Here is a 61,263-nt window from a genome sequence, read left to right as displayed (position 1 = left end):
AACACCTTTTTAGTTGATTTTGGAGCTGGAAAATATTAGACTAAAAACCAATAAGTTTGTACAACTAGCATAATGTGCCAAAATTAGGGTCTCGTTGGAGACACATCAACCCTTCAATGTGGACTAATGACTACTCGATTTGCTACAAAAAGAAAAAAAAATCTTCGTAAAACGGTTAAAATTAGGTTAAAGTACTTCAAGGACACATGTTTCCTCATTTTAGTTTGTTTAAAGGTCAAAATATCATATGAAGATTTCTTTTTACTAAAGAAATGTAACAAATAATGAATATTTCACTTTTTGACATTTGCCAACATCCTTTCAACGCTTTTATTCTTTGAAATTTGATCTTTCTTTTTAAGTTTCCTATTAATTTTAAAATATAGTGATAGAAAAATAGTAAAAAATGTATGTTAACTTCATTGATTAATCTTTATACGAAAATTCCATAACCTGTTATAATTAGACTAAATTAAAATTTTGTTGAATATATTATTAATTCATATTGAGTTAGGTTGAACCAAATCTGAAAAAAAAAAAACTCGAACACAACCCAAATTTAAAACTAACGAAATTCAATCTTATTAAGAAGTAGATAGAGTGAAAGTTCAAATAATGTTTAATTTCAACGTGTGAATATATTTCTAAACTCTGTAGTAAAAATGTAAATAAATAAAAAGGAAAAAATAAACTAAAACTAAATAAAATTGGAAGAGGAATTAGATAACTAAAGAAGACGGTAGACCACAAGGGTATTTTTTTTTTTTTGAGCATATTGAAAATTGAAAAAGAAATATTAAAGACAAAAATTGAATTTACGTACGAAACTTGAAAAAGGAAGTTAAGGAACGCAAGTTTGAAGGAAGGAAGGAAGAAAGAAAGAAAGAAAGAAGACTAAGTTTAATTAATAATAATTTTAGAATTTCCTTTTTATTTTTAGAAAATAATAATCATCATCATCAAACGGGTCTCTTACTTCACTCCCACTTTCTCACCTTCGCTTTCGCTTCTAAGAGACTCCCACAGAAATCCAACCACGCACATTCATTCTTTTTTCCATTTCCATTTCCATTCAAGCCATGAGCAACGAATAGTATGTTAATCCTTCATTTCCATTCAATTTCTTCAATCCAACTCCTCACACTTCTTATTTCTTCTTTATGTTTTTCCCCCCCTTTTGCAGTGATTATTTGTTCAAGCTCTTGCTAATCGGCGACTCTTCCGTTGGAAAATCTTGCCTTCTTCTCAGATTTGCGGTACAACCTTTTTATTTCTGCCTTCGTTTTTCCTTTTTTTTTGTTTATTTCATCTCTTTATGTCTCGGATTGTGGAAATGGGTGATGATTTAGGGCTTTCTCTAGTGTTTTGTAGGGGGTTATCTTCATCATTACAACATAAAGCTAATTTTTTCTTTATTTTTTCTTTCAGGATGATTCTTATGTGGATAGCTATATAAGTACAATTGGAGTTGATTTCGTGAGTCTTGAAACCGTTACCTATAAAGCTTTGGTGTGCCATTGCCATTGCCATTGCTTCTGGATTTTACTACTTATGGGTAATCTTCTGTGGTTTTTTTTTTTTTTTTCCTTTTTCCAGAAAATCAGAACTGTGGAACTGGATGGGAAGACCATTAAGCTCCAGATTGTGAGTGGGCTTGCGTAGTTTCTTGTTTTTATAAAATTTTCTTTCTTATTCATACTGGACATTTTTTTTTGCTGCGTGATTGAACATTTAAGCGGCCTTGGAAGAGCTTATTCATGTGGGAAATAAACGTATGTATGCATGTATGATATTGTAGCCTGCCGTTACTTTCTTGTATTCTGGCTAAAAGTAAGCCTTTTTGTATCAGAAAGGCTAAAATATGGTGTGGTTGCTATTAAATTTTATTTTCTCGGTTTCTCTGTTAAAATGGAAATTAAATTTCAGAAAACATCAAAATGTTGGTACGAATCAGATGCTTTACTGAAATAGGTTGTGATGATGCTATATTTTCAGCTTCAATCATATTTTACATGCCTGATTCCATCTTCTATGCAAGTCCATCTGACATAAAAGCTGTTGTCATCATTAAAAGACTAACAGGAAACGGTGGATAATGTTGCTGTGCAAATTGTTGGAGACATGAAAGTGAATGTGTAGTAACCTTTACAATTATTGTTGACTATCTAATCCATTCTTCTGACTTCCTTTTTTTACTAAAGCTGTAGTCCTCATCTTTTCAAGGACTTGTCAAAACTTAATTTGACACACAGAAGTTTGGACTGATTCTATTGTTTTGTTTCTTTTAGTGGGACACTGCTGGTCAGGAGAGATTCAGGACTATAACAAGTAGCTATTACAGAGGTGCACATGGAATAATTGTAAGAATCTTCCCTATCAAGTTAAGGGATCAAAATATTTGTATGTTGAATTTATGAGATCTCTCTCATACTTGTTCTTAGCATGTAGTTTTATGGCTCTTGTCTGGAAGATTTTGTTTGAATGTCTTATTGTTATTAGTGCTATTAGCCCTTAAGCCAATATCAGTTTGTATTAGTCGTGTTGGAGAAAAAGCCCTTGGGCCAATATCTATGGTAAATTGGGAGGATGCATTCTGGTTTCTTAAAATAGCTTGCCTAGAAAGTGAGTTGGGCATTATTTTTTTGTTTTTCTTTTTGGGTCAGATTCATTATTTAACTTCAATCAAAGAATTGCGCCATTGTTACAAATATTTGTTTGAATTGCAACAGATTGTTTATGATGTCACTGAAATGGAGAGCTTTAACAACGTCAAGCAATGGCTGAATGAGATTGATAGATATGCTAATGATAGTGTATGCAAGCTTTTAGTAGGAAATAAGTGTGATTTAGTTGAGAACAAGGTTGTTGACACGCAGACAGCGAAGGTATAGTTTTTATTTTAATTGTGCGATAAATTCTTAAACTTCAACTTTTGTTTAGTTTGCTTCCACTTTTAGGTTTTCAGCAGGACCAGCCTGTTAATATGCTAGTGTTTTGGTACCCCAATTTATTCTTCCATGTATACTCGCAAGTGATTGACTACAAATTTCTTGCAAACTCATTCAGCCACATTTGATAGAATATTCCTGTTATTTTGGATGACCTTCAATGTAAATTGACTATACTTTTATTTCTGCACTTCAAGTTCTAATATAACTTCTGTCAAGTATCATTAGTTTAAGGTCTTGTTCCCTTCTCTCTCATGACTACTTTTCCTTGGCCTGTCCTCTAGAATGTAGAAGATAAGTTAACTTAATACATTGATTTATCGTGCTTCCTTTTCATGGATGGATTGCAGGCATTTGCAGACGAGCTCGGAATCCCTTTTCTAGAGACGAGTGCAAAAGACTCGACCAACGTGGAGCAAGCTTTCTTAACTATGGCTGCTGAAATAAAGAAAAAGTAATGGCCATTCTCTTCCCTACCCTTTACAACTATAATGTTGTGGCATGGTTTTTTTTATCCTTTTTTTCTTCACTTTTCCTCCAGCATCGTTGAGAAATTCAATAGGGTGTTTCAATCAACTTGCTTATCTGGAAAGTGGACTTTTACCATTATTGGCTTAATGTTGAATCTCTCTCTCATTATATCGTTTTTGACATTTCAAAATGTGTATTAGAATGGGGAGCCAGCCAACTTCGTCCAAGTCGTCAGGAAATGTGCAAATGAAGGGGCAGCCAATTCAACAAAAGAGCAGCTGTTGCAGTTGAGCACTTACTCCCACGCCTAATTATATAATGGTAAAATCTAAGTTAACAAGTTTCTTAAGAAGATGAAATTGTGTTTACTTTTTGTTGGCTCAAGGATCTCTATGTAATTGTGAATTATTCCCTGTTTGAATCCTTGTGTGTATAAATGCTTTGTGACAGTTACCTTTGGATACTCTCTCTTCCTCTCCTAATCACCACTATATGCTTAAGTCTGGAGAGAATTATATCAGTGTAGTTTGGAGTAAAGAAAACTATTCTGACATTCATTGAGCATAGTTGTTTCGGTATGTCAAACGTTAATTATGGGACACGTCCAAGCCACATCACTGTTGCTTGGATTAGGCCCAACTTTCCTTAGTTCGTGAATCATGTCTAGCTCGAGGATCGTCGAGCTTATATGTTATTGACTTGTGATATGGGGCAGTCCTTTGCCTCTAACGCCACCGTTGACGTTTGATTTTAATTTATAGACCTGTCATCTTTAACTATTTAACCAAACAAGCTCGTGGATCAAATTTTTTTGATTAAATTGAGAAAGTTGTATAATGTTTAATAGGGAACCGTTACAAATATAGCAAGTTTCGTAAATAAGAATCTATTGTAAAAAATCTTAAAATCCCATATCTTTGTAATGTTGAAAAGCCCTTATTGGATTGACATTTTCTCAAAGTCATAAATTCAATTCTCTATCACATCATCACTATATTATTTATGTAAATATTGTAGAGTTTTGGCGTTGAATGCTCCTTTATGTGATTTAAATCATGATTTTATAGTGGGGCAATTTGTCATATACCATTTTAAAATACTTTAGATTTAATTCATTACATTTTATAAGTGGCCAGTTTGTCATTTTTCATTTTTAAATGCTTTCCAATTAGGACTAAATCATCAACATATCGTTAGTGTCTAATCAAATCTTCCAAAGATTTTAGAGCTTCAATTTTAATCTTCATATGTATGACAATATTTCAATCAACAAGTCTGTTTCTTCCTTTCATTTTAAATTTCGTCTTTTATGGTTTGAAGGAAATATATTATACTTTATAATTAGATTTTAGTTTCATGGTTTGACAAAATTTTCTTAAATAATGAAAATAAAGAGATTATTTATGAGATTTTTGTTAAATCATACTAATTATATTTTATGTCTTGTCGAACTTTTAGGGAATACATTATAATTTTTTTTCTCTTAATTACAATAACTAAATTTGTAATTTTTTAAAAAGTATTTTTAGAAATAGCAAAGTAAATTAATATATATAAGTTATAGTAACATTTTGGATTCTTTGAATGATAATAATTGATAGACTTCTATTAGTGTCTATCAATGTCTATTAATGATAGAGTCCAAAATTTTGTTATAGTTTATAAATATTTTGTCAAATTTGTTATTTTGTACAATTTTTTTTTTATTGTATACGTTTTCTCAAGCTATTTTTGACTTAACATCGCATCGATTCAATTGAATTGTATTTTCATACGTTTTCGTACAATATTATTTTAATTTGTGGTTTCTAAATAAGTACAATTGTAAACATTTAAAATAGGTATATATTTTTAGAAGTCTATCAAATATATTTACAAATTTTTAAAATGTTGTTGTATGATTGATTATTATTCATGAAATTGCATTATAATTATTCTTCTAAACATTATTGATAGATTGAGAGAGACAAATTAAAAGCAATGGCGGACCATATCTTTACTGCATGTGAAGTGCTCTTACAGCTAAAATATAAAGTTTAAGTGATTGTCAATGATAGGAAAAAAAAGAAAAAAGGAAGAAGAAGAAGAGGCGTTAGTCATATCAAATCATTGAACCTAACACAGTAACCTAAAAAATGGTGTAAGAATAAACATCTCAATCATAATCAAATTGTATTAGCATAATGTCTAACTTGTTACAATTGATGTATCGATAGAATAAAACTATTATAATTATAACAATTTTAATTACATATTAGTAAACATGATGTAAAATGACAATGAATTTAGAAGGTATGAGTTCAATTAGTGTGTTTGATGACCAACTAAGTATATCTTCAAGCAATTTGTACCATGAAAATAGCTAATGTGCATGCGAACTATCTCACACATTTACTAATAAAAAAAATGAAACATTTAAAATCATCATAAAAAATTTCACATTTCATTACATTTGTTCATGACTTAAAAAGGCACTTTCACCTTCCATTTCATTTGTTCAAAGCGCGTTTGAAACTAAATCCATGTTTGAGTACTTACTATATGTAGGTATGAAATATTTTAAAAATAAAAGGTAATTATAATTGATGACCATGAAGAATATAACAATATTTAAAAAATAGAAATATAACAAAACTATCACTTGATAAATTTATATATTATATTTATTTGATTATTTTTAATGAAATTGGTAAATGTAATAGTTAAATTTGTAAGTATTGAAAATATGTTAAAATTGAGTTGGGTCAATGGAGCCCAAAACGAATATGCGACCCGATCTAAAAGCATCTTTCCGCATTTACAAAACCCTAATTCCTTCACTCATTATAGTCTCTCTTCCAACACATCTCCCTCAGCCTTCACTCTTACTCTCGGAACAACGCTCGCCCTCTCACAGGTCCTCTTTCCTTCTATATTTCTCTCATTCATTTTCTTCTTAATTCCATTTGTTTCATCAATATCCAGTTTCAACGTTCAATCTCTTCGTTATGGTGTTTAATTCTCTCTGTTTTTTCATCACTTCAGTAACCAACTGTTGAATTTGCTTTGCTATTGTTCAGATCTGATTTTTGAGCGTAACGGTTTTTTCCGGAAGCGATATGGCTCTGGTGAGCATCTCTCATTACTTCTGCTGTCGCTGTTGATCTTTTATGCTGTTTTTTTTTTTTTTTTTTTAAGTTGCGAAATGATTTCAGAACTAGTGGATTTGTTTTCGTCTGGCTGTTCCAGATCTTACGGCTTAACATCTCGTTTGATGAAGAAAATGAATTTATGATTTGATCTCTATGGGGAGGTTTTAGTTCGTTTCTAAATGCGTTTTGAGTATTTGTTTTGGAGCATGCTAATTTAACAATCAATCTCTCATAGATAGGTGGGAAGTGTTTTTATTATTAGTATTTTTGAGTTGTATCGAACTTAGTTATCCATCCCATTCATCGCTTCTTGCATGCCACAGGCATTTAATGTCTAATTATTCGTTGGTTAAGTTGTTTTTGAAAGTAGATATTGGATCCGATGTATTTGTGTTTTGATTTTTCAGGTTCTGCATTCTTGGACTCCTAGCAAAAATGTTTACAAGGTTTTAATAGCTGCGGAATACAATGGTGTCAAAGTTGACCTTGCCCCAGACTTCACTATGGGTGTAAGCAATAAGAGTCCTGAATTTCTCAAAATGAATCCTATTGGGAAGGTAAACAACTAGTCTGACGATGTTCGGTGATCTTACCTTGTGAGAGATAATAGCTATGACTGATCTGGGCTTAAGTATTCTACAATTATGTTTTTTAATCTTTCAGGTTCCTCTTCTGCAAACACCCGATGGTCCTATCTTTGAGAGCAATGCTATAACCCGCTATGGTAATTACTATTCCATGTACTACTTGGGAATTGGGATAGACTTCAGTTTGCAGATGAGTTAAAATGGAAATTATTTTATACTAATGTTTTTTTTCTTTAATTCCTGCAGTTGCTCGCTTGAAGGACAGCATTTTATTTGGCTCTTCTCCAATTGATTATGTAAGATTCACTATTTTCTTTAGTTAGATTTGATTATGCTTCTCTACTTTAATCAGAAAGGAATGCGTTTGCTTTTTGTTAGTAATACTTTTTATTCTATTGTTTCCAGGGACATGTTGAACAATGGATCGATTTCTCTTCATTGGAAATTGATATTCACATTTCGACTATTCTGGCGCCTAGATTTGGATATGGTGTTTACCATGCTCCTGTAAGTTAGAACCCTTTTCTATTTCTATTGAGTCTGTTTTTCTTACAAGGTATTAGAAAGTGGATGGCAATGATTGAAGTTTGTTTTTTCTCCTGTATTCTTTATTTGTGGGCAGCAATAGAAGTAGGCTTTTTTTTACCTCTGGCATATGACTTGTGTTACGATCTATTTTCTTCTTGAAGGCAGAAGAAGCTGCAAACGTTGCCCTAAAACGATCTTTCGGTGCTTTGGACTCCTACCTTGCTTCAAACACATTCCTCGTTGGACACTCTGTGACACTGGCTGATATTGTTTTGACGTGCAATCTCTATTATGGATTCGTCTATATTTTGCCTAAGAGCTTTACTTCTGCGTTTCCTCATGTCGAGAGGTACTTCTGGACATTGGTCAATCAACCAAATTTCAAAAAGGTAATTGGTGAGGTAAAGCAGACAGACGCCATCCCACCAGTGAAAACACCTGAGGAGGTTGCAGCAGCTGCCAAAGCAAAGGCTGAGCCCAAGAAACAAGAAGAGAAGCCTGCAGCACCTGCTGAGGAGGCACCAAAGCCCAAGGCCAAAAACCCTCTTGACTTGCTTCCTCCTAGTTCGATGATTTTGGATGAGTGGAAACGTCTCTACTCGAACACTAAGACTAACTTCCGTGAGGTTGCAATCAAAGGTATGGCCATTCGTCAGCCTCATTAGCTGTTTGAATTCTTTTAGAGAAAGGATGGTTAAACTGAATTATTCTATGGCCATATGTTTTACGAAATGCAGGATTCTGGGACATGTATGACCCAGAAGGTTACTCCCTTTGGTTCTGTGACTACAAATACAACGACGAGAATACTGTTTCATTTGTGACTTTGAACAAAGTTGGTGGATTCCTCCAGAGAATGGATATTGCTAGGAAGTACGCATTTGGAAAGATGCTTGTGATCGGATCAGAGGCACCATACAAGGTGAAGGGACTATGGCTTTTCCGTGGAAAAGAAATCCCACAATTTGTGCTTGATGAGTGCTATGATATGGAGCTGTACGAGTGGAAGAAGGTGGATATCTCGGATGAAGCCCAGAAGGAGAGGGTGAGCCAAATGATTGAAGATCAGGAACCATTTGAGGGTGAAGCTCTTTTGGACGCCAAATGCTTTAAGTGAGAAATAGCGCAAAACTTTTAATTATTATTGGGGGACATTAGAGAGTTAACTTTGAGAGAAATGTTTCTGTGGACTTTTTTTTAGTCAGATTTTGTTTTCTGCCTTCATTTCAAATAGATTTTTGTTACGAATACCATTATCGATTGATATAACGAAGATAACATTATGGGGACAAAGATACCAGCAGATAAGTAAACAGCCTCGATTCTCCATCGTAATCAAATCATATTTATATTTGGAAAGCCTTTCAAATAGGTCTGATTGTCACCCTTTATAATTAGCAACATATTAGTATGGATTGACCTTTTCCCATTTTAAAATGTATAGCAACTTGTACATGTTCACTTTTATGTAATTATTAAATAAAAATCATTTTATAAAATAAGTTTATTTAAGCTAAATACTTAATTAACTCTAAATAATTCCTTGAGTTTTTAAATGTTAACTTGCATGAAAAACTAAAAATAACATAGTTAAATTTAAGTTCTTTGTATTCATTCAAGCGTGTAAGAGCCATCATTGATTTCCTTTTCTTTGATTTTTATGGTGATGTTTTCACCATCTTTCAATTATTTGTCGACCAACTTCTTTCAATAGTAATTTGAGAATAATAAGGACTCTTAGTAAATATCAATTTCAATGAGCTTTTACCTTAAAGAAAACAGTTTTGAAAGCTAGTTTTTTTTTAAAAAATTTTATTTTAAGGAGTTTTGTTATAAAAAAAATGAAAATTTGAAATATATTATTTTTCCATAAGTTATTCCCTCGTCATTCACGTTTCAATGAATTAAGTAAGAGTAAAAGCACAAATATATGTTAGTAATGAGTAATCTTAAAATTTAGTTGTGTCTATATCAAACATGAGATGAAATCCAATCAATCTAGAAGAACCTTTCTTAAAATGAAAAATGCTTCATTTTCTTAAAAAGTATTGGTAATTGAGTTTGGCATGGATGAGTGAAGTTGGAGATTTTCTATTCTTTTCTTTTCCCTTCTTGTTTGTGGTCTATAGCGATGATTTTCTTCTTCTTCTTGGTTTGCCCAAAATCTTATGAGACGCTGGAAAGCAAAGCAAAAAGTAGTTTGATAGAGTGATAAAAGGGGAGGGGGAGAGAGAGAGAAAGAGAGAGAGAGAGGTAAAACCCATTGTGCATGTGTACGAGAACACAGTGGTTTTTGGTGCCCAATTTTGCACTTCAATAAATGTTAAAATTAAAATTAAAAAAAAAAAACCTAATTTTCAAAGATTTGGGTCAAAACTCATATTTCTTCTCAATTTGGGCCATGCATTAAATAAAACAAATAAATAATAAATAATAATAATATAAAAAAACCCTTTACAAAACCCTAATTCCCTCACTCCTTATATTCTCTCTCTCTTCCCAACACATTTCCTGCTCTCGGAACAACGCTCGCCCTCTCACAGGTCTCTCTCCTTCTACCTTTTTCTCATCTTCATCCTCTTCTTATTCCCCTTTCTTTCATCTCTATCATTCTCTCCACCTTCAATCTCTTCCTTATCATCACTAATTCTCTTATTCCACTTCCTAACTCTTGTGTTTTCTTTCCTATTTATTCAGATCTGATTTTTGAGCGAAACGTTTCTTCCGCGAACCGATGGCTCTCGTGAGTCTCTCTCATTACTTCCGCTCTCCATCTTTTTATGCTCTTTTTCTTTTCTGCCGATTTTATTTCTGAACCACTGGATTTATTTTCGTCTACTTATTCCGGATCCCATGTTTTTACAGTGTGTTTGAGTAGTTTTGGAGGAATTTAGTAATCGATCTTCGAAAGTATTACTCTTTTATGTCCGCCGCATTTCCTTAATTTCTCTACTTTTTGCAATTCTTAAGTTTTTGACGTTGAATTGCGTAGGAGGATTGAAGAATTAGTTGATTTGATTTACATTATTGACGATTGGTGTTTATCCTTGCTTCTTTTTTGTACTGTGATGGATGGAGTTTTTTAGAATTATGTTCAACTTAGTTATCCATGCCATTTATTGCTTCTTGCATGCTATAGCCTATTGATTTATGTTCCGATTGCACGGACATAAATTTAATGTCTGATTACTCGTTTGTTAAGTTGCATAGGAGAAATGGATGATTTCTGGTCTAATGTAATTTTGTTCTTTGATGTATATGTGTATTGATTTTGCAGGTCTTGCATTCTTGGAAGACTAACAAAAATGCTTACAAGGCTTTAATAGCTGCGGAGTACAATGGTGTCAAGGTTGATCTTTCCCAAGATTTTACCATGGGCGTGACCAACAAGAGTCCTGAATATCTGAAAATGAATCCTATTGGGAAGGTAAACATATATTACGGGTGATGCCTGTTAATCTGACTGTGTGAGAGATAGTGTTTACAACTGATATGCGCTTGAATATTCTAAAATAATGTTTGATATTGTAGGTTCCTGTTCTGGAAACACCAGATGGTGCTATCTTTGAGAGCAATGCTATAGCTCGCTATGGTAATTACTATTTCATGTTTCTCCTTAGGAGAGTCTTGATAACTGGGGAGATGAGTTAAAATGGAAATCTTCTTCCTTTTGTTTTTATTTTATGCTAATGTTTTTTTCTCTCTAAATGGTTCAGTTGCTCGCTTGAAGGACAGTGGTTTATTTGGCTCTTCTTCCATTGATTGTGTAAAGATCCGTTTTCTTAATTGGTTTTGATTATGATTCTTCCCTTTTCTTCAATTAGAAAGGAACTGTTTGCTAATCAATTCTTTCGTTTCTATTCTTTTCAGGGACATGTTGAACAATGGATTGATTTTTCCACGTTTGAAATTGATATTCCTGTGTCAACTAAGTTGAGGCCTAGATTTGGATATGCTGCTTTCCATCCGGGTGTAAGTTGGATTTCTTTTTTCTTATTTCTGTTTTGAGTTGTGGTTGAAAGTGGATGTTAATGGTTGAGGTTTATTTTCTTCTTTTGTATTCTTTATCTGTGGGCATTAATAAAAGAAGTGAGTTGGATTGCAAAGAAGTTTTTCTTTCTTTTCACTTTATTTCTTTTATTATATATATATATATCCATTTTCATTCACTTTTCAAACCATGTAAGTATTCCTTTGATACCTATGAATGAATTATTTCTTTGGTATTATTCTCTTCATGAAGGTAGAGGAAACCGCTGATGCTGCTCTAAAACGATCTTTCGGTGCTTTGAACTCCTACCTTGCTTCAAACACATTCCTCGTTGGACACTCCGTGACACTAGCTGATATCATTCTGACATGCAATCTCTATTTGGGATTCAACTATATATTGACTAAAAGCTTTACTTCTGAGTTTCCCCACGTTGAGAGGTACTTCTGGACATTGGTCAATCAACCAAATTTCAAAAAGATAATGGGTGAGGTAAAGCAGACAGACGCCGTCCCACCAGTGAAAACACCTGAAGAGGCTGCAGCAGCTGCCAAAGCGAAGGCTGAGCCCAAGAAACAAGAAGAGAAGCCTGCAGCACCTGCTGAGGAGGAGGCACCAAAGCCCAAGGCCAAAAATCCTCTTGACTTGCTTCCTCCTAGTTCGATGATTTTGGATGAGTGGAAATGTCTCTACTCGAACACCAAGTCTAACTTCCGTGAGGTTGCAATCAAAGGTATAGCCATTCGTCAGCCTCATTAGCTGTTTGAATTCTTCTTGAGAAAGGATGGTTTAACTGAATTATTCTATGGCCATATGTTTTACGAAATGCAGGATTCTGGGACATGTATGACCCAGAAGGGTACTCCCTTTGGTTCTGTGACTACAAATACAACGACGAGAATACCGTTTCATTTGTGACATTGAACAAAGTTGGTGGATTCCTCCAGAGAATGGATATTGCTAGGAAGTACGCATTTGGAAAGATGCTTGTGATCGGATCAGAGGCACCATACAAGGTGAAGGGACTATGGCTTTTCCGTGGAAAAGAAATCCCACAATTTGTGCTTGATGAGTGCTATGATATGGAGCTGTACGAGTGGAAGAAGGTGGATATCTCGGATGAAGCCCAGAAGGAGAGGGTGAGCCAAATGATTGAAGACCAGGAACCATTTGAGGGTGAAGCTCTCTTGGATGCCAAATGCTTCAAGTGAGAAATAGCGTTGTTTGGGACCTTAGAGGACTGACAGTTTGAGAGTAATGTTTATGTGGACTTTTTTCTTTTCTTTTCTTTTTCTTTTTTTGGGTCGATTTTGTTTTCTGTCGTATTTTGAAGTAGTAGATTTTGTCACTTTTTATTTATTTCCCCAAGCAAACTGAAACCATACCCTTTGCGTTCTATTTTCAAGCTTTTGTTAGCTTATTTGAGTGATGCTAAGATTTATGTGATGCCTCATTTTTCTTGTTTCTATTGAGTTTCAAGTAGTATAATCTTTTTAAGCTTTATGGAATGAATTATCTGAATCATATAAAGGAATACGTTTGCTTCTTCATGAATCATATAAAGGAATACGTTTTCTATAAAGAGAATTTCCCGAATAACCATAGAAGATGAGAAATGCAATGTAGTCATCAATCACAGGTATAATCGATCACAAAACTGGAATTGGGTTTGCTTAGTTTTCAAATAATAGGAAGTCTAGAATTCAATCAAAGCGGAGATGAGGTATTTAAGTGATTTTAATCTTTTCTATATATGTAGGAAACGAAGATGTTGATTTGAGGACAAACTCGGGGAATCATGTGAATCCAACTATTAATTCATTGTATGCTATATTGAAGTATTTATTAAAAGAGGCATGAAAAAGTCATATGTAATACTGCTACTGCCATATTTTATTACCTTATAGCATAATGAACTTATTTTAAAATTTTAGATTCTATTAGATAATAGATTTTTTATTAATGTTTTATTAGATTTCTATTAATGTTTTGTTATATTTTGTAATATTTTTACAGTTATTTAAAATAGTTTTTCTGTCAAAACTATGTAATAAAAGAAAACATGTATATAAACATTAAAAGAGAGTTTGAATTGTATAAGCAGTTTGATAACTTTTCATTTTTTCATTTTTTATTTGGTTATTAGTTTTTGAAAATTAAGCATAACAATTTTATTTTTTGTTTTTATCTATTAAAATTAAGTTTATAAACAATAATTTTACTTACAAATTTCTTCTTTGTTATTTTAAAAAAGAAGCCAAACTTTGATTAATAAAAAAGTAGCTCTTAATTTTTTTTTTAAAAAAATTTGATACATTTTAAATATATATATATATAATGGTAAAAGCTTCACCGAATTGAAAATATATATCACGATAAATATTTGGAATGAAGCTTAATTTTCAAAAATTAAAAGCAAAAAATAAAATGGTTACGAAATGTAGACTATTCCTTCTCTGTTTTAGAAGTTGGGTTTTAAAAAATTAAGTTTTCAAGTATTATTTTAATCTATTGGTTTCTTTGATTTATTAACTATATTTTAAGAATGTTTTTAAAAAATCAACCAAAATTTTAAAAAATAAGTAAAATAATTTTTAAAAACTTGTTTTCGTTTTCACAATTTAACTAAGAATTCAAGTATTTACATAGGAATGATAAATATCATGATAAATAATATATTAAAAACAAAAAACAAAAAGCAAAATAGCTATAAGTTTGGACACAAAACTATTGAATTTTAGTTTTAGCTAAAGTGTTTAAAGCTTAACTTGATGATTCGTTCCATCTTAAAAGTGGAAAGTTTGATTTTCATTTTCACAATTACTGTACTAAAAAAGTAAGGTTAAATGTTTCTTTGAAAAATATAAAAATTGATAAGAAAAACATAAATCTTAAATACAAAGAACGGAAAAAACGAAATGTCGCTAAGTAAGGTTTAGGTAGTTTTTTCTCGGTTTTTTTTCAAGAATAATAAAAAGATACAAACTATTATCGTCTATGCAAACAAAAACAAAAATTCATTATTCTTGATTTTGGCCGTTTAAATAGTTGTCTACTTTACCATTTTTGTCATTTTTTTTTAATATTTCTCATAAAATTTGGTATATTTGAAAAGAAAAAAGAAAAGGAAAAATCCAATCATTTTCTTTTATTTTTGGTATATTTTTAGGTTAAAAAAAAATAGTTGAGAATTGAAAATTTTAAAATTTTAAAGTTTAAATATTCCCTAAAATGAAATAAAATAATATTTTTAATTAATAATTTATGGTATCCCTAAAAGAAAAGAAAAGAAAAGAAGTTAATTAATGGAATAAATATGAAAGGATGGTTAAAAGAGAATGGAAAGATAATCCTTAACATTATATGGAATTCCTTTAAGACAGAACTTCCAAAAACACAAAACAGGGAAGCCTTTTATGCCTTTAAGCCTTAAGCATCCATTAGCATTTAGCCTTGTTTTTGTTTTCCAACAACTCGGTTTTCCCACCTTCAACTTCTTCTCTTCCATTTTTCTCTTGCTTCCTCTTTCTTCTTTCTTCTTTCTTCCTTCTTTCTTCCTTCTTCCACCCACTCCTTCAATTTCTTCCCACAATCCCATACTCTCTCTCACACACATAGATATGAGCAGAAATTCGAGTCCCAGACCGTCGGATTTCCTCTCCTTTTCCGCTTCTCTTTCCCTACTTTTCGTCTCCGGTACCTCCTTCAGATCCCTCTTTCTTTCTTCCATCCCTCATTTCATTTGATGCAATTTTTCCTTTTCTTTGTTTTCTTGATTCTGTTTCAATGTTTTCCCTTGATTCTTCTGTGTTGAGAATCGAGATCTCGTTTTCTTTTTTTTGTTTGTTTGGGTTTTTATTTCATCTCATTCCCTGTTAATTAGTTGAACAAGTCTTTTGGGATCTTCGTTGTTTCTTTCTTAAAATTGTGTTTTCAGAACTTCATTATTTGTGTTTCAAGGTTGGTTGCTGTATCATGATCTCTGAGGATGTAGAATTAGGGAATCCCAATTTTGAATTTTTCACGTTGATGTAAAAAATTAACTTCTTCTTGTACCATAAAGCAGCCAGCCGTAAACTTTGTTTTGTTCATTCAATAGCTATGCACCGTTTTGCTTATTGAAAATTAAAACAAGGAGTTTTGATCCATCTCTGGCTCGGATACCGTATTCATTGGTTTTTTTTTTGAATTTATTTTCATTTGTATGATTTTTGGAGAAAGGAAATTCAAGCATGAAATAGTCTGTTAGGAGGCGTTTGGGCAATAACTATTCTAAGACTATAATAACCCCTACTGCTCCCTACACTATTTTACGTTCATCGCTTTTTTTATCCTTTGTTGTAGTGTTTATTATTTCCTTCTACTTGCCCTAAATCCCCCCCCACAGTATTTTACCTGTGTAGATTTCAAACCCCACATGGTTACTTTTTCTTTGAGTCTTATCTTGAAATGAATTTTGTTGTCGATTTGTAAATGTTAAGTCATGAATTAGTACGTATTGAGTCATGAATACTTACTTTTGCAGCTGTCTCTTAACACTTCTTTTGGTTGGCTACTACAGCCCTTTCTGATGATTCCAGTAAAAAAGACAGTACTCACTCTGGGAATCATCCATCCTCTAGAAGCAGCACTGGTTCAATGGTTGCCATCATCCTCCTTGGAATTTTGGTAGTTGTGTTATTATCATTTTTCCTTTTCAAGTTATGGCAAAAGAAGAGAAGAGAAGAGCAATATGCCCGACTTCTTAAATTATTTGAAGAAGATGATGAACTTGAGGTTGAACTTGGTCTTCGGGATTGAGAATATCTGAAATTCTAGTTCACTTAAGTTTGGTATGTCATTGATCTCGTCATTCTTTTATTCTTACCTGAAATAGCTTCATATTGATATGATGGAATGTTATTAGATGATACGGTTGCCTATGATGAATACAGTCTGAGCAAAATATATGTAGTGGCATTTTTATTTTTCTATCCATGGCTGCATGACCAATAGTTCTTTTTCTTCAATTTGTTTTGTTCATTATTGAGTTCTTTTTCTTTAATTTGTCTCGTTCATTCTTGTCCTCTATGTTGTCATTAAGTTCTTATTTTTCATGGAAGTAGTACATAAAAATGATATTTAAAACAACAAATAGTTTTGATTTGGATAGTTAAGCGAGATATTCATTTTCTTTGGACAAAGAAATGATCATTCCATTGAAAATTGAAATAAATACAAAAGAGTAGGGTCCCGAGGCCCAAGCGGAATTATAAAGGGACTTTCCATTTGGCCAAAAGTATCGAAATGAGAGACTGGAAGAGGGCTTGTATTGTTTTGCACCAATATGAAGCCGAGAACTATTACAGAAAATTGTCAAAAGGCTTTCATTTTACATGTACTGCTGGTATTTCATATGAAAAAAATTGTTGGCAGGTTTTGTTCTAAGAGGTGAGGTATGCATAATACTCGGATGTGCATTTAATATAGGAGATTGCTCAGTTTTGCATCTTCATTTCTCCATCGTGTAACCATTTTTACTTCCTAAAAGGCTAAATTTTTTTCTACATATCGAACAACTCCTATTTTTTCTGTTTCTTTTTATCTCCCATCTTTTCCTTCTCTGCCATCCTTTTAAGTGCAAGGTTGAGACTCATTGTGGCGTGAACTTTACAATTTACAATTAATAACTCTTATATGGGAAGTGGAAACGCCTGACATGGTGTTTTTAAAAGCAAATAGCTTTCTGAGAGGCTAAACAGAAGGTGCTAGGGTGGGGCGAGACTGAGTAAGGCGAAACATTGATCTACTTAAGGTTTCAAGCATATTCAAATTTTGATCGTGGGGATGCTTTTCTACATAGGAAATATATTATTAGTAGGAAAAGTAGATGGGTGAAGAGGCATCATGTTAAGCACCACCAAGAGCATTACAAGACGTTAGACCAATTGGTATTCATAAAAATGAATCTAATTACAAAATAACTTAGAGGACTCCATGAAGAGCTGTAAAAAAACTTCCCACAACTTAGGCATAACAACTTTTTCCCACAGAAGTTTGGCATTTCATTTGAAGGAATGTCCCGAAAGAACTGTTCAATGCAAGAACATCCATTGTGAACACCAGAAAATACCAAATTCATTCTGTTTGATTCAAGGAGTAGAAGTTCTTTAGCCCATGAATTAGTAACTTCTTATATAGCTCACAACTAACCAACTCTTTACATTTAACAACTCAACTTCTTGTTCCAAACACCTTGTCTCAAGATTAAACAACTCCACTTCTTTCCCAAACACCTCCTAAGAAACTAATGCCAATAGGTTGTGGCATAAGGGCTGGAATAAAACTGTTAGCTTTGACCAATTCCATGCTTCACAGTGCCTTTGGACTTTGTCTGTTGCTGTTGTATGAACTCTATCCAAAGCTGGAGTCCACGTTTTCAATATGTTTTCTGAAATTTAATCAATCTCTTTAAAAAAATGCTGAAGTCCGCAGGAAAAGTTCAACTTTCTTAGAGGCTTCTTTCCATAACTCATCTGAGTATTGAAAGTAAGGGATTCTCGCTTCGTTTGGTACTTAGAGAAAGGCATTCATGTGTTGGACACATGAAGAGAACATGTAACACATTAACGGGTGTTAAAACTCTTAAAAAAAACCTATACATTCCCTAGGAATCTTTGAGCCCGAGTTGAGCTCGAGTTTGCTATTCATGTGTACATTGAAGACAGATATTGCACAGTCTAATTATTTACCTTGTCAGTGGCTTCATGATTTAATCTACTGGCTTCGCTGTTATATTGCTTATTATAGAGTCTTTTAATGTTCTAGACTTGGTATATTAGCTTTTACGTGGTTCTTGCTACTGCACTCTATCAATACTGTGAGTTGTTTGTTTATTTTAATTGTTTTTTAGATTGTTCTTGCATCACTGTTGTTTCATTTCATGTCCTGCCTACATTAGGCATTATAGGCCTATCACACCTTGAACGTTCAAGCACTTCTCTTGTCATTGTTTCTTTTCTGTACAAATTTGCATATTAATTTTCAAATGTTTACTATACCATACCCTGTTGACAATATTTGTTGATCCAAAATTCTCTTATACGACCTGAACATATTCTGCTGGCTTCTTTCACAGGCTCAGAAACCATTATGTTGGAATGGTTGCATTTTAAATGTCTAAAAGGTGGTGAGATGATAGAGTGAGTCTGTTGTAAGGTTAGATTTTTTTTTGTTTGTTTTTTATTTTTTAAAGATTGGGGGTGGGGCATAACCTTGTAATTCCCATATTATAATGGATAATTTTGTAAGGAGTGGTTGAAGGATACGAGTCCAGGTTTTGTAAAATTGATGTCATATAGAAAGTTTAATGGTGAAAGCCGAAAGGGTTTTGACTAAAGCCTCAAATATTATTCTAAATATGTTTGACTTTTTAAAATGTATTTCTAACCTCAAAATGTGTATCCCATCTAACAAAATTCAACCCGTCTTCTCCATCAAGAAAGAATAAAAGAGAGTTATTAATCAGGAAAGTACTTTTGATTTGTTCTAATTTTAGGGTGTTTTAGATGACTTTTTTAGGTTTAAACTAAAATGCTAATAGAAAAAAAAAATGGATATGGGTGTTGGGGGGAATGTTGTGGGAGTCAAATATAAAAAGTACCAAATTCGTAGAAGAAAATATTTAAATAAGAAAAAAGCACACAATTTTGGTCCTAAACTTAAAGTAAGAAATTCATGTCTTTTTTATTTGGTTTGCCTTTGCCATTGGTACTTAGATATGAAAAAAGAAAAAACAATTCTATAGGTCCTTAGATATGAAAAAAATAATTCTATAGGTCTGGAAATTAGTTAAAGCAGTTTGTATTAAAGTTGACTAGTAGTTGTGAAGCTTTAAATGATAAAGCTAACACATGGAGAAAATAGCTTACTTTTTAGGTCGCATCTATTTGTGTACATTCCAATTAATTGTACACACAAACTCTTCTTCTGAAAAGGTTGACATTTTACAAGAAAGGCATATGCACCCAAGTTCTTTTTTCTTTTCTTACCTGTTGATCTTGGTCATGGTCATCATTGTCATTCATTTGCTATTGTTCTGTGCTCCCTCTTCCTTTTCTTTGCATTTGACGCTTGTCGTCATTCATTGCACTTCTTTCCATGTGATTTTGAATTAGTTCTTGTATAATAAACAACGTTGAACTAGAGTGACCAAATTTCATCCTGTTTGTTTAGATTTGGGAGGAATGGTTCCCCCTTATTTTGGAATGTTGTTCGTTTTAGATCATGTCTTAGTGCTGGAGGGGGCATCGAGCAAAGTTTTGTGGCAAGCAAAGAGAGAACATGATGAATGGAGCATTTGTAGGTAGAGAGACGATAAACAAATGATGACAAATGTAGTGATGGCAGTGAGTCGAGGTAGCAAGTTCATTCAACCTCAAAAGCGTTAATGTGGAATGATTCAATTCTAAAAACTAAATAAATACTAACATTTTGTTGATATCAGAAAGCACTCTGCCCTCAAGAACTTGCAAATGTTCATTTTTTGAAATTGTGAGAGAAACAAACACTATAAGATCACTAATTCGACGTTGGTTAGATGTAATTACATTTTAGATAGAACACTTTGTTTTTTATTTCACCTTAAAAGACTTCATACCATAGAGATAGTTTTTTGTATATCTCATGATTATCTCGTATAAAAAACGTGGAATTTTGGTTGCAATTTAAACTAGTTCTTTATGCCTATATTATTCAAGTTAATCCTCACTATTGATGTACATGTAAAACTGATTGATCATAAACTTACAAGACGAAATACTTAGGGGTGTTTGACACACCAACACGAGATGCGTTGAGTTGGAGTTGGTGGAGTTGAGTCGGTATATTATACCGACTCTCCCTTCTCTCCAATATTATTTACAGTGGGTTCACCCATCAACTACCATGGACGATTATCACTGACACTTAAAGAATAAACTTTGACGACTACTTTCAGATGTCTAACTCTGATGGTCGATTTTGGGCTTCAGTAACCACCTTTGACAACAAACTCTGGCGAGCTCTTCAGACAACAACCTTTGCATGACCAACTTTGACGACCAATTTTGGGCTCCGGTAACCATCTCAAACAACAAACTCTGACAAAAATCAACTTCGATGACCAGCTTCACGATACAAATTCTAGGCTTCGACAACAAACTCTTGCGACCAACTCCAAGATCACCTTTATGCAACTAACTTTTCCCTCCAACAACTACCTCTACGATAAACTTCAACGAATATTCCCTTTGATAATAAACTTCAATGACAAGTGACAACCACGCCTAACAATCAATACCAACATTTATCTTAGGCAACCATGAATGAGAAATACCACCTCTATTGATCAACTTCAACAACGATCACATCTAGCAGCCAACTTCAACAATCGTCATGAACAACTAACTCCAACCACCAACTTTGTTAATTTTCAATTATTAACTCGACCAATAATATACTATAAAAAGAAAAAAAGAATTTGACTGACAAAATTGCACTTAAAAACAAAATTGAAATTATTCGTTTATTATGTTTAATAGTCATCTTTTGTAGTAATTTGATATTGAGAAGTTGTCTAAGGATGGTTGAGTCATCCTTATGGACTTACTTGTCACAAGCATCTAGAAGATCAATTGCTTCTTAATAACATCGCCACAATCAACGAAGATATATTGTTTATGCTTACTAGGTATGACTAATAGAACTTCAACTTCAAAGAACAATACTTTTTTGTATGCAGGAAAGTGGTTTTTTTTGTTGACCAAATGTACACACACTATTATATTTTTATTTAATTGCATTCATATATCAAATAAATGTTAAGGATTAAGAAAAATATGTATGTAGTTGAATGGTGGATCAAAAAACAAAGAAAAACCAAACAAAAATAACAAATTAAAGAATCCATAAAACAAAAATTGTTTTTTAAAAAAGATTTCTAGCAATAATTAGTAAAAAAGAAGATATATTTTATATATATATATATGATGCAAAATTGTTGAAAAAATATGGTGACATTTCATTAACTCTAGGGAAGATTCAATTAAATAAATAATGAGAGAGGAAATGTACAAAACAACAATAGGAAAAAAAGAAAAAGAAAATGATGCTTTTCCTCTAATTTCTATAATTTTAAAAGGTTTTAGCGTTGGGTGAAATAGTTAATTTTAAATAATCCAACTCAAAGTAAATGTAACACTTTTAAAATCAAATTAAGTAGTAGTCTATAAGATTACTTCAACACTCATTTTTAAAATCATTTACCTATATACTCATATTACACCCATATATAATTACTATGTATATATAATTTACTATGTATGAAATATATGTGTTTATATACCTAAAGCCTTCAACTCGTTTAATTTTTCTAGCCTAATCACATGTATCAATGGCCAAATCGCAATACGTGCTTGTAAAAATGGTATGGAATCGAGAGCCATTGTTTCAAATGAACCAACCGATGAAAATGGTGCCAGGAACGACTTCGAATTTTCATACATATGCATCGTATAACTACATGTAAATACGCACTAAATTCTTAATTCCAAACAAGTTATTTATTCACACATGGAAGTACGGCTATATCATAGCGATCAATGAAATAGACCATAACAACCACTTTCTCAAATTATGCTAAAATTCTTGCAATACACGAAGCAAGTCGAGAATGTGTAGTTAAGATCAATGACTTAACACATTCGTGGAACATGTGACTTGTCTCCTAGTAAAATTCTTCCAACGATACTATACGAAGACAACATGACATATACAACTCAAAGAAAAGAAGGTCATATAAAGGAGATAAGACAACATATTTCACCAACGCTTTTCTACACTCATAGTTTTGAAAAAAATGGTAACATCATAGTACAACAAATTTGTTCTATAGATAACCTAACAGACTTATAAAATCATTACCTACCTCAACCTTTGAAAAATTAAATTAGTACATAACATTGAAATGCAACAACTGAGGAGTAAACTCTATTATGTTTCCTTCGTTAGGATTTCTTTTGGGTTATAAATGTTATAATAGATGTCCATTCAGTGGCTATGTAATATTGGTTTTGTAGTATGGTTGAAGTTCCATATGTTTTGGAGAGAATGAATAAAATTTTATATTATTTTACAACCAAAGTTATTTATAATTTAAGAAATCTTAGATCTGTATAAAAGTGAGTAGTGGGAGTGGGAGTGGGAGTGCATGGCTGCCCACATAATGCTGTTTATAAAAAGTAATTGTGTGACAGGTAGGCTACATCACATCCCATTTAAGTATGAAAGTTTTGGCATTGATTGTTGGATCCACCGACATCAATATGAGATCCTAAAGTATTTCTAAAAAGACAAAACTCAAGCACAAATAAAGAGTCAATTGGGGATTTTTTTCAGTAGCTAGACCACATTGAAACAACTCTGTTACCATCAGGAAACTACATAGAATCACAATTTGAAGTCTAATGCTGTAGTTTAGAGAACATATAAAATTTAAGGACTAAATTGGCACAACCCATTAAAGTTTATGGGGCTGCATTTATAATTTAACCTAAATTAAATAACTACCTTAGAGAACAAAAGGGAAGTAAAAAAAAATGAAATAATGTTCAATTGGGGGGAGGGGTTTCTCCTTCCCTCCCATCATATTAGGGAAAAAAGTGGTCAGCCAAATAAGCAGATCATAGGCCATATCAGATTTAGCAGAGAGAGTAAAATCAGCAGAACTCTTGACCATGTGGTGAGTAAAAAGGCAGCAAAAGCTCTCAAGACATTAACTTCCTATTCAATCATGAGAACAGCTACCGTGGTGTTGTTTGAACGATGATGCTTGTTGTCTGAAGTCATTACTCCTACCTCCCTGTCTTGGCTCGTTTGAGCCCTGTGCTGTTAAACGGCGACATGCTCGGGCTCATACTTGGACTTTCCTCCCTTAGGGTGCCATTTAGTAGTGCAAGTTCTCTTAGTTGTTGCTTCTTATATTGATCCAGCAATTCATCCTGGAATAAACAGAAACTCAATAAAACTTGGCTTTCTATAAACATCGAAGACATGTTTTCTGTAGATGATTGAACCGTTTTGTTCATACCACAGGTTTCAACAGACTTTCTAAAACTGCCACTGCATGATCCAAGCGTGCGTTTATTGTATCCTCTGGAAATTCTGCCTCAACTAACAGATGCAAGGGCTCATTAAGATGCTCATATCCAGGTTTGTCCTTTAGTTTCTCTTCCTAAAGCACAACATTCGGGTACATTGTTAGCAATACTGAAGTTTAAGTTAAGATTAGGAGATTGAAAAAAGTTAATTTCCCAAAAAAGATGTGTATAAGGCACTCTAACTCAAGGCAGTAAAAGAAAGTCACAAAAACTATTAACGGCCTTCCTTTTGATGCAAAAGATTATTGAGTTTTTAATATAACCGAAAAGAGGTAGAAATTTGATGATCTTTGAAACAAGGAAATGTAAACCATGAAGCAGATAGCGTTCATGACGCATACCAGAAAAAAGAAAGGAATGCCAAAGAGGTAAAGGTTTACACAAGAACACATATTGTATGAATGAAATGTATCAAATACACGTTTTCATAGGATGAGGTTGAACTTGTTCGCAGCATGGCAATATAACTGATAAAGTAGATAGTAGAAGTTGGAATAAAGATGGAGTTGGAACATAAAATGCAAAGCCTCCCAAATCCATATTCAAAACATACAAGATGACGCACAACTACAGGTTAAATATGTATAATTGAATGGTTATGGGTATTTCACAATTTGGAAGAAGTAAGAACTCATAAGGGAACAAAAATATTTCTAGCATCAATCAGAAAAATATTGAACAGGACACTGCTCATCAGTTAAGTCTTAAGTGATGCAACAAGTAAAACGTTTAACCACACCAAGAGAAATTTTCGGTACCTCTAAAGCATCCTTGATAGATCCCTTGCCTCTTATGTACACTCTACATTCTGTCAAGGCTTCAACTCTTTTCAAGGAGTTTCCACGCGGTCCCAGAAGTCGTCCAACAAAATTATACTGCCGTGATTTGAGCAAGAAACTACTAACATCAGAGAGGCAAAAGGTCAGTACAATCACCACCTATCATAAAAATATTTTAACTTACATTTGGATATTTGTCAACAGGTACATCAAGTCTAACGACTCTCTTAACTATTGGTGTCGTAGGAATTCCTTGCACTCTCGGCCAACCCATTGAATGAGCTTGAAGGGGACCCATACCATGGACATGTCCACTCCCCTGCAGAAAATAAAATGTAACTAAGAAGCATGAGTATGGATACGGACATGCAATCCAGATGAAGTGACATGTCATTTTTCAAAAGTTAAGGACACATTGATTGAAATGTATTTTTTAAAAGGATCTGTAATTTTTGTACAATAAAGAAATTTAAATTTGACGTGCATGAATTATATACTAAAAAAATGAGTTTGACGTATTTCACTCTCAATCAATTATTTTTTATCTTAGTACCATTTGTGTCTATTTCTTATGTTTAAACATGTGACCTATTGTCCCTTGAGAAATGTTTGGTCCTTATTCACTGTGTACAACTAATATTTAAGGCATATACATTGTGCTTGCTAACAAGTGTGTGATACTGTACATGCATGTCTATAAAATTTCAAAGTATCCAAGTGTCCAACATATCTGATGCAGACGCGTTAGCCAAGCGACAAGTGTATTTGCTTCTAAGTTTATTTTCAAACCAAACAAGTACAAATATGAAAACCAACTTATCCTATTTTGAGGTTGTTGAGGCTAGAACCAAGGAGTTCCCTAGTAGTAAAGGCTGGGAATTTTTAAAAATACCCTACAAAATTTTGAATTCCTGCCCCCAAGACAAACATATAAACATGACGAAGATTTAATAATGTAAAAGACTCATATCTTGAAGGTAGCTATTGGTCACTCTGTTGTTCTTTCATTCATTTTAAAGAAGTTAGGTTTTCCATTTTACAAAAATATCCTAATATGAAGAAATTAGTGATTAAAGAGAAAGACTTCGAATCGAGATCAAGGATGCCTGAGTACCATTGTCAATGTAAGGCAGTTCCAAGGATGTCCATTACAAAAATATCACTAATTAAGAAAAATCTTTTTAGTACATTATCAAATAAATTATCCAGCTAACCTCCATTTGCATTGGAGGCCAACCTTCCATGTCCATTGGTCTTCCATTCGATAGCTGACCTAGTGACCTGTAAGGACTGCCATGCTCAAATCTCTCATGATCCACAGAAGTTTGATTAAGGCCTGATAAACGTCTGATCTCTGCAATGAGAGGTCATAAATAAGGGGGGCGCACATGCAATTGACTAAGCGAACACTCATGTTTAAGATGACGACTTTAAATGCTTTGTTATTCATGAAATTTACTAGTCACTGGTTAAGAGGAAAATAATCCAAAAAATTCCAAGGTCAAGTCTCGGATTCATAACATCATCACAGGTTAACATCATTTTTTATAAGTCAAGACAGTATGGTGTTCTTGATTAGTCTTATTAATTATGACTTGACAGTAGGATACATTTTTGCCTCCATCTACACAGAGAAAATGACACCCTTGGACATAACAGGCTTAGCCTAAACTTAGATTGACCTGATCCCAACTAGAACTTGGTGATATAGAATAAGGCATAAGCATTTAGTTGGTCCCAGAAAACAAGAACTCTCCATTGCATGTAATAGGCAAACAAAATAAAATAGGTATAATCTCAGATTCTAAAGTATTTCAAGGTAGCATGGGTGCGTCATTTTTTAGGCAAGCACAAGCCAAACAACCATCAAATTCATCTCTCCAACCACCCAGCCTCTATTTACAACTAGTGGACTCAAATGAACAAAACGACACTCCTCTTAGAACCTTACAAATGGCAAAGACTACACTACACACTACCTTTGATACAGGTCCTATTGTATTCCACCAAAAATACACCTTTTCCTCAAGGTGTGGATCAGGGGAATGGTTCTAGGCTGAAACTATTTCCTTCTATATTCCTGATAACTAAATGCCACCACGGTTTGCACTCCATCCAAGCAATCCTAAACGAGCATTGCCTTGTGTTAAACCACCTCTAAACACTTCTTCTGCATAGCTCAAATATGAAATTTTCCTACACCTTCCTTTTACCACCAAACTTCCATTTTCCTCCATTGCTATCAGACCTTCACTGCCCTTCATTTCTCAAGCAAGCATCTATCCATCTGCAATTCTTCCACAGAAGGGAACAAAGTACAAAGGCAAAGCTTCAAAATGAAGGATCTGAGAAGGGGGGATGATATAGCTCACAACGTTTACAAACCCCCATTAAAGTTGAATACGTATGGTTTCATTTTTGCTAATGTGCATTCATGATGCCATCACCCTGTTTATAAAGATATCAGCCACTACCTTCAAATCTCACTCTAGTGATTTTTCTTTCAGAAAGACTACCAATTTCTCCTCAGACAATATTCCACTTGCTACATCTAGCCACAAAATGTATCGTTGTCATTCTTAGCCCCTTCATGAAATTCCATTTCTGATCCTCTAATCTTACTTCCTCAGCTAACTCTGTTGCATCCTTTGGGAGCAAATGAATTTCCTCATTATAGCTGAGGAAGTAAGAAATAATATTCCGATTGCTCGTTGGTGGCTTCCTCCTTCTCAAATGAATTTCCTCCTTCTCCAATAGCAACTAGCAAATGACAAATTTTCATTCAACATATGTTCCACCAGATCGGACATTGCATCTTCTTCGCTGTTCTTGAGTCAACAAATTTCCATCACCAATTTCTTTCAACATCTTAAATTTTCAAAAGCTAGCAAACCCACTTGTGCTTCAAGCCTTTCTTCCAATAAATTAATGCATCGAATGATGCTTTGATACCACTTGATACAACTGACAGTTAGTAGCATTTTAATGTGAAAAATATAGCAATATAGCTACAACACCAAGTATTATTATTATTTTTAAAAAAAAGTTTTATATAAAACTATATGGAAACATGGGAGCTTAGTTGTAATTAAATTTGTTCAAATGATTATGAGAGCTGTTTCTACCCATACCCTTAATACACTACAAAGAATGAAAGTCCCTAACTGTAGTATAAGATGGAAACTGTGGTTCTATCAATGCCAGCATGAGAAACAATTATAAGTATTGCAACAACAAAATGCAATGCTAGAGATCTTATAACCCCACCCTGATTCAGAAGTCTGCTACAATGAGGTAAAACTTGAACAAAGGGACCCAACTTCTGTCTCTCTGACAGTAATTCAGCTAGACACCTGCCATTGTCACACAAAACACAAAATCACCATCACATATAAAACTCATAAGGTCCAAAAGTAACACAACTACATGTCCAACAGCACAACCATATACAAGGCCATCTGATTAGTATTCAAATGCAATGATAAAGATCATCAAACCAAAAAAAGAAAAGAAAAAAGAAACACCCATTATGAATGATTAATCAAACAAGGAATCTGAATCAAGAAGTTCCAAATAATAATTAAAAATAGAAAGCAAATCATGATCAATAATTGAGAAGAGAAAGAAAGAAGAATTACCTCTCCCGATCTAAAGGGATGGAAGGAGTCCTGTGAGGCGATGCATGAGCAGAAGGGGGAGGGTAATGGAAGTAACTCCCAGGTGGGGTTCTCTCCCCCATCACGCATAAACTAAAGAAGAGAAGAAACCCAGAAGTAGAATTGGGTTAATAAGTGGAAAAGAAGAGTGGAAAGAAAATAAAGGAGGAACAACAGAGAAACCCAGATGAAGAAAGAGGCATACCTTCGGAGAAAGAGGGAAGAAGGCGATGAATCTCGGGGGAAGAGATAAAGGGCAGTGGGTTGAAACTTGAAAGGGGGTTGGTTAAGAGTATTAGCGGTGGGGGGAAAAGGGAAAGCCCTGTGAAGAAGAAGAAGAAGAAGAAGAAGATCGTGAAGAGGTGTATGGGGTTGCGAATTTGAGTGTGTGATGATGTTGGTTGTTGTTGTTGTTGGGTCAGTGGCAATGAAATGAGAAAATGAGATGAGGAATGGAATGGGAATGGGAATGGGAATGCGAATGCGAATGAGAAATGGGCAAACTGGTGGATGCGTCTTTTTCTACCCAAAGTAAAAACCAACATCTCTCTCTCTCATTTGATTTTCTCTCTCTAACACTCTATATTAATTTTTGTTACCATTTTACCCCTAACCTCACGTGGGAGTGGACCCTACTCCTGACCCAATCTGACAATACCCTTTTTAGTTCTCTTTTAATATTAATATTAATGTTATTAATCTTAATTATATTTTATTCATTATTATGTACAAATTTTTATCTCCTTCCTATCATACTCCTATACTTCTTCGAGCTCCACTAATTTGAGAAAATTAGATTGAATGAAAAAAAAAACCCTTATCTAGTTCACGATGTTTACTATTTCGTTACTCGCATCAACTCATATTTCTCATCAAAATATTCACATTCCTTACGCTTCCACACTAACTTTCCTATAATTATTATAAATATAAATAAACTCTTTGTTTTTATCGTTAACCAAACAATCTCTTGGAGTCATTTAGATCTCACATATTCTTTTATGAATATAGATATTAAACATCTAGAATTTGAATTTTTGAGTTTTAAATGTGATGTGCATGATAATTAATATATTTGTGTTCAATACAACATTTTGTATATATAAACTAAAATTAAATAATTACTTGATTAAGTATGCAAGATGAATTAAATTTAACATTAGTTAATTTATTTATTACTAAAATAACATATAAATAAATTATTTTTAATTAAATATAATTAATATAAATTAATTAGTATATTGAAATATGTTTATAGGTTAAAAAATGATATTGGTTTATATACTTCCTAATTTGTTAAATTCTAGTTCTTTTACTCTCAAAGGTTCAATTTTGGTTGAGTATTAAAGTTTTCATGGTTAATAATATCCTTAATTTTAAAAAGTGAAATTATAGTTTAACTATGCCTACAAAGTGTGTGAAATAAAGTATTTTTTACGGCTAAGAAGTTTACAATTTGGATTCTCTCTCGATGTTTGGTCATTTCTATAGTTTAATAAACTATATTTGGTCATTCCTAAGCTTTTTAACTCTCATCTTTACCATATCCTTCATTACATTGTGGTTTGCTTTCAAATCCTAAATCTCTATTGCTATCTAAAGTCATTAACCCCAAGAAAACCCCTTTTTATCTCACCGACAAATGGATGGTTTCACAAAATCTGTTGCCTTTTCAAATTATTAAAATAATTGCTTTCCGAACCCAATTGTTAAACTATATAAAAAGAATTAATAATAAACAACAAAGTATTTACACAAAAACCCAATACAATTTAAATGGTAAATATCTTGTAAAAAATAAATGAAGCATCATGAAATAAATGTATAGCATCTTCCCCTCAACAATGCTACTTGAGGAGACCACACTCTTCCTCCCAAGGCCCCTCTATTTATTAATAACCTCTCTTCCTCATCCACTAACTTCAGCTGATCTAATCAAATATTGTTCAAAAGTCCATCTAAATTTAGTTGAGACATAAGTAGGTTAAACAAAAAATAACTTTTGTCATCTGATTTTAATAATTCAAATTCAAAATTGCATTTAGAAGTGTAAAATAAAAAAATATTCCATAGCAAAATCACTCCCCAAACATAAACTAAAATTCTTTCAAATTCCCCACCCAAAATTGCAGCATATAAGTTAAATACTCACAGATATCAAAAAACTAAAAGCTCCACCAGACATTCACATATTTGATTCTCCAACATAGAGATTCCATAGAAACAGACAGTCCCTGAAATGAACCTCTCATTAGTGTCTGACAAGAGATTTCAATGATCCCTTGGGCTACATAATGAAGAAAATAATAATAATAATAAATCTAAGTAAAAATATAAATTATATGTAAATTATACACCAACATAATCCAAAAGCAAACAAATAACAGAAGAGAGTTGGTAACTAGGAAGAAATGAACAAGCAAATGACAAATAAGAGAGAGAGAGAGAGAGAGAGAGAGAGTTACAAAAATTGTTGAACTTCAAGAAGAGGAGCAACAAGCCTTCTTTGTGTTGGCCTCTGACTCACCAACCACAATGGTTTTTCCTTCCTTGATGTTATTAGCAGCAGCAGGCTCCTCTGAATTAAGGGATTTTTTACTGATTATTCGATATATTTCGGAAAGAATAGTTTGGAAAGCCTTCTCCACGTTTGTTGCTTCGAGAGCAGACGTTTCAATGAATGATAATCCTTCTTTCTCAGCATAGCTTTGTGCATCCTCTGTCGCCACTGCTCGGAGGTGTTTCAGATCTGTCTTGTTTCCAATTAACATGATTACAATGTTGGAATCGGCATGGTCCCTAAGTTCCTTCAACCAACGGCTTACGTTATCGAATGTCATTGGTTTTGTTACATCATAGACTAGAAGGGCTCCAAGTGCACCCCTATAGTAAGCACTTGTTATTGCTCTGTAACGCTCTTGACCGGCTGTGTCCCATATCTGAGCTTTCACAGTTCTTCCCTCGACCTAAGATAATGCAGCATTTCTTTTTCTTGATAACTTTCATAATCAAAGCATAATAATAAATATAATGAATCCCTTCTTCATCATGAACCCTCAAATTCCACCGCAAGGCTAAAATGTGATATAAGCAGTAAACAAATGATCGAAAGTTGTTTTCTTTGTATATCCAAAACGTTCTGTTGAACTTATAAAACAAAGACCAAGTTCATAGGCAAAAATCAGAAAAGGAAATTTTGTGCCTGTAATTTAAGTCCAAAGAGAGGGCCAAAAAGAAAAGGTCATATATCAAATTTCACAAACAGATATCCAAAAAACCAAACAGTTCCAGTCATTTAGCAAGGAGTCACCACCGCGTTCCAAGTTAACTCAGCTTATGAGTCAAACGAAAATGAAAACCAACATCTTTAGCAGGATAAGAACAGATATAACAAAAGTTTCACTCATTCTGCATAGATCCAGATTATGGCATTGTTTGGTTCGACAAATGTGCCACTAATATAACATAGCCATTTCAAGACAAGACAATCTAAGAAGATCCAAAATCTATTATCAAAACATGTATATGTGTTAGTAGGATACTAACCATATAACACTTCCCAGATATCAACCAAATACCAAGAAACTGATATTTAAGCAACCACATATTGCATTGTAAATCAACGTTTGCGGCTAGATTTATAAATGTTTCTTAATTTTTTCTAAGTATTTGTAAAATGCTTGTCCTCTTCAGAATTGCTTTCGAATTTTTTGAAAGAGTCAAATTGCAAACCAAAATGGAAATGAAGGAATGAAAGAAAGGTAAACTGAAACAATAATTGCATTTCCAGGAAAGGAGTCATTAATTCAGATTCGTATTTTTAAAGTATGGCATTATAGTTATAAAGACTAGACTAAATGGTAATAAAACAACCAATTATGATCGACAGATATATCTCCATTAAAAGTTAGAATGAAATCAAATACTCATACCTGGATCGGAATTTGAACAACTCTCATAAAAAGATATACCTAATCAAATCTACACGCAATTTTCTCGATTCATCATCCAAATCCAGATCAGTAAAGAAATGAATAAGTTCCCGCATTCCTCAAAATTAAAATGAAAACACAACCAGAACAACTAATTGAGAACACAGATCCGAAAGAGAAAACAGATCATTTCTTGAATTACAACAAATAAATTGTTCTTTTTTTTTTAAAAAAAAAACTCGAGTTCCAAAATCAATCCAAATGCAGATTTACACACAGATCGAGAATGCAAAGCATAGAAACACACAACGCCACAAAGATATAAATACCCAATGAGAGACAATGAGAGAGAAATGAAGAGGGGGAGAGAGAGAGGGAGAGATATACCTGAAGAGTACGAGTAGCGAATTCGACGCCAATGGTAGACTTGGACTCCAAACAAAACTCATTCCGAGTGAATCGGGAAAGGAGGTTGGATTTTCCAACGCCGGAATCACCGATAAGCACAACTTTGAAGAGATAATCATAGTCATCGTCAGGTCTCCGGGCCATATCTCGCCGGTATTCTCTCTTTCTTAATCTGGTTCTTCGTTTATTTGGTTTACAGATTTAGGTTTCCCAAATCTGGAAAGCAAAAATCGAAGAGCTTTGTTTTGTTGTTCCTCCTCAGGAATAGAATCACTTTGAATATGAAGACGAAATGGAGACTCCGCCGACTTCAAATCAAAATGAATTTCTTTTAAGCCCGAAACTGCCCTTCTAGATATGGGCTTTTCCGACCAACCGCCAACTCATACATCTTAATCTTTATTTTTCCTAAGCATTCTCTTTTTTTGTCCTCCAAATTTTAGGGTTCTTTCTTAATTTCATATCATATCATTCTAGGTTTCGAGATAAAAACACTATCAATAGGGTTCTACAATCTCTTTCATTTACTACTTCTTTCATCCTATCTAATATTTGGATCTCAACAAAACTCATCCCATTATTTATCAATTGTATTCCTTCTCTTTGTAGCCATCCATATTTGTAGCTCTAAGTTGAGTTATGAAGACTAAAGTTACTAACTGCGTATACGAAGCGGTAGAATTATAAGTTGGAGTCTTCAATAATTGTGCAAAAGAAGGAAGGAAATATATTATTTCAGGTAAGTTTTCAAACTTCAAAAGCAAACACTATTGAAATTGAGTTATTTAAGCCAACTAATATAGTTGGTGAGATAGATAACTCATAAGTTTTTTAGTATAATCGTCTTCTTCTTCCTCCTTGCTCAGTATTTTTCCAGTCATGATTTTTTTTTAAATTGCATATCCTTCATCTTAACAACCATTGAAGTATATGTTAGAAATTAATAAGTTAGATACATTATGAATAACACATTCTTAGATACATTTCTAATTTCAAGATACATGTAATTGTTCAAGTATATGAATGATATGTATGCATGTAGTACTTTATTTATTTTGTGTCTTTTAGGAAGTTTTTCTTGGGTACTATATAAAGAGTTCATTTTCTTCGTTTGTATGCAAGAGAATCAATGGAAGAAAATTGAAGTTTATAAAGAAAGTGTGCTTCAAGAGAACAATGTTCTTCTCTTATGTGTTCTTGAGTTTTCTAATAGAACAAGTTTTTTCTCTTGAAAGTCTGTGAGATTTAGAGTGAATTTAGAGTGCTTCGAACAAAGTGGTAACAGAGCAAAGGATTGAAAGATGTCATCTAACATGTTGCAGCATCAACTTCCTCGCTTTGAAGGAAAAAACTATAGATGGTGGAGCCAACAAATGAAGGTTATTTATGGATCTCAAGATCTTGGGATATTGTTGACAAAGGATATTTAGAGCCAGAAAGTGAGAATGGTTTTTTACCACAACAACTCATTGAGTTGAGAAATGCTAGAAAAAAAGATAAGAAGGCATTGTTTTTCATCTATCAAGCTGTGGATGAAAATATTTTTGAAAGAACATCAGGAGTCTCTAGTGCTAAAATAGCATGAGATGCATTACAGAATTTGTATGAAGGAGAAGAAAAAGTAAAATTGGTCTGATTGCAAACACTTCGAGTTGAATTTGATACCATTCGAATAAAAGATGTTGCAACTATTGAAGAATTTTCAACCATGTTCTCTTAATTGTTAATCAATTGAGATCAAATGGAGAAACAATTGAAGATTAAATGGTGATTGAAAAGATTCTTAGAAGCATGACTAGAAGATATGAACATATTGTTGTAGCAATTGAATAATCAAAAGATTTGTCAACTTTCTCCATCAATAGCTTAATTGGATCTCTTCAATCTCATAAGCTCATATTAAAGTTGTTTGATTCTACTCCTTCAGAAGAAGCTTTTCATATGCGATCCTTCTATAGAGGATGATATGATGGAAGAAGAGGTGGACGTGGTGGCAGAGACAATGGATGATCCAATATCGTAACAAATACAAAGTCAGAGAGCAGAGACAATCAATCTTCTTTAAATAGAGGAAGGGGAAGAAGTTCAAATAGAGGAGGAAGCATAAGTGGTGGTCGTGGAGATTTTTCTCACATACAATGTTTCAATTGTAGATGTTATGGACATTTTCAACCAAACTGTTGGTCTAAGAACGCTAATTCTTATCAAGAAGAAACCACTCTATTGCATGAGCTAAATGAATGATCAAGGTCTTCTCTTCCTCACACTCAACGTCCAAAAAACAAGACTAAAGAAATATGATATGTTGATAGTAGTTGTAGTAACCACTTGATTAGAGGAAGAAATGACATTTTTATATCTTTAGATGAATCTCATCAAAATTTAGTGAAGACAAGTGACAACAAGAAGCTTGAAGTCAAATTAGGAAAAGGAGATATATATTCTTGTCAAGACAAAAAAAAGGAGTAAAAAGACGTATTGATGTGTATTATGTTTCAGATCTCAAGCACAATATTTTTAAGTGTTAGACAACTTCTCCTAAGAGGACATGGTATTATCTTTAAAGATAGCATATATGAAATTAAAACCAAGAATGAAGATCTCTTAACAAAGGTTCGCATGACTCACAACAAAATGTTTCCAATTAAAATATACTATGCAAAACTTGTTTGATTTGAGACTTTAGTAAATGACTCTTCATGGTTGTGGCATTGTTGATTTAGGCACCTGAGTTTTGACATTTTATCTCACACGTGTCAACAACATATGGTGAGAGGAATGCCAAATATTAAAAAAGATTAAATTTGTGAAGCATATATTTTTGGGAAGCATCATCAAAATTCATTTTTCGACATGAGGTTTTTGGAGAGCACCGAAATCTCTCAAGCTTGTCTAATACAGACCTATGTGAACCCACGAGAACTACTACATATGGAGGTAATCATTATTTTTTCACATTTATTGATGACTATAATCGAAAAACATGAATTTATTTGCTAAAAGAAAAGAGCACTACTTTCAAATGTTTCAAGACATTCAAAGGAATAGTTAAATATGAAAGTAACTTGAAATTGAAATCATTGTGTTTAGATCATGGAGGTGAATATATTGTTTTTGTAGATTTCTTAAAGGAAAATGGAATCAAGTATCAAAAGACTGTTTGAAGAACTCCTCAACAAAACAAAGTTGCAGAGAGGAAAAACAAAATAATAATGGAGCTTGCAAGAAGTATGTTGAAGGCCAAGAAACCTTCCGATCAATTTTGGGGTGATGCAGTAACTTGTGCTCTTTATCTCCTAAATTGAGCTTCACTAAAAGTGTGCAAGGTATTACTCCTCGAGAAACATGGAGCATGTTGAAACCAAAGTGTTACTTGAAAGGGTTAAAGCCTTTGACAAGAGAAGATTTTATAGTTTCATAGAAACCTTAGATCGATTTAATTGGAAACTTAAAAAATATCGTAAATTGACAAAATAATATAGAAACTATTTTTTTTATTATAACTTAAAGACTAAACATGTTTTCTAATTATAGACTAGAGAAAGAAAAACTAACGTAGTTACGTATCAGAGACTTTCCTATTTTCTAAGATGAGATTGATTTGTAGGAATCAATTGGAATATGAAAAAGTTTTTGAGAGAATCTTCGAGAGAATTCGGAGAGAGGCAAAATGACTTAAGTTTAAAAACCTGTTTTCTTATATGTATTTATAACTATCTCTTCTTCAAGGTGCGGAGACAATTATGAGATCTTATTAATTTAAAAAAATATTAAATTAATAAAAATATCAAATTAACTAATTAATTAATATTTCATTTAAATCATATTTAATGAATATCTCTCACGTATCTTATAGTTTTAACTAATTTAATTTAATTAAATCAAATTTAATAAAATAAAATAAAACTAAACTATTAATTAATTCAATTAAATATTAATTTAATAGTTTAGTTTAATACTAATTTAATTAAATCAAATTTAATTACTAAATTAAATATCTTATATTTAACTTAAATTAAATTTGAATCATATTCAAATATAAATTTCTCCTAACCAATAATTTTAATATAAATTCAATTCACATTAAATTAATATTTGAACTCATTCAAATATTTTATCTCTCATAAATTAATTTTGAATCATATCTAAAATTAAATTTATATAATAAAGTTTAATTAAAATATAAACTTTATATTATAATGTATCACAATACATTATAGTAATTCCCAAAGTAAATTCGAACATTTCAAATTACAACAAATATAAATAAATCTCAATACCTTTTACGAGCTAGGAAGGGGACTTAATGAACCTATATATTAGAAGCTACAACGATATGAGTTTAATTGGCTATACTCATTAACCACATTAATCAATATTCGTTAACTGTTTGTACACTCCACTAAACACTCACAACTGAATCTTCTCACGGTAGATATATTTATGTGTTTATGAATATAGATCAATAACAGTAACTTATTCCTTCATGAGTGTAACGACCCAACTTTTCGAACTAAACTGTGATCATTACTTTAATACAAAGACACTTCGTTTAAACATAAAAGTTTGTAAAATCTGTTAAAAATCAAATAAACATCGAAGAATTTTTAATTGGGCCCTATTTCAAACAAAATTAAAGGTTCAAAAGTATCGTCTATAAAATCATCAAGAAATAAACGGTTGTTCTAAACATGAAACTTTTTTAAATCATCAATATTACAGAGAAACACTAAAACATTAAAAGCTGGAAGCGAAAGCAAATTTTGAAAGAGCGTTCCCATATGGCAATCACACGTCCTTTTTGTCCCTTGTCGATCTGCTCCACATATTACTTTTTCCTTCCTGAAAAAGGTTAAACATAAAGGGTGAGTATAGATATACCCAGTAAGAGACCCACTACTGGTTCCGTTGGGGGTATAAACTGTTAATTGCCTATTAGGGGTACCCTACGTCATAACAGTCTTGTGATCCCGTAGGATGCACATAATTAATCTAATGCCCCCGAAGAATGCACATGTCAGTCTAGTGCTCCTGAAGGATGCACCTATCAATCTAGTGCCTCCAAATGATGCACAACAGATGGTGATCCCATGGGACACATGCAAGACACACTACCCAATAAACAAAGCTAACAATTTTCCCTCAGTCCATTCTAACCATTTAAGCAGTCAATTCATAATACTGTCCAAGTTATCATCATCATATAATCGTTTCAGTCCAACACAATTACAATCAATTTACCCATACTAACACATAATCAATCAGTAGCATAATAATACATCAGACAATCAAATTTACATATGTGTCACCCTCCTCAGTTCAGTCAATTCAATCTACAGTACACTATATCTATACATTTACATAACAGTTAACAACCCTTAACTCAATTAGTTCAATGCTCTCAGTTCAGTCATCATATCTAAATTCACCTATCAGTCAATACATTTTAGATGAGTCAGTTCAACATTCTCAATTCATTATAGAGTCCAGTAGTAGAAACCCCTTACCTTACGGTTATCTAAGCTTCTTGATCGAACTAAAGTCCAACAAAGCAACCTAAACATAATTAAACGAAAAATCAAACACTTTCATAATACTTTCTCCCACTCAAATTACCCAAATGTGAATTCTAAACTTACCTAGTAGTGGAGAATCAAACTCCAACTAAAATCTAAAATCGTTGTGAATTCCAAGAACTCGAATGCTATTTCCAACACCTTCAAGAATTGAATAACAAGTTAACCAATTAATCTAACGTCACAACTCAACAAAACTACAATTGCAGAAGTGGTCAAACCCACTATTACCAAATACCACCAAAAACCAATGTTTCATGGTAAGGCAGAAGCGACCGCGCTCCAAACGAACTAAGTAATGGCAAACAAAACCAAGTTAGATGGTTCAAGGAGGGACAAGGCAGTGTGAAACTTCGCCGCGCAGCTGGAGCTTCGCAGATGAAGACAAAAAAAGAGCAGAAACGACCGCTTGGTTAAGACCCGAATGGTGCAACGCGGTGGCAGAGACTTGATGGAATGACAAACAACCTTGGACGCGTTAGCTTGGGTAGTCGTCGGGTGTAGGAAAACGCGTGCGGCGATGACACTTTGTTAATAGAGAGGCGACGTGACGTGACCTTCACCGGAGAAGCTGTGCTCGAACGAAGCTTGGAGCTCGGCTTGATGTTGAACGAAAACTTGACGAGCATGGGCAGTTGACATAAGAGATTGAACGAAGAAGAAAAGAAGAAAAGGGGCGGTGGCTTCACGAAGAAGAGAAAAGATGAGGGATGGGGAAGAAGAAGGCACACAAACGAGAAAGGTTTAATAATAATAGATTATTTCTTCTTCTTTTCCACACTCAAATTCCTTTCCATTTTCACTTATTTTCTTTTCCCTCAAAATAAATTGTCTTCCATACCAAACTATAATAATATAACACTCAAAATACTTAAACCCAAAATCCTTAAAATTTTAATAAATAAATTATCTCACACCTCAAAATTTGGGGTGTTACACTGAGTGTTCGTAACACAGCTGGACAAACTCCTCTCATGCCATAGAAAGGGTAGAGCCCTTTGTTCAAGCTAAGTCTCGTAGGCACCATTTAAGGAAAAACTCATATATTACCCTAAAGTCGGAAATGAGTGAATTCCATCTTGTGTGATTATGTTCTCAGCTCCACACTTGGTCTTGTCTCCAAAATGACAAGCATATTGAGTCGACAATCTGACCACTCTCACCCATACAAATCAAAGGACAATCCATCGCGAAGAAGAGTTTATAATACACTCAGGTTTAAGACTAAGTTACGTGAGTCATCCCAATGAAATAGAAACTCAACTAGTTAACAGAGTTACATCTAGTGGTTAATATTTCATGGTCTGATTTTATGCAAACTTATTGCATATGATACTCTCACTCGCATGTCACCTACACGAACACGTTGGATCATTGCATTTGTATTAAATACAAAGTGAGTTGTATCCATAGTGCTACCAGGATAAGGTACCCAACCTTATTCCTATACTATAAACCCTTAAAGTTGATCTCAAACATTGATCCCTGTATGTCTCTACATAATGTTCAAGACCCATAAAAAAACTTAAGATATTAGTTTATTAGATTTATGTTATTATGACAAAGCTAATAATATAATCAATAAAGCATATTGAAATAATAATAATAACATTTTATTAATTAATAGCAATCAATGAATTATATTCACTATCTATGAGTTTTAGAACATAAATCACAACATTAGTCATCTAAGAGTGTTTGAGGGCATTGTTTACTCTCATACTTCAGATGAGAAAAAAGGTAAGCTAGATGATAAATCAAGAAAATACATTTTTGTTGCGTACACGGAGAACTCCAAGGCTTACAGATTATACAACCCTAAGTAAAAAAGTTATTATTAGTTGGGATGTTAAGTTTGATGAAGCAAAATTCTGGCAATGGGATGCACCAAATGTAGACCAGAATCCATTACTTGTTGACATGGATGACAAAGAAGATGCTCGAGACTTGGAGCTTGAAGAGACTCAACCATTGACTTCACCTTCTTCATCACACTCTACAAGTGATAAGAAACTACTCCAAGGAAGAGAAGAAATATCATTCAAGAGATGATAATACTTCAAGAAGGATATTAAATGATGAACATGTTCATTTTACTTTATTTGTAATGTTGATCCTATATACTTTGAAGAAGCAATTCATGATGAAACATAGAAAGTTGCAATAAATCAAGAGATTAATGCAATAAGAAGAAATGAGACATGAGAGTTAGTCAAATTACCAGAAAATAAAAAAGTTCTTGGAGTCAAATGGATTATTTATAGAACAAAGCTGAAGCAAAATGGAGAACTGGAGAAATACAAGGCCGAACTCGTCATAAAAGGTTACAAACAAAAGTTTGGTGTGGATTATGAAGTTTTTGCACTTGTAACTCACTTGGAGACTGTTCGTTTATTGTTAGCCCTTATAGTAAAAAATGACTGAAAAAGTTCATCAAATAGATATCAAGTCAACATTTCTAAACGGGTATTTAGGGTGAGAAATATATGTTGAGCAACCCTATAATTATGTCAAGATTTGAGAAGAAAATAAGGTGTGTCGATTGAAGAAAGCATTGTATGGGCTAAAACAAGCACTAAGAGCCTAGTACAATCGTATCGACAATTTTTTCTTAAAGGATGGTTTCAGAAGATGTCCATATGAACATGCTCTCTACACCAAAGAAGATGAAATGGTAATTTCTTGATAATTTGTCTATATGTTGATGATTTAATCTTTACAGGAACTTCAAACATGATGATTGAGAAATTCAAAGAGAGCATGAATTTTTTTTTGAGATGAATGATATAGGTTTACTTCATTACTTTCTTGGTATTGAAGTTAAACGAGGTGAAAATGAGATTGCAATTTGCCAAAAGAAGTATGCAAAAGATTTATTGATCAAGTTCAAAATGAAGAATGCTTATCCTGCTAGTACTCCTGTGGAACTTGGTTCAAAGTTAAACAAGCGTGATGCTAGTGAAGTTTTTTATGCCGCTATTTATAGAGTCTTGTTGGAAATTTAATTTACTTAACTACAACTAGAACTGATCTTATGTTCTTAGTCAGTTTATTGAGTAGATTTATGGTATCACCAACGAGAAGTCATTGGAAAGCTGGAAAGAGAGTTCTTAAATATATTCTTGGAACTGTTGATCATGGAACGCACTATAAAAAGAATGTGGATGATGTTCTTGTTGGCTACAATGATAGTGATTGAGAAGGAAACATTGATGATTTCAAAAGTACTTTTAGGTATGTATTTAATATTGGTTATGAAGCAGTTTCATGGGCATCAAAGAAGCAGGAGGTTATAGCAATGTCAACAACAGACATTCAAAAAGGTACATTTTGCCAAATCAAGCGATGTAAATAATATATAAGTTAATCATTATATATTTGAGTTTAAAACACTCATTCACGGCGTTGAACATTTTTCAACATTTCAATTTTAACAACAATTCATAAATCTGAGAGAATAATCACTTCTTTTCATTTATCATGCATCATATCGCATAGTACGTGTTTCACATAATATAGTCTTTTCGAAAGTTACTTTGCATGTTTGATCACATCTTTGTACCTTTTTCTAAGCTCAGGCGTTTACCACACTCTTTTGTCAAGTTGTAGCTATATAGAGTAATCTCAACGCATTTAGCAAGTTTCATCAACTCCTTTACTTGATACACATCTTCCCATACCAAATCACACAGCGATCAAGGGGCATGTCATACCAAATCACACAGCAAGTATGAGGAATCTTATTCAAGATCACACAATATGAATAAAACATTCTATTTCACAGCACACAACAAGAATAGAGCATCTTGTCCCAGATCACACAGCAAGGATAAGACATCTCATACCAGATCACACAACAAGTATGAGACATTCACATAGCATAGGGTACAAAAGATCATCTCAATTCATCACTATAAGTTTATATCAAAATTTATGCATTTATTAACTATACATCATCGTATTGTATCATTCTAGTTCATATGAAAGTCCACTTCATCTCTAAATCATACGTATATTAAGATTTGGGAAGCATAAAAGAAATAATGTCTTTAATAGTTTTAGTAGAAACATAGTAAAGATTAAAACACATTTTAGAATTTCTTTTTATTGGAGAAAACATTTTATAAGAAGAACCACTCACGGTCACATGAGTTGCTACCATGAGCTCCTTGCATCTTTTGACCGAGTTCAGACTTGATTTAGAATCTCTGAAAGACCTTGGAAGTTCTCTCTAATTTCTATTATGTAAGCTCAAGGTAAAAGTAGCCTCAAAAAGATCAAAATCAATCTATTTATAAACTTTTTCGGTGATGTTTTTCATGCTGGAATGATTACTTTTGCTGGTGGTGAGAAGTGGTCTAATATTAGAATGTGAGGTGTCTCTGCCATATCCTTATCCTAGATTCGAATTGGACAGCAAGGTCAAATCAATTGCTGACTTTCTTACATGAGAACGACATCATTACTTCCTGGTGAAGTAGGCTCTTGTATCGCAACAAGAGTTCCCGCGTAGTCTTTTTCTCATCACACAGTACTTCTTATCGCATAGGCTATCTACGCCGCATGGAGTCTTATCGCGTAAAGGTAGATCGCGATCAGAGTCTCACAGTAACGACTGCCACAAACATTGGTGGAATTAAAATGTCTTAAAATAGTTGAAACAATCACACTCAAACATAAGATGAACACAAAATACAATATGAAATTCTAGAATAACTACATAGCCACAGAAACAAAAGAGAGAAATCAGTTGCTCCAAACAAAACTTGTAAAACAAAAACTCACTCTCCTTAAGACGTTTCGTTGCTTGTCGAGTGTGCGAGTAGTTCAAAAATTCTCAAAGCGTCTGTAAGATAAAATAGCCCATACACAATCGGATATACATGAATCCGATTGGAATATTAACATCTTTCTAATTGTGCTTGGGAAAAGAAACACAACTTTATTTTTAAAAAGATGTGGAAAATAAAAAAAACTATATTTTTAAAAAGAGAATGTGGACAAAAGAATAAATTACAAAAAGTAGAAGAATCGTTTTTTTCATATTGAAAACAAATTGTGGGAGAGCCCTTATATAGGGGCTTATTTTGTGATGATAAAACGATCAAAACCTGGATCTATCAATTGTCAAAATCTTGATATGTAATGGTTCAACCGACAAAAATAGTCAAATATAATTAAATAAAAAATTTTAAATCGTTGGATTTAAATAAAACACTGTTCCATCATTCAATAATTTATTATTTCTCACTTCACTTCATCTCACCATGTTCGACTAAAGATATCAGCAAGACCACATTTGTCTACCTCCTCACCTGTAACTCAAGGACTTGCAAATCTTAACGACGTGAGGTTAAACTATCTATCTTTTCTCTTATTTTTTTTCTCTCAAGTAAAAATTGAGAACTGTTCTCTGAAAAAGAAAAGTAATCCCACAAACCTTTCCTTGCCAAGAGAATAGCAGAAGTTTAAAGAAAAGCAAAGGTAACCCTCTCTTTCTCTGCATCATAGCATGCTTAGTCTACTGTTTGTTTAGTTCCTCTAATATAATTCTTGAAATTAAATTATATTGAAGCGAAGTGTCAAAAGTTGATAGAATGGAATGCATAAAAGTAATTAGTTTTTTTGTTTTTTTGCCCATGGACTTATTTACATTGAATATTTAAATATAACATATGATGGCAATAAAAGCCTAATAGGTGGAGTGCAATAAGCAATAAGCAATGATACCCAACCAACCAAAGGAGAAATTTCCTCACCAAGACAAACAACCTACAAGCTTCTGTTGAGCAATGATGAACATTAGGTAAAGTTTCATTATAAATTATAGAATTTTTACTTTATTAGAGATAATGTTTAATAAAGAATGAGATGGACATTAGGTGAACAGTTTAGTTAATTATTAGACGTTAATCTTTTCAACAATTGGACTTAATTTTTTATATTTGAGTGAGAGTTCATCTCATTGATGAATCTGATTGATAACATTAGAGTTAATTTAAATCGTCAATATATACTATAGTATTAAGTATTTAAACTTACGTAAGTAAGCTAAGCTCGATTGTATTTACATGACTTTTTATCTTAAAAGCAATAATTCTTCTAATGTATTTGAATTTAATTAAAGATTAATTTTCATAAATATAACAAACCCACCAAATATTTATGACATATGTAACAAAATCAAAAAATCCATGAACTTGGCCATTTTTTTTAAAAATATTTCAGATGTGCCCTTCATTTTCATCACTTTTCTTATCTTCATTTTTTGCGATCTTTTTCTTTCTTTCAATCGTCTTTCTTCTCTTCTTCTTCTTTTGAAAATTTTCTTTTATATTCTTTTTTGAAAATAATGATACTTTTTTCAATCAATCATTAAATCTTGTATTATTTTTTTCAAAGTGTTATTTAATACAAGATATGTACCAAATATAAAAGATTTTGAAAGAAAAATCGATGGAGCTCAAAACATGGTTGTGTAGATTTAGTACACAATCATTTAGATCGTGTACCAAATATAAAATACTCAAATTTAGACGATCGTATACCAAAGAATCTTGAAAAAAAATTTTTTAGCTATCGTGTAGCCAAATCTAAATGATCATGTACCAAAAATCTTGAAAAGATTGTTAAAAATTTGGATACCAAATAATCTAAACGATTGTGTACCACAAATCTAAACGATCCTGTAGCCAAATCTAAACGATTGTGTAGTCAAATCTAAATGATCATGTATCAAAGAATCTTGAAAGAAAATCGTTTACGACCAAATCTAAACGATCGTGTAGCCAAATCTAAACGATCATGTAACAAAGAATCTTGAAAAAAAATCGTTTACGACCAAATCTAAACGATCGTGTAGCCAAATCTAAGCCATCGTGTACCAAAGAATTTTGAGAAAAAAAATAGTATCCAAATCTAAATGATTGTGTAGCCAAATTTAAACGAACTTGGTACAAGATCGTATACCAAATATATTACGCGCGCAAGTGGCCGGAGACATTTTTAGTATTTTCTTTTGTTGACATGTGGACTTTTTTTGTTTTAAATTGTTCTGTAAATATTGTTTTGCTTTGTTATATTTGTTAGAAAACTCCTAAATTAAATGTAATATACAAAATAATTAATGTGGGGTTAGTAAAATACATGTGTTTGAATAATTGACCGGATATGGAATATTTAAAAGAGGTCTTTTAAAAAATATAACAAAACGACAAAATATTTACACCGTATCAAATAATTTTGAAAACGGAAAAAACCCACAAGCCCACAATAAAATTTTTAAAAAATACTTCGATTAATTGACATCTAGTAGGGCTGCAAGAATATGGGTTGAACCCGAATAACTCGGACTATCCAACCCATATTATAAGGGTTGGGTTGGGTTACATTAAAATATAGGTTGAGTTAGATTAAAATATAGGTTGGGTTGGGTTAATTTTTTTTTTTATTTGTTTCAGGTTGGGTTGAGTGTTGGGTTTGAGGGTTGAGAAATTCAGTTCAACCCAACCCAACCCGAATTAATATAATATATATATAAATAATAATAATAATATATTATTTAATAAAAAACAATAAGGTTTCTTATTCTTTTAGGTTTAGATTGTGGTGTATCTTGAACTTTATTATTCATTTATTATTAAAAATGAACTTCATGAACATTTATGGGTAATTTTTGGATTTATGTATTTTAAGAACTTTGAATTTATTTGTGTTTGTCGTAGCTTGAATTTATTGTATGAAATTTTGAATTATGTATATTTGAAATTTAAATGTAACAAACCTATACAACCTGATTTGAATGTAACTAGAAACGAAAGAAGAAAAAATACCTATACAACTCGAAAACCCAACCCATATTTTACAGGTTGGGTTGGAAACTAAATTCGGGTTGCGTACCCAAATAACGTGAAAATATGGGTTGGGTTGAGAATGTCTCCCAACTCAACCCGATTTCACCCTAACATCTAGTGCCAGTAATATATTTGGAAAACGATCGTTTAGATTTAGCTATTCTTTCCTACATGAACATTTAGATTTGGCTTCTAAAATCTAAACTATCAAATCTAAACCTAAACAATTTTTTGCACAATTTTTTTTTGTTACACGATCGTTAACATTGATCATTTAAATTTGGATTGCCAAATCTCAATGATTTTTTCAAGATTTTTTGGTACTCGTTTATATTTGAAAAACAATCATTTAGATTTGCTACATGATTGTTTATATTTGGAACACAATTACTTAGATTTGATTGGTTAACGATCCTTTAGATTTGGTTATCCAATATTTCAACAATTTTTTTACGATCTTTTATATTTGGAACAACAAAATAACAGTTTGATATATATATATATATATATATATATATATATATATATATATATATATATAGAATAAGAGAAAAAAATGATGGAAAGAAAAAAAAATCGTAGAAGAAGAAGAGAAGAAAGACAACGAAAATGAAAGACATACCTAGAATATTTTTTAAAAAAATGACAAACTTAACGAATTTTTATTTTGTTATACAAACGGTAAATATTTTTCGATTTATTATATTTATGAAAATTAACCAATATCATTTTAGTTTTCTATTTAAGTTTAGATAATATGTTTACCAACCAAAAGTTAAGAAAAGTTACAATATAATTTGTTAAGAATTTAATTTGACAAACTTATACAATTATTGCATGCATTATAGACCAACGAAATAATATTTGAGAGGGGTCTTTTAAAAAAATATAACAAAGTGCTACAAAATTTACACACTATCCAATATTTAAAAAACGAAAAAAACCTACAGACCTACATTGAAAAATACCAAAAATATCCCAAAATTAATTGACATCTAACATATAATATATTTGAAAAATGATTGTTTAGATTTGATCCAAGATTTGGATCCAAATCTAAATAATTTTTTTTATCATGATTCTTTGATATATAATTGTTTAGATTTGACTATTATTTGGTAATCGTTTAAATTTGGGTAGCCAAATCTAAACGATTTTTTTCAAAAAAAATTTGATACAAAATCGTTTAGACTTGGTACAAGATCGTTTATATTTGGTACACTAGATCGTTTATATTTGGTACACTAGATCGTTAAAATTTGGCTACCAAAATCTAAACTATTTTTAATGATTATTTGGTACACGATCGTTTAGATTTTTAGCTATTTCTTTTGTATATGATCGTTTAAACAATCAATAATTTGAAAAAAATTGAATAAATAGTCATTTTATATTTGATACATGATCTTGTACCAAATAATAATTTGAAAAAAAAGAAAAAGAAAAATGGTAGAAGAAGAAAGAAAAATGACAGAAGAAGAGAAGAAAGATGACGAAGAGAAAAAAAAATCGCAAAAGAGGAAGATAAGAAAAACGATGAAAATGAAGAGCATATGTGAGATATGGACTTTTTCATTTTGTTACCTGAGCCGTAAATATTTTTATTGTTTGTTATATTTATGAAAACTAACATTTTAAAAATACTTAAAACATTCATACTAGATCATGTGTACTTGTCTAAGTTAAAATTTTGGTATTATATTAAAATTTAGTACTATAGTTTTAAAAGTTAGGATTGAGATTGTTTGGCTCACCAACAGGAACTGGTTATGTTTGTAAAAATTATTGAATCAAGTTTTGGTCCACCAACGTTATATATTGATAGTGTTAAGATGGTTATTTTTTTCAACTCAACTCTCTCCCTCTAATGTTTTCAATATAATGCCTACCCCTTAGCCACCGCCACAGTCACTGTCGACATTTACCGCTACCACATTCCAGCGACATACGCCATTGAGCAATTTTGATGATAGAGGTATTGGAGAGATAAAAAAAACCAGATGGCAATAACTTAATCCAACTCTACGCCTCAAATACATATTATTATTACAAAGTTAACAAAATATTGTCCTCTAAACACAAACAATAATGATCAATTTAATTCAATCAAATTATGTGCGACACATGCACTAAAAGACATCATGATTCGATAAAACTTCATCAATGATCACTATAATTCGATAAAATACTCATAAACAGTCTCTACCATAAGATTTTTTTTTTTTTATGATTTGATAAAAATATGTAACTATCAAGCTAGAGAGAAAAATGGAGAGAATTCAATATTCTTTTTTAATATTACAGCAGAGAGACTTTAAATAGAGAAATTTCAAAACCCAACATAAAATAAACAATACTTAACAATACATTTCACATCCTAGCTAATACATTAAATATTCTAATACTCTCCCACATGATGGAGTGTAGATATTCATCACATCCATCTTGGACAATAAAGGAATAAACAAGACATTTGAGAAGAAAATCTTTAAGACAAGGAAAACCATATTAAAATAGGGAATAATAATTTTAAGGAAAGAACATCTTGAAAGAAATGGGGGAATGGGTTTGGGTTGATTGATCTAAATATATTTGATTGAATTCAGATTTGAGTTGGACCGAGCCAAAAATAATATATCGAACGAATTTAAAGTGATCTTGAATCAATCTTAAAATACCAGATTAAATTGGTCGACTTAAACCAACCCAAATTAAATTGGTCTACTTAAACTTAACTAAACCAACCAAAACGGTGGAGAAAATAAAAAAGAGATGAAAGTGGATGGGATTGATTTTTTTTTTTTTAAATATGAGAGAGAGAAGAAATTAATAAAGGGAAAGAGGTTTATTGGGAATTGGGGAAATATAGATAAGTGGAAAGAGAACACATATTTGATGGATTAAGAAAGGAGTAGGATAGAGAGAATAGTTGAGAAATTCTAAAAGGGATGGGGGAGAGATTTTGGGAGATTTGTTAGGGAAAAATGATAGAGGTATTGGAGAGATAATAAAAAATTTGGAGAGAAGGAATAAAGAGAAGAATATTTAATTTCTTTTTTCTTCTATTACTTTTTTTTTTTTAAGACTCGACATTAATCGAATCTACATGAGTGATAGTGGCAAAGTGAACTAAGTGCGAGGGGTGGTAAGATGGAGCTTCGGTAGTCGAAATAAAGTGAGAAAAACAAAAAAATCCCTAAAATTTCCCAAATTGTAAAACCCGTGTTAGGCTAGAAGGTTGATCTCAAGGCTATGGCAGATCGAGATGAAGGATGGAAGGGTTTTATGTAAAGGATCTCAGGTAGTCAAGTGGAATCCCGGGCAAGGTTGAGGACAAAAGTGAAATCTCAGGACAAACGACTCGGTGCTTGTTGGACAAAGATTTGAAAAAAAGAGAGAATTGTAGTGAGTTCTCGGACAATCTCGGAGCCAAGTTTGACCAAGATTAGAAGAAGAGAAGTAAGACTTAGAAGATCTCGGACCATCTTGAGGACGAGTGTTTGATAGTATGAATAAGGTTGAAAACATTCTCAAACATATATGAAAATACTATTCAATTTTGCGACAACAACTCAAAACATCAAAACATTATTGTGTCAAAATAAAAAATATAATGTCACGTAATACAACATAGAATAAAACATTGCAATTTGTGACTTCTTCATGAATGTTGCACGTCTTGTCACATTCTCAAGACACGTTGCATATTAAGACTTTTTATGTCTCATTGCAACAAACATGAATCCGTTTCAAGAAGTCATTATAGATTGCCTCAATTTTCTTAATAAAACGTTACAAAAACCTTTCACTAACTTAGGTTTAGTGATGACCACATGCGATAAAATATTTTCACCACTAAAAGTTTTTAAATTGAAAAAGCATATTTAGTATCGATAACATTTTGTTGCTAAAAGCTAAGCCAAAATCTTTTTTGTAGTACATAGACTTGGTTTATACCATATTTGGAGCACTTCTTAAACGTGAAACAATTATTCTTCTAATATTTTGCTTAAAATCATAACCTCCTCCACAGATCAAATAGATTTATGTCCTGTCTGTTATATGAGTATGTGTATGCATATATATATACACACTAAAGACTTAAAGAGAAAGGAGAAAAAGAAGAGAATAAGAAAATGAGGGAAAAAAAGAAGAAATGGAAAAGAAAATATTAAAAAAAGAATGGATGATTGATGTTGTGGTGTCAACGAGTGCAAAACTGATAAAGAGAAACAAAACAAAAAGAAGAAAAAGGAAATAATGAATTGAATAAAAAAGAGAAACTGAAAAGTGAAGAAGAAGATGAAGAAAAATTGTGAGAGTTTTAGGAATAGGAAGAGAAATGAAGGAAGAAGAATAGAGAGAATTAAAAATAATCACTAAACTACCAAAGCAGCAAGGTGTCTGCATTTCATTTGGTATCAGTCTTTCTCTTTTTTTTTCGTTTCCTTTTCATTGGGTTGTGGTTCGATCTGATTCTTTTCTTTGTATAGAACAACCAACCAACTTTGATTGATTTATCATAAACCGATCAACTAAGATTGGTTTGGTCGATTTTCTGTTGTTTAAATCATAATTCTTAGTACAACACAGTATTGATTATAAAGAGCAAGCACAAATAATTATAATAAATACAAAACATACACTATTCCATAATCTAGAAGTAATAATTTTAGCATAACAACTAAAAGGATGATGATTCAACCAACCATTCAACTAATTTATTCACTATATTTTACATGATTTAACACACTAAAGTTTCAACAACCTAGCATGATTAGGAATAACTTCTACAACTATAACCATAAACTAGTGCAACAGACGAATGGAGTTTCTGATTTCCAAAGTTGGTAGTACAAACATTAGCTATATGTACATTAGAATTAGATTACAGCGGGAAGTATACTCATTTTTAGCAGGAATAATATATATATGATTTAAATTCTTAACTTAAATAGAGCTTAAGAACTCTTCAGTTGCCCTGCTATAAAAGCAACCCGTGGGCTCAACCAAGTCAACATCAAAGCCTTGAGCGTGGCTACATGAAGCTTTGGCTTTTCCATTCTTGTACGTTAGCTTAACATCGTCCAACACTATTCCCTTGCATGGAAATTTGGGGCTGCAATCCATTTTGATGGCCACCAGCGTCGCCGATGTCCCGTAAATGGATTGGTATGTCACATTGCTAATTTTAACTCCAGAATCCTATTTGTTTACAAACAAACTCTACTTACTTTCATTTTATTATAATAACATCACTTTTTCTATCCTTTGTCTAATTTAGAAAAGAATTGAATTGCATGCCAACAATAATGGACCTTCAACTTAATTTGGCTTTTTCAAATTGACAGAGTATTTTTTTGTTCTTTTTTTCTAGGAAGTTTAAATAGTTTGTTTTTCTTCTTCCTATTTTGAAAAAACCCCTTTTAAATATTCAATATAAAAGCAAATAATATATAGTAGTTGTTGTATAATGCTTTTGGTTTCTTAATCTTCATGGAAGTATTTAACAATTTAGTCCCACACTTTAAATTTTAACAATTCAGTCATTATATTTTACATTTACAACAATTTAGTCTTTAAACTATATGTAATAATCTTAGATTCTATATTTTTTTAATTGGTTAGTAAATTTACAAATAGATTGTCCTCTAACAATTAATTCAATAACTTTTTATTATATATATACAAAATTTCATTAAATCTCAAACTTCTCTATAATAGGATAAAACTAATCCTTTCTGATATTGTATAAAGTACAGAGAGACTAAATTATTGTAGTAGTTAAAATAAAAAAATCAAATTGTTTTTAAAGTTGAAAAGGAATAAATAGTTACACATATTGAAGTTTCATGAAAGACTAAATTTTTACTTCCATGATCAATAACCAAAGTTGGGTTTTTTTTTCTTTGGATATCTTTATTTACGTTTAGACAAATAATTTCTTTCTACAAGAGATCATATGTGAGTCAAGCGCAATAACTAAAGAAAAAAGGATTAATAGCTGTATGATTACGCACCTGTCCAGGACAATCTTGATGATGGGGACAATAATTTTGATCGATGATGATAGGGTATTTGACATTAGTCATTGTGATATGTTGAAAACGAATGTCTCTTCCAAATCCAGTACTGGGTCTTCCCCAACTTTTTATTCTCACTCCATTTTGAGTGTTGCTGAGTCTACATGATTGAACTGTCACATTTTGGACCCCATTCTCTTTCTCCTTTCTTCCTAAACTTCCAACACTGCACCAATGCAACCAAATCAAATTAGAATGATCAACTATAAGAAAAACCATCCAAATAATTGATAAAAAAAAAAAAAAAAAGTTAACAAGTTTCCATATACCTAATTCCATGGCCAGGTCCGCAGAAAACATTCTGGATAAACACGTTAAATGTGCCATGGCCTAATGAAATGCAGTCATCACCGGTGCCGATATTAGAGTCGAGGATGGTCGCATAAGTTGTTTCTTCTAAATCAATTCCATCGGTATTGGGACTATTGGCAGGGGCATAGATGTTTAGACTTTCCATTTTTACATTACGGCATTTATTCATGACAATGTGATATATTTGGCTATTCAGTGATGTTAATCCACTGATCAATATGTTCTGAGAATTGGTAAATTCTAGTGACTGCACAAAACAAAACAAAGTAGTTATGTTTTAGAGTGTGAATAAAAGTTTGTAGAGAGGAAAGGAACAAAGTATATAAAAGTGAAAATAATTATGTTTAATCATTTCAATTTCAATTGAATTGTTATTTGTTAGTGTTGAATAAAAAGTGATAAAATGTTTTCATTCTCACCTTCCAAGATGTTCGCAAAACAAAATATAGTGTGGGATGAAATAGTTGTTTTTAATGAAAATGAGAGTACATCAACTTTTCCAATTATAAGTTAATTTGGTATATGATTTTTTAAAATTAGTAAGAAATTTAGTATACGATAATATTTTTAAAAATTATAGTGGTGACAATTTAAGTTTAGATATTTTCAAATGTACATTTTTCTTTACTTTTTAAATATGACAAAAAAAAAAAGTCAAATTCAATTAATACACATTATATATCTTCCAATATATATACATCTTTCCACGTATTTATATACATAAATGTTGAAAATGATTAAATACTAAGTGTTTTTAATTTTAATAAAAAATAAGTAAATATGTCTAGTGACATTTAAATATAAATAAAGTAATGTAAAATTTTGTAAATAGGTTGATATTTATCCACTTTAGGACCAAAAAATCGTGAAACATTTTTTTATGGGGTGCCTAGGACAAGAAATGAGTTATTATAGTGATACATTATTATAGTTTGAGTTATAATAGTTCTTGATCGGGGTGTAGATTAGTTTAGTTTAGGTTATAATAGTATTTATTTTTGTGGTATATAAAGTGTGTGAGTGTATCAAAGGTACGTAAATTAGATGGTATCATGTTAGTTGAACTTGTTTTTATATCATTTTTGCAAAAACTAAGTCTATGGTATGTGTCTAATTTTTTTAACTTATTTTGCTAGACAAACAAGAAGCTCTATGGATGTGTATACTACTTTTTTGGATCATATCGATTTAATTGTACAACACTATAATTCGTCATAAAGTTGTGATTGGCCCTCTTGATTGTCCTGCAAAGAGATTAGTGCAGTGTATATGGTTATAGACGAAGTATATTGGTAAATTCTTTAATTTGCATACTGTGGTTCCACGAGGGCATGTCTTGCCAGACTGTTTGCAAGCCCAAAGTCCACTTCCTTGACCATCAATAACACCGCCGGAGACAGTAACTCCATTAACCTGACGAAAAAGGATCCAATTTTTAGATTGGGCAGTGAGTTGGAAATTTGAGGGAGCCACCAGAGTGCCATCCATTTTTAAAGTAATGGCATTATTTTTGCATGGCCCATTGAAAGTTGCACTAGAAATGTAGAATTTGGCCTTAGGCACATAAATGGTAGCTGCTTTAGAAGAGCTACACGCATGCGTCCATGCTGATTGGAAGGCCTTGGCTGAGTCAAATTTTGTGTTGTCAGGTTTCGCCCCATAATCGACAACGTTGAATGTTAACGAAGCGGCAATGGAACCATCAGGTTTTGCTCCACAATTGAGAATGTTGAATGTTAACGTATCGGCAAAAGCAGTTAAACTGAAGAACATAATGGGCAGTAGTAGTGATGAGAGAAGAAAATAAGTTGTATGAAGAGTCATTTCTGTTGCAAAGTGTTTTAGAATTGGGAGAGATTATTGTAAGAAGAAAAAGAATATTTGAGGGTGTGGAGAAGTGAATTAATTCGAAGGCTTTATATAATATGGAGAAGAAAACACTCAATTTTTGATAAGGAATTTGCCAATTGTTTTTTATTTTTTATATCTCAATTATGTTAAAAGTAGCTTTTGCTTTTTCCTATTATGTCAAAAGTGATTTGCTTTTTTTTGTTTATCATCAATATAATTGAGCCGTGAGTTTACAAATATGACCTTAAATGGTAAATTTTATTTTTACGAGGAAACATGAAGAGAATTTCAGTTAAAAAAGGTTTATTATCCGATCAAATTTAGACTCCGTTTGATAATTATTTTGTTTAGTTTGCAAGACTCACTTTTATTCTTTTGTTTTTAAGTTTTTATTTTGTTATATTATATTTTAATGAGAAAATATGTTTTATTTTAAAAACTATAAACAACCCAATAAAATAATTATCAAATGGAAATTTTATAAATTCTGGTAAAATCCATTCATATAAGCTCTCTCCCACATTATACAAAAGGCAATCAACTTTGATGTACAGATAAAATGCACAACAATTGCCTTAGTTACTTTTTATATGAACTAAAAGATATTGATAATTAATCAATGAAAATTGACATGCAAGATGGTGGGGTACTGAAGTTAGTGTAACGTCCTACTAATGTTAATAACTTGATATATTTGACATGAGATATTCTAGCAATCATTCTAGTAATCCGTTACACTCGAGTGTAGTTCAACAGTACTAGTAAATGGCATTTACCCCTTCTTTGAGATTAAATGTTTGATCTTAGTTGTCCCCCCAAGAAAAGAAAATTTTAACAACTTAAAGATGATGAGTATATTAACTAAATTTGACAAAGCTAAGTTACGATGTTTTGTATTTAAGTGGTTGTTTGTTCTGCGAGAATCTAGACTCTTCTTTGTTTTGAGATAGGCATTTGGACATCTTGAGAAGCTAAAACTTCTTAGAATGCTTTTAATTAGGGGGGATTTCACGAGTTTTGGAGACTCTCATGAAATATGAGTTCCGATGTTTTCTTGTTTAGTCCAATGATGTAAGATGTTTTCGTTAATGTTTCATGAGAGTCTCCAAAACTTTAATCCAAAATTTCATTATGTTTTGACAGTTTCATATTTTCAAGAATTTATGACACTTTTTAAGTGTCGTTAATCTATGATAATTTTTAATTGTTATTAAATATAAAAATAATATAGGGTTGCTTTCCAACTAATTAGATTAGGGTCATAGAGAAAAACATATCCATTTAAACTTCTTCTTTTGTCATTGTCATCGGTAAAGTTTGAGTCCACATAGCCAATCAATTCTAGTTCTGACTCAGTGGACCTTTGGTAGTTTAGTTTAGCATACTTAGACCATATTAGGTATCTTAGTATCCATTTAGTTGCTTCCTAGTGCTGTTTTCCAGGATTAGTCATATATCTGCAGAATAGGCTTGTTGAATAGAATAAATCAGGTCTAGTAGAGATCATCAAGTACATTAAACTTCTCACTACTTGGCTATAAGGGGCATTCTCCATTTGTAGTTTGTGTTCTATGTCTGTCTCATTAGGGAAATTAGCAGATGATAGTTTAAAATGTTATGTAATAGGGAGTGTGACTAGTCTAGCCGTGGTGAGGTTGAATCTTCTGATTACCTTCTCACAGTAGGTTGATTGATTGATGCTTAATGTGGATTGGTTTCTATCTCTTGTGATGTCAATTCCTAGGATCTTCCTTGATTCTCCTAAATCCTTCATGTCAAACTCTTTACTTAAAAGAGTTTTGACATGAGTCAAATCTTCCTTAGAGCTTCTGGCAAGGAGCATACCATCGACATATAGTAGCAAGAAAACCATTTCCTTGTAGGTTGTTGAGTTTATGTAGACACACATATATCAAATAAACTTCTATTAAAACTCAATCTGGATATAAAATCATCAAATCTTCTATACCAGCACCTAGGTGATTGCTTCAGTCCATATATTGACTTCTTTAGTAAGCAATAGAGGTCTTCCTTACCTTGAACCTCAAAACCTTTGGGTTGAACCATGTAAATTGTTTCATCTAGATAGCCATGAAGGAAGACTGCATTTACATCAGGTTGGTCCAACTCAAGAATGTTTTAAGCAACTAGGGATAGGAGAAGTCTAATAGAGGTTTGTTTAACAACTGGTGAGAAAATTTCATAATAATCTATACCTTCCCTTTGAGTAAAACCCTTAGCTACCAGCCTTTCCTTGTACCTTGGTTGCGAGTTCTTGGTGACTCCTTCCTTGAGTTTATAAATAGATTTAGATGCTATTGGTTTGCATCCCTTACGGAGAAGGACAAGGGTCCATGTGTCATTTATCTTTACAGAATTGATTTCTTCATTCATGGCTTCGATTCATTGTCTAGCATCATTACTGTTTACAACTTCCTCAAAAGAACAATGTTCATTATCATTAGGAGCTACATTAGCATTTACAACAAAACTTATATAGTTAATTTCAACATACGTGGCTGAAGGAACAATTACCCTTCTTTGTTTGTCTCTTGCTGGGGAATATTGGCTCAAGTCAGGTTGTTCTTCTACTATTTCAATTTGTTCTCCACCTATGTTCTTTACTTGTTCTTGATCAGTAATAGTAGTTTCCTTAGTAGATTGAGCACCGTTCCTCGTATTCTCCACCTCAATCTGAGTTGTATAGGCTTTTATGGCATCAGGATTCCTTTCAATATTACCTTTTCCTTGCATAAACATCTTGATTTCTCTGAAGTGGACATCCCTACTAATTATAAACTTCTTGCTAGTGTGGTGCCACAGCTTAAAACCCTTTACCCCTTCTGTGAAGTCAACAAATATACACTTAACAACTTTAGCCTTTAATTTCCCTTGGTTTTGATGGACATACCGTACACATCCAAACACTTTAAGATCATTTAGATTTAGTGGGTGTTTGGACCAATTCTTCTCAGGTGTTAAGAGTCCTAATTAGGTATGAGGGCTTTTATTCAATGTGTACACCACATAGGCAGCAACTTAGCCCAAAACTTTTCTTTTAGAATGACATCTGATAGTAGACATCTTACCCTTTCCATTATAGTTCTATTAAGTCTTTCTGCCACCACATTTTGTTGAGGTGTGTATCTCACAGTTTTGTGTCTTGCGATTCCACTTTCTATGCAAAAATTATTGAATACCTCTCCACAAAACTCCAAACCATTGTCAGTTCTAAGGTATTTAATCTCTTTACCAGTTTGTTTTTCTATCACTAGTTTCCATTCTTTAAAATTTTCAAAAACTTGGTCTTTTGTTATTAGAAAATAAATCCAACTTTTACTAGAAAAATCATCAGTAAAGGATAAAAAGTACCCTGAGCCACTTAGGCTTAGAGTTGAGGTTGGACCCTATAGATTTGAATGGATGTAGTCTATGATTCCTTTAGTTGTGTGTTGTGCTTTGGTGAAGCTTTGTTTCCTTGGTTTGCCTAACACATAGTGTTCACAAAAAGACAACTTACTACATATATCTTGAGGTAGAATGCCTTATTTAGATAGAGTTTCAAGTCCCTTCTGGCTTATATGAGACATTCTTTTGTGTCAAAGGTCAACCTCTGTTAAATTTAGAGCTAATACAGTATTTGTTTCCTCTTATAATTTCAACCCCTTTTATTATAAACAGGTCATTTACCTTTTCCCCAACCAATACTTCTTTAGAGTCCATGAAAATTTGAAAAACTCCACCTTTTCCTTTGTATTCACATCCTAGAGAGTCTAGCATTCCTAAGGAGATTAAGTTTCTTTTAAGGTGAGGAACCTGCCTTACATTTCTAAGGAGCTTTACAGTCTCATCTTTTAGTTTCATGGCGACTGATCCAATTTTCCTATAATGTTACAAGCATTATTATTCTCCAAAAACACACACTCTCCACTGATTTCTTTACAGGTATTGAACCTTGCTCTCTAAAAGGTGTCATATGGTAGGTGCATCTTGAGTCTAGGATCCAATCATGTTTTTCGAAATGGTTAACATGATTGACTTGGTCTAAGGTTGATGCCAAGACATCGGTGTAGGTATATGAGCTTTCTACTATGAGGCTTCTGGTTGTTTTCCTTTTGAGTCTTTTTCTTTTTCTTGGTTCTTTCTCTTAAGAAAAAAACACTCTTGAATTAGGTGTCCCTTCTTTTTACAATATTTACACTTCCTTTTCTGTTTAGCTTTCTTTTCTTCATAAGAAGAGGATTTGCTACTGTGTTTACCCTGATTGTTTTGGGATTTACCTTTGACAAATAAACCATCTCCACTTTGATGCTCCTTTGAGATGACTGTATTTCCAATTCTCTGGTTCTTAGGGTTGATATTATAGCATCCGCTTTGACTGAGTCTCTACCATACTTCAGTGCATTTTTCACTTCTTTGTAAGCCTTTAGATAGAGAATTTAGGAGAAAAAATGCATCATTATCATCGTTGAGTTTGTCTTTAAGACTTTTAAAGTCTGAAACTATTTTTTTGAACTCATCTAAGTTGTTTGTTAAACTTTTGGAAGGATCCATTTTATATGTGAAGAATTTGTTCCTTAGATACATTTTGTTTGGAAGATCTTTAGTGGCATAAAAGTTTTCTAATTTCTTCCTGACTTTATGCACTGTATCTTCTTCTAAAACTTGCCTTATTACGTTGTCACTAAGATTTAGTATTAGTGTTTCATAGACATTTAACTCAATTTCTTCCTTTTGTATTGTTGTGAGGGTTGTCGGAAGTTCTGATGGATCCGAAAAGGCTTTGTGAGCCTTTTGTTGTTCCATCAAGTCCTTAATCTTTGCCTTCCATAAGGCAAAATCTCCATTTCCATCGAACTTCTCGATTTCTACTCTTGTCACTGCCATAATTCAAGTTTGTTCTGCTTTAATTCCTCCAAGATTCAGTTTCTTGAAATCAAGATTGTGGCTCTGATACCAATTTGTTGGGCCTTATTATGTATAATTTATTGGGAAATTGCAATAGATGACTATTTCAATAGATGACTATTTTAGCAATAATAATTAAGGATATAGAACATTTTAAAAAAATTGCAAATAACAAAGACTTCATATGGTATATCAGTGATAGACCAATATTTGCAACAACCAATATTTGCAACATGATCTAGACTTATATCATTGGATGATCGGACACGCGTGTGAGGTGAGCTCGTTTCCTTCACGCGATTGAGTAAAAAATGTTGGGGTGGGGATTTGAATCTATGACCTATTGTCCATAAGAAGATACAAGTACTAGTTGAGCTAAGCTTAAATTTTTAATACATCTTTATATTTATAGGTGTTTACAATAACATAAGAAATTAGGGAAAGTTAAATAACTAATGTTGTTGGAATTCATTTTCTTTACAATAAATCTTAACCCCATATAGTACATTCTGATGAAAGAAAAACTACCATCCTTGGACATGCAAAGTGGTAAGTGACTATAAAACATGAAAATGACATATAAGGCAAACTAATTAACTAATGAAAGCATGATAAAATGAGGTGTAAGGGTGCATGCGGGCATGGGTAATAGGCTCTAGACCAGCACAGTCATGACATTCTCCCTCACTCAAATGGTTAACGACCTCGAGTCAACCGACTTTGCTTGAACTCAACAATCTGGTTATTAGTTGCCTTGAGAATCTCTATGTATTCTCCACTTGAATTCTCTTCCTTTGAGGCTCTTCCACTTATCTTGAAAAACTTTGGTCATCTATTGCTTCAGTTATTCTAACTTGGTTGTCACTTCTTTAGAGCCTTTTACTGACTTCTCTTTCACGACGTCCCATTTCAACATTGTAGGCAGACGCTTCGTAACATTACGAGATGGTAGGAGTGATAGGGTTTTTTATTACTCGATCACATGGATGACAAGATGAATCCTCCTCCATGAAGTTCAATATATGCACCCAATAAGAGGCTTTTCCAACAATGTTGACAACTTCCACGAGACATTCATAGCTTATAGTGACACGTTTTGCTCTTTGACCTTGAATTTGAAACTGGTCTCAATGCAATCGAACTCGAACTTTGTCCCGTGATTGATATTCCTGACTTTTGTGCCTTCTCTTTTTCTTTTGCGACAATAAAGAGACCTCCCTAAGTTGTCTACATCTTGATACTTTGGTAAGACACAAAGAATGTCTTGAAGGGAAATCTCGTCAATAAATCCAATTGGCTCGTGGGAAAGGCTCTTCTTGAACTGAAAAGCTAAGATCATCTTCATTTTGTTTGAATGTTTGACTTTTTGTGTACACAACTATGGGAGTAGACTTAATGATCACCAAACACTCGGTGAGGAGAATTTTGGCATTACCTTGTATTCAAGCAAGAATTCCATCTCCAACACCACACCAAGTCTCAAGCAAGAATTCCATCTCCAACACCACATCAAGTCGTCCATTTTAATGACCACCAAGCCTGGTTACCCGCACCAATCTACCAATTGTACGATTACTCTTTTTAGTACTCTTGTAATAGGCAAGGCCACATAGTTTACTACCTTCATTTTTTCTTCATCTCCATCCCAGCGAAGTTCAACCATTTGGGTTCTACTTCGAATGTGAAATTATGGGTGGCTCAAAAGTTTACCATGGTATTTTCGGTTGATCTATAGTTGACCTAAGCATCTACATAGGTTAACCCTCACTTTTAAACATTCTTTTGAATCTCCCATATTCCTTGGGAGGACAACAAAAAATGTCAGGTCCATAACTTGTGGGGTTTTTTTTCCTTCCGCAGCTGGCATGGTATCATCCTCGATAATAATAGCTTTATCCACGCAATGTGCCTCTCCTCTCCCAAGCAGCTCAACTTGGCTTTTAGTTATGGCTTTTGTCTTGTAAATTCCCGCAAGGTCGATAAAATTTCTCTCTCAACTCCACTAGGAATGTGTCCTTTGTTGCAATTTCTTCTTGAAACTACTTTGAGGATGGAAATTCTAGCAATTCTTTC

At 32.6% G+C, this 61,263-nt stretch overlaps 6 protein-coding genes and 2 long non-coding RNA genes across 13 annotated transcripts; 4 read left to right on the top strand and 4 right to left on the bottom strand.

Moving 5' to 3' along the window:
* The first annotated feature begins 934 nt into the window (after positions 1-934).
* On the top strand, positions 935-3,983 carry LOC101208844 (ras-related protein RABD1). The gene is made up of 8 exons (XM_004133678.3): positions 935-1,093; positions 1,184-1,256; positions 1,429-1,476; positions 1,597-1,644; positions 2,289-2,360; positions 2,730-2,885; positions 3,299-3,402; positions 3,620-3,983. Exons 1-8 carry the CDS (start codon positions 1,080-1,082, stop codon positions 3,708-3,710), a joined length of 606 nt encoding a protein of 201 aa, XP_004133726.1. The 5' UTR covers positions 935-1,079; the 3' UTR covers positions 3,711-3,983.
* Positions 3,984-6,215: 2,232 nt separating this feature from the next.
* LOC101207459 (elongation factor 1-gamma) lies at positions 6,216-8,994 on the top strand. The gene is made up of 8 exons (XM_004133671.3): positions 6,216-6,315; positions 6,479-6,526; positions 6,958-7,107; positions 7,214-7,274; positions 7,384-7,433; positions 7,543-7,644; positions 7,827-8,304; positions 8,403-8,994. The coding sequence occupies exons 2-8, from the start codon at positions 6,518-6,520 to the stop codon at positions 8,780-8,782; spliced, it is 1,230 nt and encodes a 409-aa protein (XP_004133719.3). The 5' UTR covers positions 6,216-6,315; positions 6,479-6,517; the 3' UTR covers positions 8,783-8,994.
* Positions 6,275-13,122, top strand: LOC101215571 (elongation factor 1-gamma). Of its 2 annotated transcripts, none has more exons than XM_031881964.1 (8): positions 6,275-6,315; positions 10,363-10,408; positions 10,943-11,092; positions 11,197-11,257; positions 11,382-11,431; positions 11,536-11,637; positions 11,909-12,389; positions 12,488-13,122. In XM_031881964.1, the coding sequence occupies exons 2-8, from the start codon at positions 10,400-10,402 to the stop codon at positions 12,865-12,867; spliced, it is 1,233 nt and encodes a 410-aa protein (XP_031737824.1). In that variant the 5' UTR covers positions 6,275-6,315; positions 10,363-10,399; the 3' UTR covers positions 12,868-13,122. The 2 variants fall into 2 exon arrangements, with proteins under 2 accessions (XP_031737824.1, XP_011650572.2); XM_011652270.2 differs by lacking the exon at positions 6,275-6,315 and adding an exon at positions 10,107-10,208.
* A 1,909-nt stretch (positions 13,123-15,031) lies between these two features.
* On the top strand, positions 15,032-19,084 carry LOC101208189. 3 transcript variants are annotated; one of them, XR_968865.2, is made up of 3 exons: positions 15,032-15,352; positions 16,218-16,488; positions 18,774-19,084. It is a non-coding gene; the product is annotated as an uncharacterized LOC101208189 (long non-coding RNA). The 3 variants fall into 3 exon arrangements; XR_004215643.1 differs by having other exon boundaries at positions 15,065-15,352; positions 16,182-16,488; XR_004215642.1 differs by lacking the exon at positions 18,774-19,084 and having other exon boundaries at positions 16,218-16,491.
* Positions 19,085-23,032: 3,948 nt separating this feature from the next.
* On the bottom strand, positions 23,033-28,789 carry LOC101207700 (KH domain-containing protein At1g09660/At1g09670). The gene is made up of 8 exons (XM_004133672.3): positions 28,473-28,789; positions 28,250-28,360; positions 27,879-27,964; positions 25,826-25,965; positions 24,796-24,930; positions 24,591-24,707; positions 23,763-23,906; positions 23,033-23,673 (listed from the first exon to the last, which is right to left on the bottom strand). Exons 2-8 carry the CDS (start codon positions 28,348-28,350, stop codon positions 23,527-23,529), a joined length of 870 nt encoding a protein of 289 aa, XP_004133720.1. The 5' UTR covers positions 28,351-28,360; positions 28,473-28,789; the 3' UTR covers positions 23,033-23,526.
* A 1,580-nt stretch (positions 28,790-30,369) lies between these two features.
* Positions 30,370-33,091, bottom strand: LOC101207947 (ras-related protein RABA2a). 2 transcript variants are annotated; one of them, XM_031883267.1, is made up of 3 exons: positions 32,587-33,091; positions 30,733-31,233; positions 30,370-30,501 (listed from the first exon to the last, which is right to left on the bottom strand). In XM_031883267.1, the coding sequence occupies exons 1-2, from the start codon at positions 32,749-32,751 to the stop codon at positions 30,748-30,750; spliced, it is 651 nt and encodes a 216-aa protein (XP_031739127.1). In that variant the 5' UTR covers positions 32,752-33,091; the 3' UTR covers positions 30,370-30,501; positions 30,733-30,747. The 2 variants fall into 2 exon arrangements, with proteins under 2 accessions (XP_031739127.1, XP_004133721.1); XM_004133673.3 differs by having other exon boundaries at positions 30,425-31,233.
* Positions 33,092-37,192: 4,101 nt separating this feature from the next.
* LOC116402837 lies at positions 37,193-38,986 on the bottom strand. 2 transcript variants are annotated; one of them, XR_004215500.1, is made up of 4 exons: positions 38,422-38,986; positions 38,247-38,324; positions 38,115-38,163; positions 37,193-37,449 (listed from the first exon to the last, which is right to left on the bottom strand). It is a non-coding gene; the product is annotated as an uncharacterized LOC116402837 (long non-coding RNA). The 2 variants fall into 2 exon arrangements; XR_004215499.1 differs by having other exon boundaries at positions 38,247-38,986.
* Positions 38,987-50,729: 11,743 nt separating this feature from the next.
* LOC101207212 (polygalacturonase) lies at positions 50,730-54,322 on the bottom strand. The gene is made up of 4 exons (XM_004133670.2): positions 53,746-54,322; positions 52,389-52,678; positions 52,057-52,285; positions 50,730-51,241 (listed from the first exon to the last, which is right to left on the bottom strand). Exons 1-4 carry the CDS (start codon positions 54,253-54,255, stop codon positions 50,987-50,989), a joined length of 1,284 nt encoding a protein of 427 aa, XP_004133718.1. The 5' UTR covers positions 54,256-54,322; the 3' UTR covers positions 50,730-50,986.
* Positions 54,323-61,263: the final 6,941 nt, after the last annotated feature.

This window comes from Cucumis sativus, chromosome 3 (genome assembly GCF_000004075.3).
Source record: "Cucumis sativus cultivar 9930 chromosome 3, Cucumber_9930_V3, whole genome shotgun sequence".
Classification (NCBI taxonomy): domain Eukaryota; kingdom Viridiplantae; phylum Streptophyta; class Magnoliopsida; order Cucurbitales; family Cucurbitaceae; genus Cucumis; species Cucumis sativus.
The sequence above is the reverse complement of the archived record's forward strand: the minus strand, read 5'-3'. Positions and strand labels throughout refer to the sequence as shown.

Excerpts from the sequence above, each read along its gene's own strand:
- LOC101207947 (XM_031883267.1), bottom strand. The coding sequence starts at position 32,751 with ATGGCCCGGAGACCTGACGATGACTATGATTATCTCTTCAAAGTTGTG. Across the intron at positions 31,234-32,586 it reads TCGCTACTCGTACTCTTCAG|GTCGAGGGAAGAACTGTGAA; the intron begins GTATATCTCTCC and ends GCATTATCTTAG.
- LOC101208844 (XM_004133678.3), top strand. Across the intron at positions 1,477-1,596 it reads GTACAATTGGAGTTGATTTC|AAAATCAGAACTGTGGAACT; the intron begins GTGAGTCTTGAA and ends TCCTTTTTCCAG. Across the intron at positions 3,403-3,619 it reads GCTGCTGAAATAAAGAAAAA|AATGGGGAGCCAGCCAACTT; the intron begins GTAATGGCCATT and ends AATGTGTATTAG.
- LOC101215571 (XM_031881964.1), top strand. Across the intron at positions 11,093-11,196 it reads AAATGAATCCTATTGGGAAG|GTTCCTGTTCTGGAAACACC; the intron begins GTAAACATATAT and ends TTGATATTGTAG. Across the intron at positions 11,432-11,535 it reads GCTCTTCTTCCATTGATTGT|GGACATGTTGAACAATGGAT; the intron begins GTAAAGATCCGT and ends TATTCTTTTCAG.
- LOC101207700 (XM_004133672.3), bottom strand. The coding sequence starts at position 28,350 with ATGGGGGAGAGAACCCCACCTGGGAGTTACTTCCATTACCCTCCCCCT. Across the intron at positions 25,966-27,878 it reads TAGCAGACTTCTGAATCAGG|AGATCAGACGTTTATCAGGC; the intron begins GTGGGGTTATAA and ends CTCTCATTGCAG. Across the intron at positions 23,907-24,590 it reads CTATCAAGGATGCTTTAGAG|GAAGAGAAACTAAAGGACAA; the intron begins GTACCGAAAATT and ends GTTGTGCTTTAG.
- LOC101207212 (XM_004133670.2), bottom strand. The coding sequence starts at position 54,255 with ATGACTCTTCATACAACTTATTTTCTTCTCTCATCACTACTACTGCCC. Across the intron at positions 52,286-52,388 it reads GGACCTGGCCATGGAATTAG|TGTTGGAAGTTTAGGAAGAA; the intron begins GTATATGGAAAC and ends GCATTGGTGCAG. Across the intron at positions 51,242-52,056 it reads ATCAAGATTGTCCTGGACAG|GATTCTGGAGTTAAAATTAG; the intron begins GTGCGTAATCAT and ends GTAAACAAATAG.
- LOC101207459 (XM_004133671.3), top strand. Across the intron at positions 7,108-7,213 it reads AAATGAATCCTATTGGGAAG|GTTCCTCTTCTGCAAACACC; the intron begins GTAAACAACTAG and ends TTAATCTTTCAG. Across the intron at positions 7,434-7,542 it reads GCTCTTCTCCAATTGATTAT|GGACATGTTGAACAATGGAT; the intron begins GTAAGATTCACT and ends TATTGTTTCCAG.